This window comes from Pempheris klunzingeri, chromosome 1, assembly GCF_042242105.1.
Source record: "Pempheris klunzingeri isolate RE-2024b chromosome 1, fPemKlu1.hap1, whole genome shotgun sequence".
Lineage (NCBI taxonomy): Eukaryota > Metazoa > Chordata > Actinopteri > Acropomatiformes > Pempheridae > Pempheris > Pempheris klunzingeri.
In genome coordinates, this window is record NC_092012.1 from 20,563,275 (window position 1) to 20,632,495 (window position 69,221).

Below are 69,221 nucleotides of genomic sequence, written 5' to 3' on the forward strand. Positions count from 1 at the left end.
AATGCAGTGCAATTTGTGGGGAGCGTCATGCACTGTATTTAGAGAGGTGAGACAGATGTGGTTGCAATTCTGTAATAACCCACGAAGTGACGCTATTGGATGAATTAGTTTTTTTTCCCCGGACTTTCACGAACGGTCACGGAAAAGCCCGAGGCGAACCCCGGAAGCTCCGTCGTTACTGGTCGCTGTCAGCCCCTTGTTAGAGCGATGTGTTCCTGCTGCGGCGGGCACGGCTGCGTTGGAACTGGAGTTTAGCTCGAACGAGACACCAGAATGTGTTAAGAAGGCATTCACAATGAAATAAACTGGGATTATTAAGGTATGTGATGTAGCGGGCACCCGGAAGGCTCTGCTTTGGCACTCGTCGCACGCATACAGCGTTAGCATGCTAGCTGCGTTAGCTTACGTTAGTGGCTAGTTAGCAAGCGAGATTTACCACCCATGTGAAGTGTCAGGCTAGGTGTGTGCGTGCGCGTGCACACACACACACACACATATATTTATATGTGTGTGTGTGTGTGGTTTAAATCACGACCTTTACAGTTCTCATTGTAACAGGGATGTGAAGCAGAGCTCTAATCTCTGAGCCACATCTCTAACTAATCTGTTAAGGTGCGTCAGTTTGTGGTTTGTGTGGTTAAATAAAAGCATCAGCAGGTTGGACCCCAGATTGGATAGCCTTAAAACTAATACACGATTTGTCTCCTCAATGTCGGTTACATTTCAGTGTAGTAACCTAACAGACCAAAATTATTATCATAATTCACCCTTGCGGTCATTGTAGGTTAGTGTTCGTCAGTCTGTCAGTGTAAATGGACCCCAGTATTTACTGCATGTCGGTCTTATTGTACCACTGTAGTTTTGCGGTTTGGACAGAGACCTCGGCTACATTCAGCTGGTCTGAACACTCAGGACGGACAATGTTGATGAGCCACCTCAGAGTCAGAGTCATCACATTGCTATGAATAACCATGAACCATCAACGTGCTTTTCTGGAAGCAAAACACTGTGGAGGCTGGTTCAGCCGGTACTAATTGTGGCAATGTGCAATGTGTGCGGTGTGCTTGCCAGTTTATTTATGCACATCTAACTAAAACCAATGCAGTCTGATACAACAATACAATAGATCCTCCCTTTATGAATTGTGTGATCATGTTTGAGCCTGTAGGTTGTGTTATTTGTATAGACATGATTCAAGATTCAAGATTCAAGATTCAAACTGTTTATTGTCATGTATACAGTGTAGAAACAAGTTTCCCTGTACAATGAAAATCTTACTTTGCCATCCGCACCGAATGCCAAAGAGTGAAAAAGGAGAGGAGTTGGTCTTCGTGAGTTTATTAGACTGCATTAGGTGTCTTTTGTACTAATAGAGTGGCAGATGGAAGTTTGTGTGTTAACAATCATTTTGAACCCATGATTCAACACATTTTGATTATGCGTGTGTCTTTTTCAGGTGTCACTCCACATGCCAGTCTACCTACGTGCTTCATCCTGAATGTTGGTCCAGGAGGTACACACAGGATGTCATTGTGAAGAGAGAACATATTAGGTAGGTCGCCCCACATTTTTCTCAATTTGCATGTCTTTTGTTTCTCAGAGCCGAATGTGTAACAAGGGCAAACACGGCAAAGCTGCTGACCTCATACCGTCTGTTTATCTCTTCTAAAAGCTGGAAGAGTGACATTCCTCATTTTGGCATCTTGCTAGCGAACAGGAGGTTTTCAAGAGAGGTGCCGAGTAGTATGACTGAACTGTCTGTAACAGAGAGCGTATACCTAATACGTCTCTTGCAAACTGACTGAATGCTTTTTTTCATTTGAAGACAAGCCTGCAACAGTGAATGCTAATATATATACATAAAAGTATAATGATAGCAATGCAAGAGAATAAATTCTCAAGCTGCTGTCAATCACCAGAAATGGAAAACAAACCTTCAAAGATAGCTTGGATGTCTTGTTGAAAAAATTTGTGGAATAACTTGAGTGTTGACATAGGTTATTAGAAATCATTGTTGGAAAAAGAAGTTTTTAAAAAGTATAATTATGTCTAATGTTTACTTCAGCTGTTAGACAAATAGTGAGTATTGAGTTCTGTGCCGGGTAAGTCGACCTTGTGGTACTTAATACAAAGGTTTTTATTTGGTTCTGGATCCTTAAGGTTGAATGAATTGGTTGTGTCGGTGATGTTATTGGCCATTAGATTGTTAATGATTTATTAAGTAGCAACAACATCCCCACTAAGGGTTGGTTTTGATTTTGGTTCTCATTGTTTTAAGAGGGAATGACAATAGGTTGGTCATTAAGCTGGAAATGTGACAGTTACACGCAAAATCACTTAGTAAATACTTTTACTTTGGCTTTACCTATTGTTTCATCTAATTTTCTTTGACAGTAGACGCCAGCCGTTGTTATGACTTAGCACACGCTGACCCTGCAAAGTGATCTGAGCAGGGTGACACTGAGGTTGTGGATGTCAGAGGGAAGAGAGGAGGAGAGGAGGAGAGGAACCAGCGGCTGTTGTGTTGTGCCCTCTGAGTGGGAAGGGCAGGCAGCTGGACAGGCAGCTGGTGTGGCTTTAATGGACCTCCCTTTCATTGACCACAGAAAAATCAATACGCCCTAAACTGGCCCAGTGTTTTCTGCCTTCTTAAGGACAATGCAACAAATTTATTTTGTTCAACAGAAAAACAGTGTGCTGTTCAACGCTGGTGATGTGTGGTAATCAAGACTGTTAGTAATGAAATATGTTTTTTTTTTTAAAGTGAACAGTGTCAGGCACTCATAACTTTCACGTATAGATTGCTGACTCACGTGTCAGGTTGCATTTGTCTACATGTCATTTTAATTTGTAATACTTGATATATAATTCTTGACTTTTTTTCATGTCTGTATGGTTGCTGGCAAACACAGCTGGGAGGTTTCTGTCTGTCTGCTGCTCTACATACAGCACATTTGTGTGCAGTAATGAGTGGGGGAAATCAGCACATTTAGGTGTAACTGTCGCTGTGACATACTGCTCTGATTAATTACTGCAATGTGAGGTCAGTGGCTACCATTTTGTGAGTTAACGCTTTAAGATCCTGGTATATCTTGTGTTTTATGGTCAGTTTTTTTTCCTGGTGATGCTCTTAACAGCAGCCTCAGTGGTATCAGCTGAAGCAGTGCTTTCCTCCAGCGTCATGCTCAGCCTTGATCTCTGTGATGCAGAAAAATTACATTTAGTTTTTGGACAATTCAGCTGTACTCGTATCATTCACTGATGCATGCTGCCATGCCAGTTAGTGACACTGTGGCAGCTGTTTATTTTGTTCACTCGGAGGTTCACACTCTGCTTTGTTACTGACAGACCTCTGTGATTGCTTTGTCTTAATGGTGTTTGATGGGACATTTTCCACTGCTGGCCACAGATGGCCAGAGTAAAAAAACAAAGGATTGGAAAAATATCAGGCTTTACAGAGCCAATACCTGTTCATTAGAGCAGCATAAGGACCATCAACCAAGACCTCCAACAGATTTAGGAACTGTGCTGAGTTTGGATTTTCATTCCACAGTGGTAAATATTTTTTCTATCTGGAACACAAGTATGAAACAGTGGTACAAATATAGAACATCTACAGAAAGGTTCAGTGTGTTATTTCAGTGTACTTATCCCAGTCCCCACTGACATCAAGGCTTGTTTCCAAAATGTGGACTAAAGTCATTAAATATCGATATTATTGATTAAATATCATTTCACGTTTCTACATCTTCAACTGCCTAAGAAAGCAGAAATAATTCTAGTTATGTAACATTTTCGAGAACTGCTAATTGGTTTGCAAATTTAGATGGAACTTTTTCAAATAGTGGCTCGATCATATTTGAATTGAACTTTAAAAAATACTCCAGTGTTTATCTTCAGCACACACAAACAAATTCAGTCAGCCCCTTCAGGGGATGGATATCTTCCCGTTTTATACAATTGAATATGACATGCCAGTGAGACTGTGTCTGTGTGGCACCATGGTCAAGTTTGTCTTGTCAACACTGACCCATCCTTGGACCATATTTTGATATTATTACATGTACACATACAGTATTAGACTTGCAGCATTGGTTTTATATTAGGAAATTACTTTTGTTCAAATTATCTGTGTGAAACGTGTGTTTCTGTGTCTGATGTTGATATCTGAATTAGAGTTAGTGCTGCTCTGAGATTAAATGTGATGTATTATCTCAATCAGGTCCTAAAGCCAGTTGTTTTCACAAACCTGCTGCATATCCATCCTCTCACTATAGTTTGCCTCAGTGTCTTAGGGTATAAAAAGATTTTTATAGTCGGGAGCAGGACACATCAGTTATTCTGTAATATAACATAGTGTTTTTTTATAGAATGCCTTTACTACTCTCAATTTGTATTAAATCACTGTTTGGCCTGAACTGGGCTCTGTTTTTCTGGCTGTCAGGACATCTTTGCTGATTTGGTGATTCAGCTCTGCAGGCCAAAATCCTCTCATTCCTATTGGCATATCCATTTTGCAAGCAATTTCAATGACACCAACTGACACGGGAAGTATTTGGATGCAGGCAGAAACAGAGGCGTGGTGTTTGGAACGGCGCCTGGTTGGCCAGTCAGCTAAAGATTGAAAGCTTAGCTCTGCACCACCCATCTCACTGGAAATGTCTCATTTGATTTAAATGCTTGCATCAAAACACTACATCAGAGGCTACCAAACAACTCAATAATGACTGGCTGGTAAGGTATAAAAGCTTTTAAAAAGGATTCTTCAATGGCAGCTTGTTCCATGGCCATGTCGGTGCCTTTTACTTCAGGAATAGATATGTGTATGTGTGGTTGGTTGTCAGACAGTGTCATGACAGCCAGTCACAAGTGGGGATACAAACTTGTGAGAGCAAGTTTATAAAGCCTTTCAAGTATGAGATGATGACAGACTTCAAAAACCTGAGAGGAATCTTACTTCAAGTTGTTCCAATACTGATGCCAGTGTCAGAAATGCCTCCGATACAGCCTAAATGCTGGATTGGGTACTGCCAGCCCATGCACTGATCCAATATCATGAAATTTATAAGCTCAGAAAAAAACATTCTTGTTTCATCTGGATAATAACGGCAAGTTTTCTGAATAGCAGTTCTTCTTCGCTGCTCCAAACACAACAATAACCTACACAACAAGTTGTGTTTTGCTGTCATGGTTATGCTGTTTTAGAGCGGAAAAGAAGTCCTGATTTCTGGTAATCTATCACGTGATTATAGCTTATTGATGGTAGCTGGCATTGTGTGCTGGGCAGTTTGCTGTTGTATTTAGATAGGATTGGTAAATCCTGCCTCCCATTTATCTGTGTCTGTCCTATCTGCTTAATGAGCAAAAACACATTTTCACTCAGAATAACTTGTAGGTTATATTTTTAATTGTATGTAAGTGGTATCTGATGTGAATGGGTATTAAAATCAATTTGTGTGTAGTATGGAACCTAAGAAGAGATTAAAACAATGTCAATATCATTTGTATAGCATGGTCCATGACAGATGGGTGTTTTGGATCTGGCTAGTGTAACAGTAAATTGCAATGAGTTCCACCAAAGAAAGCTGAAATCACAGATTATTGAGTATATTTGGTAGTGCTGTGTGTAATTGGTTTACTTTTTTTTGTCAGCGAGTCACAGTGAAGCCTGCCAGCAAAAGGTATTTGGGTCTACAGATTATTAATAGCCTGTATTCCTCACATGTTCCTCAGCTGCAGGATCAGTTTCCTAAAGGGATCAGGGCAGCCATTGATTTATCTTAAAGCAGCGGGCATCGTCTCTGGAGATGGTCCTGAGCGTTATCTTGTGACCTTGACATGAATACAGAGGAAGAAGCTCCAATGACTCATGTCTCTTGTAATAACAGCTGTGTGGCTCACAGGGCCCTTAGCTTGAAGAGTTGACTTCAAAGTTGACTCACCCTTGCTCATACATTGTCTTTGCCCCAGTAGTGGTATGGTGTAAGGAGGGTGATGTTAGCCGGTTGCCCGTCCAGATTACCATACAATCTGAAAAACGGTATTCAGGGGTCTCGTGATGTTTCATGATGATGTAGGTGACCCCATGACCTTTCTTCTCATGCCAACACCAGGGCAAAATACTAGATTACTATACTATAACACTAACTACTGTATACGTCTAGTCCTTTTGTGTTGTGGGAAGACAGAAACAGTAGCCCTAAATTGAAACTTGCTTTCCCTCTCCACAGGGCAGGATGCAGTCTTCAAACCACCGACTGCGAGATATGGAGCAGCACCACCCACTGCTGTCAGCAGGTGCAGATGTCGAGACAGGGAGCCTGGCAGCTGGAGTAATGGTTGGGGGTCCCCACGCAGGCCACACGTCGGGGAACCGCACTCTGTGGTTCATTCAGGACAGCTGTGGGATGGTGTGTGCAGCAATGACCTGGTTCCTGGTGCTGTACGCTGAATTTGTGGTGAACTTTGTCATGTTGCTGCCAGGCAAGAACTTCTGGTACTCGCTGCTGAACGGGGCCACCTTCAACTCTCTTGCTGTGCTTGCTTTGGCCTCACATCTACGCACCATGATGACTGACCCGGTAAGGCTGTTAAGGGGAGTAGGCAAGGTTTAGGAGGGAGGGAAAGAGGAAGAAGGCAGGGCTGGAAAGTGTATAGGGGGTAAAGAAAACATGGATAGAGATTTTTTTTGGTTTACAAAACAAATACTACACTACAATAAAATGATACTATACATTTGGAGCTCTTCAGAAATAATACAAGATTAATGATCTACTAGCAGTTAAAGCAAAAATGTAGGCTCCTCAAAGTGTCATCGGTTGATGTCATTGGTTCCATTGACACTACTTTTTAAATGTATCCAGTCTTTTGATATTTTTTAGAGCCTTTTCCTACTGCAGTGTGTGATACGGTTGCAACAGCTTACCAGTTTCATGTTACACCATAGTATTAAAATTGACAGTTATCACACTATGTGCGTTTGCTTTTCTATGGTATTGAACACTGGACAGAGAATCTCACCTTCACATGCACAATGCAGACCTCCTTTCCTCCCAGACTACTCGTCAGCTCTCACCACACACATCCAGTGGAGAAAAAGTCAGAGAGAAGAAAAAGACATTAAAGTCAGAGATGTGGGGTTACATTAGATATCCCAGAAACTATCAAGGCTTTTTTCTGGGGGACCGATACCCAGTCTGTAAAATCAACACAAAGTTGCTTGGATGAAACACATCAGAAAGGTCGCCCATCTTCATCTAATGTTTATTATTTTAATCCCTTACAAAAAAACCTATGAAGGTTTAAATGTCTATCATACAATGTGCCATCAAAATCATTTTCCACATCTGATCCCCTGGCTACGTCTGCAATGTCTGTCCATCCATTAACCTCTGACTTACAAACATGGGCACGCTGACCCTGATCTGACCCTGTAAAAGACACACACACTCACAAACATGTCTGGCTCATCAGTGAGTGTGTGAGTCAAAGGTACAGACAGGAGCAGTCTGGCTTAACTGTTGTGCACCTGCCTACAGTGTAAGGGGTCATTTGCAAAAAAAGATGTCCCCGTTTTAATGTACTTTCCTCAATCTTTATTTTGTGCACTTCAGAGAATATCAGTCAAACTGTTGTTGGTTTATTCATTTTAAGAATGGCATTTATCTTGTCTGCACATGAGCTCTAATAGTTAATAATCATAGGACAGTTTTTTAAAAGCTCACTGCTGATGTTATTTTTCATTGCTAGCATGCTTTAGATGAAAGTTAGACAGTTAACACTTCATCATTCTAGCGCTGCAGAAATGCTTCCCAATCCAGCTTAACCATCTGTCACACAGTCGATACCGTGATACTGTTATACCGTCAAATCTCACACCATTGCATACTGTAGTGTGTGTGATGGCACAGTCAATAGTAAGCGGCACAGAGATCATTTTGAACTTTGTTGCAGATACTTTGTGACTACTCTTGGTGGATTCAGGCAAATCGTGCTTCTGGGGTTTGTAGGTTAAATACTGTTGGTGGTGCTGCTGTGACGTTGACTTATTCTTAGTCCTAGAAACTAGATGTCTGCTGACAGCTCCACTGGCGCTTTTTAGCCCAACAGCCCAGCCTTAACAGTCGCTCCATGTAAAAGCCTTAAATAGTACGCAGAAGGTTGTGCAGGATTTGGGTTTCGGCTAAGCTTTAAAGGTCTTAAGTTTATTTGTGCATTTCACTTTAAGTGGTAGTTAAACCCGTGTTCATCACTCTTGTAATGAATACAGGCAGGGCTTTAGTTCAGATGTAGCGTACCCTGCTTGTAGTCAGTGTTTCCTGCAAATTCAGTCAAAATCAAACATCCAATTACTTAACTACCAAAGAAGTCATTATTGGAACAGTGAGTACAAGTAGTGGGCGTTTTAAGCTTTGGTAGGTATTGTTAAATGCTGCATACAAAGAGCTTGACCTCTCTGAGCCATAGTGGCATAATGCATTTATTTGGACATTTGTAACTGGCAGCATTTGACTTTGTCTGCCTTCCATCCTCCTTAGGGTGCAGTTCCAAAGGGCAACGCAACCAAGGAATACATGGAGAGCCTGCAGCTGAAGCCTGGGGAGGTCATCTACAAGTGCCCGAAGTGCTGCAGCATCAAGCCTGAGAGGGCACACCACTGCAGGTCTGCTTTGTATTGCCAGTTTTACACAGAATTACGTTTATATCTTATTTATATCTATATCTTTTTATTTTGTGTAAACAGCAGCAGTAGAGTTGATGATAGTAACAGAGTGACCAGGTCATGCATTAACATCATCTCTGTCCTGCCTGCAGTATTTGTAAAAGATGCATCCGGAAGATGGACCACCACTGTCCCTGGGTCAATAATTGCGTGGGAGAAAAGAATCAGAGATTCTTTGTGCTTTTCACTGTAAGTGCACGCATGAAGTAGTCCATCTAGTTTAGAGATGCACATTTTACGTATTGTCATTCCTATGAATCACTTTTATTATCAAGCTTTTAATTACCAATACAAAAATACATACAGGAGTATAAAATAACACATATTTCCCATTTTTGTTAGGAATTCCTTTGAATCACATAATGTTCATTATAACGTGAAGTATTTTCAAAATGGCATTTGTCTCGACTCTCTTGTATTTTCTTCTTTTTTTTTTTTGTTAATCTTAAAATGTCTTAAATTACAAGGCTTTCTATCAGACTACAAGAATCTCCACCTCCTGTTGAACATTGTCCCACTGCTATTTCATGGTGACATATGAGGGAAAGTAGCTGAGGTTCACAGCAGTGACGTAGTGGATGCTAGACCCAGGCCTTCATCAAATGTACTTTCATCAACATTTATGACTCTCATGACAACATCAGCACTTTTTCACGGCTTCAGATGCTGACTGGAACTTTTGTGATGCCATGTTTGATATAGCTGTTTATATGGCTTAGGAGTACAAGTTCATCTGTCTGAATCTTTACTTTTTCTCACCTTATAGATTACCATAGATAAAGAGTTTGACGGTGAAATGGTTTTTTAACTGCCTGTCAAAAGACTTTTATTAGCCTACATTAACACAGTATCTGCAAACCAACCTTGTGGAATGGCTTCTCTTTTTTGCCTTCTCTCACTTTTTCCTCATTACCTCTCCCCCGTTTTCTGTCCTTCTTTCTCCAGATGTACATAGCCTTGATTTCTGCCCATGCCCTGGGCCTCAGTGGCATGCACTTCTTCACCTGTATTAAAGTCCAGTGGAACGGTAAGGCCTCTCTGTCTAGCAGCAAATGTGTTTGAGCGGAAAAAGACAAACACAGATTGTCAAAGAGATGTAGTTTATGAGTTAGAAATACAGCTTTTTTTATACAAGAGAGGAAACTGCTTGGAGAGAGGAGAAGAGAGACAGATGAGCGGAATGAGAAAAGAAAAGAGATTATTATCCTGTTGTAAGAACAGCTTCTCTGCACAGTTCATTGGAGTTGTGCTGCACGATCACAGAGATGCCATCGATCTTTTTCTGCTCCCTCGTGGGTCTCTTTGAAGGAATGAACCAGAAAATGAAGATAATATTTCACTCTTAGAACTCCAGATTCTGTTGCCCTCTTCAAGATGATACATGATACAAGATGACTTAGGAAGGAAACGTTTTATGTCAATTAGTTTTCCATACTAACCAGTATTTCAGGCTACTGTGACAGGTGGAAAATAACAGCGAAGTTTACAACAGAGCTCGTCCTTAGTTGCAAGGAAGTGTATGGATTTTGTTTTCCAGCTGGTTAGAATCAGCAAACGGCTCTGGGGGGGGGGGTGCATTAGACTTACTGTGAGCACGTCCAGCCCTCTTTAGGTCAGGTTAGGTCACAAAAATGAGGGAATCCAAACACTAGATTATTACTTTCCACAACTTTATCAGACTTAAACAGGAAACATTTCAGCAGAGTCTTTGTTGACCCACTTTCCTGGATTTTACTCAGTTGTCTATTTTGGCTTTTAGATCCTTAAAGGTCCTGTATTCTGCACATTTTAAAGATCATACCAGAATTTGGAGGTCCTATTAGAGCAGGTTTACATATTCTAATGTTCAAAAGAACACATTATTTTTCTCATAGCATAGACATGGCTGCTGGAGCTGTTTTCAGCCTCTGTCTGCACATTTCGTTTCAGAGGGATAGAACAATCCTTCTTCGACATCTTCGTATTACTGGAAGCTGGCCTTAGTGAGGAAATACAATGCCAGACAGCGAGGTGTTTTCAGTGGGCAGGGACAGTCGGCCTGCTGAGGGCTGTAGGAGGTCCCATGATAGACAGATCTCCTTATGACATCACAATGTGAGCTAAATCCAAACGGTGTGTTCTCACTCACATGTACTGAAAGACGAAGCAGGGCACAAAGAGAGAGCATGTTGTTTCTCATAGTTTGGTGGTCTCTTGGCAGACATTAAAAAGTACATTTTGCATAATACTGGACCTTTTAAAAGGAAGAAATATAAGCCTTTGGAATTTTTCCCCTTCAAGATGTGTTTCAGCAGACATTTCATTTATTCAGTGCAAAATGAAAACACCACCTTTCTTCCTCTCCTCCTGTGACTAGAGTGCAGTGACTTTTCTCCAGGGGTGTCTGTGCTGCTGCTGATCTTCCTCTGTCTCGAAGCCATCCTCTTCCTCACTTTCACAGCCGTAATGTTTGGTACACAGATCCACTCCATCTGCAATGACGAGACGGTCAGTATCCACTTTACCCCACAAGCTTTGTTCCTCTCAGCAAGTTGTGTGTGTAAGATGAGGGCATGTAGGAAAAGGATGACAAGGGAGCTTAAGTCTCGATAAATGCCTTTAGCACAATAAGTTTACATTAAAGTGTATATTATATATGATTCCCTAGGGTTTTCTCCCAGATTTGTCCGAGTGTACGTGTGTATCTGAGCATGCTTATGTGCCAAGCAAAGAGACCACTTAATGAGGAATCTTTCATTTACAGAGGGGTTTGAATGTCTTGCAGGAGATCGAACGTCTTAAAAATGAGAAGCCCACATGGGAGCGCCGCATGAGATGGGACGGAATGAAGTCCGTGTTTGGGGGTCCGCCCTCCCTGCTGTGGTGCAATCCATTCACAGGCCTGCGCCTGCGGCGCCTGCTGTTGTTGACCCATGGTCGCCGTGGTGGGTCTGAGTTTTCTGTCTGAGAGCAGGGCTCACTGATGCAGCTCACCAACACTTGACCGTCTCTAAAGCAGGATTTCTTTTATGCCCCCTCTTGGCTGGGGTGAAGATGGACCTCTGCTCCCTGAGGATGTCCGTCATTTGTGGATGACGGGGAGACGGGCTGCTCCGGTGGGACCCCAGTTCATCACAACTGCAATGAAAGTTTGTATTTTCACTGTCACTTGCTGACGTGGGCCCAGTACTTTTGGTCTGCACAAGTATGCCAAACAACTGGAATATTGTGTGTTTTTTTTAACATGAGGAGCTTTTTGGTTTGTTTGTGTGTTTTTTAGGTAAAGCATGCAGTATGTAACTCAAGTGCGTCTCTTATTCCTTGTGAGACCGTCCAAGGTGCTGTTTGGACTCAACTCATGCACCTTCTGTACACGACGTCAGCAGTTTGTTGTCTTTGCCGCACACATGAGATTTAAAACAATTTTTTTTTCTGAGAAAGGATCAGCAACATATCTTTCATCTTTGCTGGACCCAGACGCGTGGATCTAAATGGGGAAATGCTTGTAACTGTACTATTGGACCCAGACAAGGGAGTCACAGTCAAGGACATGCACTACTTTCATGGCACTTGAGAAACAGTGTGGATATGGAGGACAGTGGGTAATGAGTAATGGAACTGTGCTGCCTTGTTTTGCATGTACAACAGCTCAATCAGTCAGCATCTCAGCCAGGAAATGAGACGTTCACTATCTTCAAATGAATGAACAGGTTACTGTGAACACAAGCCTCATTCTTGTTCAAGAGGACTGAGTGGCTTTTTCTATCTGTTCGTCTTGTTTGTCATGTTTTTCCTTCTTTGGGCTGAAATAGTTGATTCTTTCGGTTTACTCTGGCCAGTAGAAATGAATTTTCCCTTTTGTTGAAATAACTCCTGCAGCCTCTAACTTTCATCGCAGTGACCACTCCTCAACAGTTGACCACAATGACTCTCTGGAGATGACTACCGTCAGTCATAAAAATCACCGTTTTGTATTAGTTGTACGTATGTGTCCATAAATTTGCCATTCCACGCCTCCCACTCGCTGCTCCATGTCTCATTCTCTACAAACAATCCCAGGCTATTGATATGCTCCCTGTGTTTTCATAATGAAGTTAATCAGGTTGAACAACTTTGGCTGCTGAAAAGACCGAATGTTATCAAGTTTGAATTGTTTTACTCATCTACACATTTTTTCTCTATGTGGAAAACTGGAGGCTACTTCTGTGTACACTAGGGATCCATGTGCAAGAGCAGTTGGATAAGACTTTATAGCATTTAAACTCTGAAAAACAACCTTACAAACCCCCAAGACAGAGCCAAGACTTGGACGTGGTGGCTTTGCATGCTCCTTGGCCAGCGTGTGGTGCGACATTTTGAAAAGGAGAACTTAACATACTAGCACAACCTCCTTTTTGGCTCACAGTGAGCTCATTCTGGTCTCCAGAGCCAAGCTCCATTGTGCAGTCAGCCTGTGGATTTAAAAAGGGGGCTGCTTTGCTGAAAGAGGCTGCAGTACGAGGCTCATTATACAAACGTTAATACTGAACAAAGTCTCGGGGAGCTCAGCAGATGCTTGTGGGGCCTTTCCTACTCCACTCCAGAAATGTCAGGCCTGTAACATCTAGCGACAGGACAGTAGCAGATACTTTCCCAGTGTTATTAGAACACTTATTCATGCCTTTTTAATATCAGTCAGTCAAGTGAATTTATCAGCTTGAAAGATTTTGTCACCATTGCCATATTTATGATAGTGTTTTCTCGTTTTGTGGCGACCTGTCTCGTGTTTTTTACTTTTAATCAATGGGCCAGTTTGCACTGAATGAATGCGGCTTTTTAAATCTAGAGCTCAGGATTTTAAGTTAAGTCCTGACTGATAAGCTGATACTGTCCAAGTAATGTCCAATCTAGATTCTCAAAGTCTCATTTTTATCACGTGTTGGACCGTGTACTGCTGTTTGTTCTCATCTGTGGTTGTCAGGAGAAGGAACTCTATTTCCACTGTTTACACTAAATGATACCCGATGCTTTATAGCTGTAATGTTTTCAAAAACATGCTGTCATTAGAATGTAAAACATATCTACGTTGGAACTAAGGGACGCAGCACTGAAAGCTAACTGATGTCAGGGGATTTTATTAGTGCTGGCCTCTCATGTCTCATTGTATTCTGCCAGACTGCATCACCTCAGCAACTCTAATGTTGGAAGAATATCACTTTCCTATTCTGTGTCATACTTTGTCTTCATTCAGCAAGGCCCCTATCCTAACATGCTTGATGTACATTTTAATTTATATGGTGAAAAAAAAAAAAAAAAAAATTAAATGTCTAGCCAAACACACACAGTATGTCCATAAAAATCATACAATCAGTCTTTCGTTTATAGATGTGCACAAGACTTATCAGAAAACAAGAGGAAAGCTCATGCTGTGTAGTTTGGCAAACGCACAAATATGTTGCTAATCAAGCAACAGCTGTTATTAAAAGTTAGTTGCGGGTATTGATGGCAAAATTACATCCAGAGCCAATCAGAGGCCCAATAAACAAATATATCATCAGAATAGAAGTAAATATGTGAAGCATGACTCGAGTTAACAGTGGCAGGACTAATACACTGCCAAACATTTAGTTGCATTTGTTGAAAGCAGCAGAACATCAGAGCTGACTGACATATTGCTGTGTTGTCTGGGTATGACCATGTGATGGTGGCTGGTATCATTTGGGCAGTAATCATGGCTTGATTGATGTATACAAGTATTTTGCAATAGGATAGTCCTGTTTCATGGCCAAAATGCTTCTTAAATTGGGATTCTGTCGTAGGCTATGTAGTTTCTCATCCATGCTCAGCAATTAGAGCCAATGATTTTTAAAGTGTTATACTGGTAATTGTATTTCCCCCACCTTCTGTTGTAAGACTTAACAAATGCAATCACCACGAGGAGAGGATTGTTCTACAGTGTGCAAAACTGTGTAAACCAATACAACACTATTCTGTCACAGGTTTTTCTCACACTAGTCGGCAGTTAAAGGGTAGACCGTGTAGGATAAAGAAGATTTAGTGAAGTGCAGTAATGATTATTAACTGGATGGATGTTTGATCACAGAGCTACCATTAACATTGCCATGAACAGTTGAGAGGTTTAGTTTCCTACTCTCCTGATAGAATGTTTCCTCAAGAACAAAAGACCTTTAGCTTTATAAACAAAGTATAAAAGTTACTATTAACAATATATAAATGGAATGTTTTATTCAAGATTTTTTTTTTTTTTTAAATTAATGTGTCATAATCTTATAATGTCATATCTTTAATGTCATTCTTTTACATAATAAACTTGGCTAAATTAAAGCTATAAATGCCGATTGTGATTACTTTTCTCTACTCCTGGGTTTTGTTGCTGGATAATATAGAAAGTGTAGAAGATCTGGTAGAGGCAAAAGTAAAGTCAGGATAGATGCTACTTTGCAGAGTGTATCAGTTTGATTGGATGGACACATTGAAATTGGGATACAACAATTTTTTTGCGGCAGCATAGAAGAAAAAGATCCAGTGAGGAACAGGTGAAAGAGTTTGTGACCCAAATGTGATGCAGTTTTTCCAAAGGTCAGCCTACTGACAGCATGCAGCATCCCTGGCCAAATGGACAAACACAGACATGCTGTGGAGCTGGAGATGGAAATATAATCATCAAGTGTGTGTGAGGATATTATGGCACAGTGAGGGTGTGCTGAGTGGGCAGGGGTACGCAAACAAAACTTAAAACTAAAACCTTGCCACATACAGTGGGGCAAAAAAGTATTTAGTCAGCCACCAATTGTGCAAGTTCTCCCACTTAAAAAGATGAGAGAGGCCTGTAATTTTCATCATAGGTACACTTCAACTATGAGACAAAACAAAATCCAGAAAAATCACTGTCTGATTTTTAAAGAATTTATTTGCAAATTATGGTGGAAAATAAGTATTTGGTCAATAACAAAACTTCATCTCAATACTTTGTTATATACCCTTTGTTGGCAATGACAGTGGTCAAACGTTTTCTGTAAGTCTTCACAAGGTTTTCACACACTGTTGCTGGTATTTTGGCCCATTCCTCCATGCAGATCTCCTCTAGAGCAGTGATGTTTTGGGGCTGTCGCTGGGCAACACAGACTTTCAACTCCCTCCAAAGATTTTCTATGGGGTTGAGATCTGGAGACTGGCTAGGCCACTCCAGGACCTTGAAATGCTTCTTACGAAGCCACTCCTTCATTGCCTGGGTGATGTGTTTGGGATCATGGTCATGCTGAAAGACCCAGCCACGTTTCATCTTCAATGCCCTTGCTGATGGAAGAAGGTTTTCACTCAAAATCTCACGATACATGGCCCCATTCATTCTTTCCTTTACACGGATCAGTCGTCCTGGTCCCTTTGCAGAAAAACAGCCCCAAAGCATGATGTTTCCACCCCCATGCTTCACAGTAGGTATGGTGTTCTTTGGATGCAACTCAGCATTCTTTCTCCTCCAAACACGACAAGTTGAGTTTTTACCAAAAAGTTCTATTTTGGTTTCATTTGACCATATGACATTCTCCCAATCCTCTTCTGGATCATCCAAATGCTCTCTAGCAAACTTCAGTCGGGCCTGGACATGTACTGGCTTAAGCAGGGGGACACGCCTGGCACTGCAGGATTTGAGTCCCTGGCGGCGTAGTGTGTTACTGATGGTAGCCTTTGTTACTTTGGTCCCAGCTCTCTGCAGGTCATTCACTAGGTCCCCCCGTGTGGTTCTGGGATTTTTGCTCACCGTTCTTGTGATCATTTTGACCCCACGGGGTGAGATCTTGCGTGGAGCCCCAGATCGAGGGAGATTATCAGTGGTCTTGTATGTCTTCCATTTTCTAATAATTGCTCCCACAGTTGATTTCTTCACACCAAGCTGCTTACCTATTGCAAATTCAGTCTTCCCAGCCTGGTGCAGGTCTACAATTTTGTTTCTGGTGTCCTTTGACAGCTCTTTGGTCTTGGCCATAGTGGAGTTTGGAGTGTGACTGTTTGAGGTTGTGGACAGGTGTCTTTTATACTGATAACGAGTTCAAACAGGTGCCATTAAAAGAGGTAACGAGTGGAGGACAGAGGAGCCTCTTAAAGAAGAAGTTACAGGTCTGTGAGAGCCAGAAATCTTGCTTGTTTGTAGGTGATCAAATACTTATTTTACCGAGGAATTTACCAATTAATTCATTAAAATTCCTACAATGTGATTTCCTGGATTCTTCCCCCCCATTCTGTCTCTCATAGTTGAAGTGTACCTATGATGAAAATTACAGGCCTCTCTCATGTTTTTAAGTGGGAGAACTTGCACAATTGGTGGCTGACTAAATACTTTTTTGCCCCACTGTATGTAGTAATAAAAAGAATAGCTGATGGGGAAAAGCATCCATCAGTCCTGTGGGGGGCGGTGTGGCAAGTTATTTCTGCCCTACTTCATGACTGTCAGGCAGCACCATGTCCAAAGCCTTGATTTAATTTCATCCACTTCAGTCGGATTGTCAGATTATGACTGTGCTTGATTTCGGTTTTTATTCTAACACTATCGTTACTTGTGTGTACCGTGTGCTTTGGAGCGGTTCCTCTTGTGGTGTAGCGCTACCTGCGAAGTCAAACTGAGCAATAGCAGCCCTCACCCCTCCGCGTTCTCACCGAGGAACCCTTAACCCGCCGCTGCTTCCGTTGGCATGCTGAGAATATGGCGGCAGCCCTAAACAAAAACAACCACCAAAGTGATGTTGAATCTGTCGTTAACCGCTGGGTAGCGGATTACTACATGTATCATGTGCTAGAGTTATTCCGACAGGAGCAACACTTGGACTTCGAGGGCGTTAGAGACGTGCTGGACAGTGAGTAACAAACTGCCTCCGAGTGTTCTGCTACTTGGCCGCCAAAGCTAACTTTGGATACACTTTGTTTAGCTGTCGTAAAGTCACTGTGTCCGACTTCTGTGCTTCCAGACTGTTAACGTGCTGCATGTCGAGTTTTCTAAAATGACTTCATGTTCGCCTCCGATACAGTTACTCTTCAGCGGGTACGCTAGCTAGCTTAGCCTAGCCGCGTCCCCGGTGGCACTTCACAGTGTGCCGCTCCTCGGAGGTGTGTGGAGGTTCACCTGGCACGACTGGCGATTGTAAAACCAGCTCGTCCTTAAAGTTGATTCTTTTGCTAAATCGAAAAATATAGTTAATCCCATAAAACATAACGTTACATCTCATCCTTGTGGTCTCTGGCTCAGTTAGTTGGCTGTGTGAGCGGCTTTAAATATGCCAACCTGAGGTTTCTTTATTATCTGAACATGTGTGTTTAGGGGAAATAACAAGCTAATTCTTCATCCCGTCGCAGGTGTGCTGGGCCGCCCTGTGGAGGCCACTGATGCCATGCCCACAAAGATCAGAATGGTGCAGTATCTGTCCCGCATAAATGAGGGTGAAAAACTTGGTGAGATCAACGTGAATGCATCACAATGACACATCTCAGTAACTGTCTCAACACTGCATATGTGTATTACAGTTTACTGTTAACATGAATGGACACAGAAGCACATTTCTGCCACTGTAATGGAAGAAAACGCATTTTCCGTTATTAATCCTTTTATTTAAACAGGTGGCCTCACTGAGATTGTCCAAGAGACACCTGTGTACAATCCCTCATTCCATTTGAACGTCAGTGCAATTTCATTAGTTGTAGCTCGTCTCATTGTACGCAGCACAGTATTTGAAACCACATTTTCCAACTTAAGATTCCTTCAGTGTGAACAACAGGTACAGCTAATGTTAAAATATGCTGAGACCTGACAATAAGTGCTGTGTTTAAGTGTAGCCGGAAAGTCAGTTAAAGAGAACAATCCCACCTTTTTCATAAAAGTTGCAGTGGTGATACACAGAATCAAGCGACCTTAGGGTGGAGGGGTGGATACATGTATATAATGTCACCATTATCAAACACAGACATGACTGTGAGAATTCACATTGGAATGGTAATTTTTGACTGTCAGTGTGTGTGCATTAGGCAACAGTTAAACAGAATCTGAGGCTTTTCCTTAAATCACTAGTTGAGCAAACATCCAGTCCTCCAAGCATATTGTGACCCAGACACTACGCTGCTTTGTCCTGTCCTACAGACCTGTACTTTGAGTCTGACCAGTCCGTAACTCCACTGGAATCAGCCTTGACATTGCTGGAAAATATTAGCCAGGAAATCAATATTCCTCAGCAGGATTTTGAGAATGTATACATCTCACTTACAGATATGGTAAGTTTAAAAAAATAAATTTCTAAATATTTTTGATATTCATGTTCTGCACTGACTGGGATGGTAGAATATACTTGCCACCACAAACTTTCATTAGATTTGATTACTGTCTTTTTCTTTTATTTCTGTCTTTAGATTGTGAGGATTTTGATAAGGAACAGTGAGTTTGACAAAGCAAATGAGGTGCTGAACAAACACTTTCCCAAACCAGTGGTTGGCAAGGTGAGTTAAGCACAAACAGTAACTCAAACAGAATGCTCAGTCAGTAACTATGGTCATTGGTCCTATAGTCACTGCTTTGTTATCAAATGTTGCAGTGTCCTCTATTAACAAAACTGCTGTATTGAATTGTGAGTTTTTCCATTGCTCCATTGTGTTTTTTGGGTCTGAACGCCCACTAAGGTCCACACTGTCCTTGCGTTTACTCCAGTAACCCCCTTCAGCAGGTGTATATCTTGTAAATGGACACACAAATAAAATCAGGCTGTAATTACCTATGTCATTATCAGATGGACCAGAGTATCTTGAAACTGGTCATGAAACAGCAAAGTCCTGGTTTTCACATCCTGTCACACATTAAATTATGTGAAGTGTACAGCACTGGGCTTAATGTGCTTCATGACATTGAATCAATGTTCAATTTGACTTGCATGTCTATAGATTTTGAAGACGATGCTGAAACGATTGTTCAGCCTGTTAATGAAATGAAACAGTTTTGACTTCATTTTTATGTTTGTGTTTCACTGTTTCTGTGTATGCTCCCTGTAGAAAGCTATATTCATGGAACTCATCAGACAGAAGAGTAAAAAGCATGAAGTCATCGATCAAATCGACTTCCAGCAGTTCAAGGAGGAGATGTTAGCCTTTTGCCTAAAGCTCTGCCCATTCAATGTTCCCTTTCTCCACAAGGTATGCTGCTATGGATTAAGCGCAACACTTGTTGCACTGAAACAATTTTTCGTTTCCTTTATGTTGATACGGTAACATAAAACTGGTTGACTACTATACATTGGGGTTAAAGATTTTATTGCCCTTTGAGGCTGATGCATCAACAGCACTGTTTTCTAATTCTATCAAAAGTTTTTGTATTCAGTTGTTAACCAATCTGTTCAACAGTTCAACAAGCTCAACAAAAAGCCTCGCCTGTGACGTCCACAGACAGAACACTGTTGATTTGGTGGTGAAGTACATGCACTTTTACTTTTTTAGTGTTTATTTTGGTTTTGCTTTGTGTATGTGTAACAGGCTGCAGAACAGCTTATCAATAAAAGACTGACAGAGCCAGACAACGAGTCATCTGGATGTGATGGCCAAGAAGAGCCTGGACCATCCTCAGCTCCACAAGTAATCACTGTCCCGTTTATACCCAGGTAGGCTCTCTCTCCTTTTCAGTGCATGCCAAACAAGCTGATAATTACTGTTAAAGTACAACACTGTCAGCACTATGGTCACTGTTAAGTCACACAACGTCATCCGACGCACTCTGCACTACAGGACTGCATTGGGATGGGGTCCCAAATATCAAGGGAGTGTATGGTTTAAACTTTCTGTGGGCGAGAGGCGGCGGTCAGTTAAAGCTGCAGGATTTTCATAGGATGAAAATTCTAGAAATTTATGTGTGTTATGATGTCTACTTTAAATAGCTGCTGGTTTATTAAGAATAAACATCACATGAACAGATTGGACATGAAGCAAGTCCTCTTACACAACTGTGAACTAGACTGAACCTCAGCATGATCATTGGCGTTGCCATGCATACATATACAAGGTACGGTGGCTTGTAATGACCAAACAGGATGGTCGTTTAGTCAAATGATCTGCTTAGATCAAAAGTGTTATGTTTAAATGCAGAGGAGGAGAATGTCATTTTGCTACTTTATTCCAGACAGGTATGCATCTTTTTACTAATGCTGCACAGTAAGATAACATTGTGTCCCTGCGGGGGGGACACCAAATCAGTGGGACTCTATTGTGCAGGCAGGAATGGTCAGAATGTTTGTGGGTGTGGACGGGAGCGAAACACACACACATTGCAGGAGTGGTTAGAAATCCAACAGTAGCTGGATTAAGAAAACAGTCGAAACAGCATTGGCAAGAGACAGCCACCTGACACAGAAATCTCTGTTTCTCCAGATCTTGTCCACCCCCGCCTGTCTCTATCTGCCTATCGGCAGATCTCTTTATTTATAGTGGGCCTATCTCTGAAGGAAGGCAAAGGCATTACTGACCCCACAGTGTCAAAATCATCAAATCATCTGTGCCATTTTTGGAAAGAATAAGAGGAAATGATGTGGCCCCCTAATTAGCTTTACTAATACCCTGATTACTAAGATCTACCATTAGCAGCTATGCTAACCACATTTTGTATCCATGTAACATATTACTGTTCTCACAATATGCATTTATTGGTACTTAGTCACAACTGTTGGCTGCCGATTCCTCTTTGGTTTAAATACCCTGTTCAATCTGTCCTTCTTGTGCCTATTGTATCTTCCAGTGAACACACAATTATTCAGAGAAGCAGGCTGGAAATGGCTTACAAGGCTTTGACTGCAGGCTCAAAAGAGAGAACATTTGCTCAGCTGGAGGAAGAAATGGAGAGAGAGGAGCAGGCACGAAAGCCTGCACCTCTCCCTAGTCTCAAGAAGGGCACTAATTGGGACTCGGAGCAGAATGGGCCATTTCAGAGAGACTCAGGCAGTCCTTTGGAGGCTTCCCCAGCAGAGCAACCTCCACAAACGGATGCTGTTCCTCAAACACAGGCAAGTTCGCTCTCAAAGAAACTCTCTGTGCTGAGAAACAGGCCGCTCTACACTGTGGCGAGACTGGTGGTCGAGGAGGACAGTCAGAGGAGCTCACAGTGCTCAACAGCTTCACAGGCCCTGCTGACCAACAGAACAGAAGAGCCCCCACAGTCTGAAGCTAGACCCGATGAAGAAGACCTACAGAACCCAGTCACGGACAGTGAGGTTCCCAAACCCACACGGAAGCGTCCCAGAAAAACCAGCAAAAGACGCAGGTAAGGGTTGTTCATTTTTACATGAAGTTGGGGGATGCCCTGAAGTCCGAATCAGAATACCACTGCAGATAGACATGACCAGTTACCTGGTTGGTGGTCTATACTTTAAAACGTTTTACGAAAGGGTTGTTAAACAGGTAGAATTGTGATGGATTGAATTTTTCTTTTATTGCTGTGAAAAAACCAACGCATCCTCACGTTTGGTGGTTCATCTTTAACCACTGAGGCCCTGAAAAATGCTGCCGCACACACTCTGTGTTTGCACTCACAGATGCTGGTGTTCAGGATAAAACCCTATCGGACAGGGGCCATTTGTGGTTATTAAAAGTATGTACAAACAGCAAAGGGTGAACTGTGAACAAAGCTCTTTTTGTTTAGTTTTTAAAGCAATAAGGTCCAGATACATGGACAAGTAATAAAGTCTTAAGAAAATGATTATTCTTCAAACAGTAAATGATATGCTTTAGGCTGATTTGGCTTTTTCAAAGGACAACACAAAGCAGTCTTATGTATATTAATTACAAGTGTATTAATATATATATATGAGCTCCAACCCCTGGTAGGTGTCACATGACCGTGGTAGTGCGGTCATTGTCACAGATGTATAATTATGCATATGTAGAATTGCTGCTCAAACTGTATTTTCACTTCCCCAGGCTGCTCTGTCTTCCTCACATAGGTCTGGTCCTGTCTAGCCTCACAATTAGTCATGGTGACCGGAACACAAGCAAATGTGACTTTTCAGAAATGTTTGAAACCAGGAATCAATAGGTCATCAATATCAGATCACCTGACTAACTACTTTACATTATTTTTTTTTAACTGTTGATACACTTCTGCATCTCAGTGGAGAAACATTAGTTTTACACCTGCCCCTGTATAGCACATCATTAGTAGGCTGCTTGTGGTCCTGTATTGCTCAGTGAGTGTGCAGCACTAAAACTGCTTGTTCTGTCCAGCAGAGCCTTGACAAAGTCGTCAGCAGACAGTGAAGGAGACCTCCCTGACTCTGTGGCCAGCAGGGAAACCTGTGTGGAAAAACTTCACAACCAGTCCAAGGCTTCACTCAGAAGGTTAGTCCAAGTGTAAAATGTCAGGGCTGCCGCACGGGTTACTACCATGTGGTAATGTTGAGCCATACTGGTGAAACCATGAGGCTGTTAGGACAGTGGTGTCAGTCTGATAGCCAACTTAAAACTGAATTAACTTTATGGGATCTGGAAGAAAATTGAATCTTTTTTGTATATTTTTAAAAAAAAAAAAACATTTAGCAATTATAGTTTGAAACAGTTTTATCAGAAAGATCTATCCTTCCCTTTATCATGCTTGACTGAGTCCCATCTTCCATCATGCAAAAGCCACGCTAAATCACAACAGTCATCAGACAACGACGAAGACTCAAGCTCAGTGCGGACCTCTCAAGAACAACTGGACAGCAACCCTCTGAGCAAGCAAGTCCAAACACAGCATTCATTTGATGTCACTGTTGGTGTGTGATTCCATGGCTGACAACATTTGCTAACCTCTATGTATTGATGCAGGGATCCAGGTAATACAGGTGAAGCTTGTATCGCAGATTCCTCTTTGGAAAGCTCACCTGAACTCTTCCCTCCTCGCCCTGTTCCTCAAACGAGCTCCACCCCTCACAAGGACTCCGCTCAAGACAAAGATCCTTCCCATTCTAAATGGTTAGTGAGATACAGCAGTACAGCTTTAGCTAAGTATGGACTGACTCACCTGCTGTCAATTAAATGCAACTATGAAGCAAAACTCCATCCAACATATTTGAATAACAGCTCTAAAAATATTGAAGATGCAGCACTGTTTTGTTCAGCTGTTTATCAGTCATCATCATGAATTAAGGGTGCCAGGCATGACAAGGAACTGTTGTTAACAGGAAACGACTGTGCCGCACCGCAAAGGAGAGTAAGGACACGTGGAGCGATGAAGAGTCGTATTTCAGCACCAGGAAGAGCGGTAGTATTCATCAGATGTCTGCTTCTGATTAATCCCATATAAATCTGGTTGTGAAAATGTTGTTCATGCGGTAATCTTTTGTTTTTCTCAAAGGATCGCACAACGAGAGCACCGTTTCCAATTCAGGCCACAAGAAGAAGGTGAGCATAACGAGGCTTGTACCTGCAATACTCAAAAGCGAAAAATGAGCAGAGAGCAGAGTAACCTCATGTTCCTTTTGTGTTGCAGAAGTGGACTGAGAGTGAGACAGACATGTTAAAAGAAGGGGTAAAGAAATTCGGAGAGGGCAACTGGAGCAAGATACGGGCATATTACTCCTTCAAAGACAGAACAAATGTGAATATTAAAGACCGATGGAGGACGCTGAAAAAATTAAAACTGGTTTGAGATGGAGGGCATTGTACAATAAACTTTTCCCCCACCACCGACGCATTTTTTGGATAGGTTTAGGTAGGCAGTACCTCTTTGTTGGTTGTGTTTTGGAATCATGATTTATAGGATTCTTTTTCTAGTTCAATAAATTTTCATGATTCACTTTGCAAGATGAGTTGTTTCATTGCTATAAAAAAACCTAAATGGTGCCTGACATGCATTTTCACTGTGGCCTTGTCTACAGCATACTCACAAAGACTCAGACATTGTGGATTTATTTGAAAGTAGTCATTTACAAAACAAATACTGAAAAGCCCCCACGCCACCTTCATTTTGACTGGAAGCCAGAGTGAAGGGAAGTCTGAGAAGGCTCAGTCCCAAAGTCAGTCAACAGGGGTCTTGGTTTCAGTCCCAACACACTGAGCACTGGACACATGGGCCTGTTGTAACAGCTGGGCGCTTACATCCAACCCCCTCGGTTCAAATGAATTGTTGCTGTTCTGGATGTCAGTTTCCGTGAATGCCATTGGGTATTAAATGGGTTAAGAAAAGCTGTATTTGACAGTCCAGTTGTTGATGCATCTTTATGTTAAGGTGTCCTCATTCCTAATGAACTCTCCTACATCGGCCTGGTGGAACACTACGATGGACATGGGGTCCACTCGCCGACACTCCTGCGTGGACTTGGCTGCCACTCCAAAACCCTGAGAAATGAGACAGAGCCGGGTCAGGAATCCCCTCAGTGAACAAGGACCATGTGCGCAATACAGCAGCATAGTGAAAAAACTTACCAGGGGCACATCAGCCATGGAGTAGACCACGACCCCCTGGTACTGCATGGTGTTCTCGGTGATCCTCCCGAGCCCAGATTTTAGCACATGGTTCCCATAGAGGAAAGACTGCTCTGCTCCAGGTTTCACCCACACCTTGAACTGTAGACAGATGGAAAAGCTTCAAGTTATTCATACACGCAGGAATAAACCTACTTTAACCTTAGTGGCAGGGATGAAACATCTGAATGACACAGCAGGGGAAAAGAATGGTAAAAGGACAAGCTGTATGCAGAAACATGCTCGGTGAATCATCAGCAAAGATCCTGCTGGAGGCACGTCCCCGGGAGAGCCTGACAAATGGACATGGACAGGGCTGTCACAATCTCATATCCTCGCTATTTGATCATCTCAGCCACAACACAAAACCAATATTGCAAATCCAGGATAACATCATTGGTGCAAATACAATGCATCATAAAGAGAGTGTCAATATACTGCAATTGTATTCTAAAATATCCAGCTCAATTCGTCTTTAGTCCTCATCTCATCAGATTCAACCATCTTCAGGGATAATCATTGTGTACTTCACTACTTCATAGGACAGCACTCTCCTCTTAGAACTTACCCCTTCACACTTAAGACGGCTCCAAAAATATCAGTATGAGGTGGTGTTGCCGTTAGGAGCCATGAGCTGATATAACTCTAAGAGTTGTATTTGAACATGTGACGATGTGCTTTTGGACCTGAGAGCTTCACTCTAGTGCATTTACAGAAAACACTATTCTCCTCCGCTGGAAAATATTTTTTGTCTGAAAAATAAATGAAATGCATTTAAAATCGAAAAGGATTGTGCAATTAGTACCAGCAACACAGGCAGCTGATGGTAAGCTATTCCTGTTCAACATGGCTTACAAGGAAATGAAAATAAAAAGTGGTGGCTATTATTAAAACCTGTGCTTTTCCTGTTGTTACAAGTCCAACTGCATGCATAGATGGTGTGTAAAGACAAAAAGGCAGTCGGTGTGCTGCTGCTGCTGCTGTTGTTACTATCATGTGGCTCATAAAAAAACATGTCACTAACATTCCACTAGCAGATAACACCTGCATACATCAGTTCTTACTGGCATGTAGTAACTAGTGTAGTAACATAGTGCTAAACAGCACATCACTGCTGCTAGCACAAAGTAAATAGGGCATTTGACATAATAGCTACTGGCTTCCATTTAGCATTATGGGTCAACTTAGTAGCATGTCACGTATTTAGACAATAGTTATAAGCAGAATGTTATAGCATGAGCTACCAGTACCAACACAGTGTAGGAGCATGATGTGCTCATGTGGCACACACAGAGAGGACATGCACTTGAGAGTGTCATGTCAGTAGATTAACACAGACTCTACATATGCCACTGAACTATAAGGGTGGCCTGTCAGAAGGCACTTTTGATCCCTCTATTACCCAGAGTACACTGCTCTTTTTCTGGACTCATTGACATCAACTCAAACTGAGGCTCTGCTGAAAAGGAGGCGTCATTTCACTAAATATCTGTGTTGCCACAACCTCCTTTATTGGTAGGAGACAAGGGAGGAGGGAAGGATGCAAATGATGGCAGCAGAGACACAAATAAGAGAAATGGGATGCACCCTGTCACCTTCGCATAGGGCGCCAGGAAATCCAGAGCCGTGATGTGCAGGCGGAACTTATTGGTCTTTGTGAACTTCCCGAAACACGTCCCCACTGACACGAGCTTGTCCCGGGAGATGTTTGTGGCCAACTTAAGAATTTTCTCACTGTGGACAGAAAACGATGACGCATGAATTCCTCGCTGTAAAAGCACTGGTAGATACCAACACATGGGTGTCTGCTCCTGGATTACCTCATGTAGTACACACGGTCATTGTGTAGCCTGAAGCAGTAGGTACCGTCAGGTCGGTCAACAAGGAGTTTGATGTTTTCACCGATGCTGTTGCGGGAGACAGGATAGTGGTTCATACACACACAGGCAGGCTAACAAGGATGCTAGCAGTTTTTGTATCATTTGAATGTTAACAGGCGAGCAAAATGTCCCCCAAGTTCACTTACTACTTCGACAGTTTCTCAAACATCGTTTTCGTCTCCTCGTCTGTTAGCGGCCTCATCTTTAAGAGTATTTAAGAACAACTTTGGTGAGCGAGCACTTGCACCGCCTGAGAGAACCTTGAGCACGTGGGTCAACACGGAAGCAGTCACACTCGATAACGGAAGTAGGTCGACGTCATCAGCGAGCTCGGTTCCTGGTTTTTTTTTCTACAGCTTTCAGTCGAACGGACATTTCTACTCCGGCTGAAACCGACGCCGTCTGGTAAGTTTTTCCATCTTAAAATGATCATAACTCTCGCGAATGGGTTAATTATACCGCTGGTAAACAGTTACGCGAACATTTATTGATTTTACATTTCGTTTTTGCCGAGCCTGGAAGTCACACTTTCGAAAACGGGCTCAGTTAGCCTGGTTAGCTAGCTGTCAGTGGAAAAAAACACGGATCCGCTGCCATTAGCGGGCTAGTGAACGCTAGCTTGTGAGCTAACTCTGTTAGCAGCGGATAATGCTAACGACCCTGCTCTAGTAAAGTAATTCAACTAAAGTCAGATATGAAACCCCGGGCTGGCACCAGTGACTGGGGTAAGGTGCACCCAGGTGTGGGTTCAGCTCGGACCCGCTGTGTGAGGAGGCTTTGCCGCAGCGGCGCTAAGTTACATAACGTTCATTTGTTTGTAAATACCGATTAAGTTCGTGTTAACCGAGATCACAGTCAGAGTAACTAATCCTTTAACTGTCGTTAAGACCAGCCTGCAGCACCTCTGCATCACCCTGTGGCACCTGAGGGTTTGATTCACCTGCACGGACTGCACAACGTCAGCGATGTGTAATGTCACATTAGGAAATCTACTTTGTCAGCGAGCTCGTTGCATTTGGTAAATCATTTGATCCTCCTGTCACCTCCTGCCTGACACCAATAATGGCTGGAGAAAAAAAATAGCCTGTTTTTTGGCCAAGTAAAGTCATACACAGCACAACCATTGTGTTACATTCAGTGACATGACACATCTCTAAATGTCTGATCCTCATTATACTTTACAATTTTGGAATGATTCATAAAAAAAAAAATCTTCCCAGTGGTACTCTGTCCTAACACACATGTACATCACTTTCTTAAAGATGAGTGTCATCTTGAGTCACCATTTGGAGATGCATCAGTCAGGCAACATTATATGAAGAAAAATTCCTTCCATCCAATTAATGGAATAGGTCTCTATAACATCATGGCTCTAGGGAAATATTCAATGTCAAGGCTGCTGTGCTAACACCAGCATTATGCACGCTGAAACGGGGGCTAACCAGTGACTGTGAAAGCCAAAGGTTACAATCAAATACTTTTGTTTTTTACCTCAGGAGACAAAACCTGAAGTACTGATCTCTTGGGTTACGTATGGGTTGTAGTGGGTGACTACTTTGGGCCCCACATTGAATCACACGGTGAAACACCTACACACTGACCCAGTTTCCTCCGTTTTGAGAACTCACTGTGAGACTCAATATGACACAAATGTTTGCATTTGATACATAGTATTTCTTTAGATTTCATTTCTTTATGTTGTGCAACTATCTACTCTGCATTGGTCAGAATATGTAGTATGTGTGTGTACAATCAGTAAAGGTGTGTAACAGCAGTTAATTTTTAATAAAGAGTAAGCATACAAATGAATATGAAATACAATAGTTTGCATTGGAACAGTTGTACACCAGTGTTGCTGCCTCCGGGCTTGACCCCATTAGCTGTGGCTGTTGCCAAAGGAAAGACTTTCTTAAGTGAAGGCAGTGGCAGGCAAGGACCAAAGTTGGCTACTAAATAGCAACCACATGATACTACTTTTCACTTCAAAATATTGCGACTAGGTGGAAAACAACAACTTTCATTCAGGACTTTCATTAGACCAGTGCCTTGCAAGAGGGTGCCCATAACTTGCTGATCCAAATCTATGATCGCTTGAGGTTACAAACAAAGTGTAGACATTATGGATAACACACCTTTCACTTGCTGACAGGAGTGTGCTGCCCTGTGTCGGGACAACACTTTGTGTGCCAACGGTTTCCCCAGCCATCAGTTTCCGGTGAGAGTTTGTGACTGGTAAAAACTGAACAGGAAGACAGACGCACAGAGACGTCTGAACTGAGAGAGGAAACTGCTGTGGCTTGTTCATCAGCCTCAGAATGACTGAGTTCTGGGTTTGTTTCAGCTGCTGCATTGCAGAGCAGCCACAACCTGTGAGTATGAAATTAACATGGAAGACAAATTGATTACGGTTTAGGTAGAATGTAGGTTAATAAAGAGCGCAGTATTCCCTGGTGAATGCTCACTAGTCGTAGATAAATGCTCTTTAAAACCACTGAGGCCGTGTCGTGCACAACAGTCTATAGCACATCCTCTTTTTATTATACATGAAATAAGAAAGAAGTAGGGCCTCCAGCTAACCGCATCACCCTGTCTGATACGACACTTTCAATTAGGTTTATTTTTGTGGCTCATTGTAGTCGGCCAGGTAAGATAAAAGGAATCATGATTGTCGGCACATCTTTCAGACGGTAAACAGGAGGGGAATGAGTAAGCTCTGATTCTGCTGGTGTTAACCTCCTCTCCATCCCCACTGATTAGTAGTGTTACCATAAGTATATTTGGGATGATAAGACCAGTGATCTTTAGGTGAAAATAAATATGTTTATGGTGCTCATTTTCAGAAACGGCGGCGACGGATCGATCGCTCCATGATCGGGGAGCCAACGAACTTTGTCCACACCACACATGTAGGCTCGGGGGAAATGGGCCTGGGATTGGCATCAGTAGGTTTTTCTGTCCTCTTTACGGAATATTCAAAGTACAGTGAACATACATTTTGTCATATTTAGTATTTACAGACATTTTGATACCTGTAGGTGGACCTTGTTCAGGCCCAGATGAAATCTAAAGGAGGCTACGCACATGGAGGGTCTGAAGGTTCTCAGTTGTAACAAGGTGAGATACTTTTTCATCATTTTGTGGAACTGATATTAAACCACTGAATTTTCATTTTTTAAGCAAATATATAACATATAAATAAATATGTAGCTTTATAATCACTTTTTTTTTTATCTATGAGGAAAAAACCCCACCAATACTGACATTTTAAGACCACTAAAAGTGGCTGACTTGACTCCACCCATGCTTAACAAATAATGGCAAAGCATATTCACACACAACAGCAAGCTTGTCTTGTGTGGCTTTGAAAGGAAACTGGTAAAATGCCACAAGCACATATTTGTCCCGTATATAGTCATGTTTTGTTGGGGGAATTCATCCCTACATGAAGGAATGAATCTTCTTCCTCTTGATTAGCTTTGTTCTGCTGATAACCACTTTTCCTTGTGACAGTTGCTCAGCTGTCAATAAAATGATAATTTTTTCATTTTCCTGGTTTTTAATGTGTATGCTTGATGTTGTTTTTTCCACACTGGCCTGATTTGAGCAGCAGTGTTGTTTTCTATTGGCCTCAGGCAACTGGTTAACTGTTAATGTTGCTCCGTGCCTTGTTTCTAAACTCCCACTGGATGTTGCCATGGTCACTGTCATTTTTTATTTTTGGACCCTGTCAGTCTTCGGGTACCCAAACACATTCAGGCCAACAGTATCAAACATGTTTGGGAAAAAAATGCCAGGTGAAAGGGTCAAAGTCAGTCCAGGCTCTGTTGAATTTGGGTGTTGTGCTTTGGGCTTAACTCACACCCTGCCTGTCTGTAGTCTTTGAGATCCTAACGTCTGTTCCACTTTCTTCCCTGCAGCCCTTCACAGTCTTGTGGAAACTACTGTTGTTGATATGAGGAAGCATTTTCAAAAAGCAGTTCTGTCTGTAACGGACGCAGGACCAAAAGATGAAACTACTGCTTTTCCATAATGTTGTATATATTTTTATTTTCCATTCCTTTTTTTAATGAAAGCACTGCTATCCATTTGCTGCCATACTGTTGCACTGTAAAGAGTAACTGTTAAGAGTAGTTCAGAGGGTTTAGAAAGCTCACAATCTCAGTCAGACGTATGCTTGTGTGTGTATGCTTGAGGAAAATAGTTTCAAAAATATTTGCTGTTGTAGCCCATTTGGATGCCTGTATTTATTATCTGATTTGTAAACGGACCTCATGGTGGCTGGGCCACAATGGAGATTTGGAACATTCAGTTTCCTTCTTTATTCTCAGAGGTTTATCAAAGGACAGGTAGAGGTAGCAAGGCAAAAAGCGATATGTTCATTGTTTTATTCTGAGAAATTATCACGATTCTCTGAGTTGCTTTCAGGGTTGAAGATTGCTGTCTTGTAATAAACTTGAAATGAGTAGAGTACACTGGACCATACATTGTACACTCACACTTGCTTAGGAATTTCGCGTTGATTTCAACTGTTTTTTTTTATACTCATTTAGATCGAACCATATAGAATTTTAATAAACTATGAACTTCCTAATCTGCCTTCTGAAGTCATCTTCATTATTTGTTTTTACGCTGCAGCTTAGCGGTTTCAAAAAGATTCTTATTTTTTTACATTCATTTTCTTCTTCTCAAGGCTTGCGTACCAATAACAGATGTAGACCTCAGCCCGGAATTAACCATCGCAGCGCTGCAAACACTGCCACAAATATGGGTCACGTTGGGGAGAATGCGGTTCAGTTAGCTGCACCCCTCCACGCTGGCAGATGCTATGAAATTGCATTCAACCTAATGTGACCCACCTTTGTAGTATTGTTTGGTTCATTTGCTTCAGTGTGATGTCAGCATTATTTTTATTAAAACATGGAAATTGCAGAAGGTATTAAGTTTTTTCAAGGAGATATCAATTTCCTCTCTTAGGGAAAAGTAAATACATACAGCTCTTACTGCCTGATAACACTGGCTGCTGCTGTTAGTGATCAGACTTCATGATGTAGAGTTAATGTCCCTTTTCATTGACTGGCTGGTACATTTTCATCCCTCAGTATGGCCATATATAGTCAGCATATCAGAATCTCCTGAATTTCAAATTCCCTGAGCCAGGCTCCATTGGAAAATACCTTGATCAGACCTTTCCAGACTGTGACAGAGCAGCTGCAGTATGAGTATTAAATGTGTGGTGTCACATACACACTGCTCATCACTAGTAACGATGATTAGAAATCAAAGGTGTCAATGAAAACCAGCAGGCCTGGATCGATTAATACATATGATTATTTGTCCTCCATCTACATTGTATTATTGATTACTCCAACCGCAGAATGTGTCATTATAAAGTCAAGCAAAAGTCTGTGTAGATTGGTGTTGAATGAGTGCTATTGTCACTATTTATGATACAACAATGACATCTTCAGTGTATGTACCTGGCAATGTAAAATACCTGATTTAAAAAAAAGAAAAGAAAAGAAACCCCAGTGGATATAGTCACATTTTGAATATCATTTTCAGCCTTCAGACTCTTCCCCAACATTCACTGACAGGTTTACTAATGTGATTTTAGATTAATGATGTGATCCATCGGCCTAAAATATTGTCACAGGTCTCATGTGTTCCTCTGTAAATGTTTCTGTTGTAATTCTTGCGTATCCACACATGTGTAGACTAGTTCTTTGTTTTTTTTATTTTTGATTCTGGGCTAAATGCTGTATCACGTGCAGAGATACTGGGATTCCAGTATGTTACGTGACCAGCAGGCTGTGCTAGTAGACTGGTTGAATGTCACTTAAAGTTGTTTCCTTATGAGGTTCCTGTCACAGGACTTATTGATGATACTGTAAATATACGTCAAACAAAAGTAATGGATCTATGCTTTATATGTCTTGAGGGCCATACATATTTGTGGTTACTTTCCTGTATGACTAAACCAGAAGGCCAGAGTTGGAGCAGTGTTTTTTCCCTCAGGAACTGCCTGATGTGTATTCCTACTTGATGGGAAATTCATCTGTCTTTTTCTGCATTTTTCAGAATAAAACATGAGAAATAAATGTTCAATGTTAATGTCTGACCAACTGTGTGTTCCATGCTTTCGCTTCAGGCCAAAAGCTCACATCTGTGGGCTGAGAAAGGAGATGTAGAGCTCATTCAGGAGGAAAGCTCAAACACTAGACATACAGAAGGGTTCTTGTAAATAAGTGCACAGATAGCTAAAAGTACCAGCATGTAAAAACAAGCAAGTGGGAAATCAAAAAGTAAAAGTAATAATGTAAATATTGTCCTAGCTGCTCAGCAAGGTGTAATTACTGCGGATACAGTGGCTCCTCCACTCTGCGTGTCTTTGAACTTTGAACTTTTGACGCCGAATCACAAATTAGTCCCAAAGTTGTGCTTCAGTGTGTGAGTGTGTGGGAATTATTAGCTTGAGTGGGTGCTGAGCTACCTGAACAGATAAATCTGCGGGCACGTCAGATCATTCATGGGAGAGAAAAGAAGGAAAAACAAAGCCCTACTAAACAAATCTGGTTTCATTTTCAGTTTGGCGTCTCTCTATTCTTGGCTTGTTTTGGGAAATAATAGGAGAGAGTTATTAAAATGAAACCGCGTGGTAGTGGTAGAGTAGAACTTTCAACTCCCATCATGCTTTTACTGGATGTGTAGGTACATGTGCAATGAATTTGAGAGCAAAGAAAAAGTCCACAAATGAAAACAAAGCTGGTATCTTTTAAACACGGATTATTAATCTTGCAGCAAAAAATATAATGCCAAGCAAACACACCAAACAAACATACACACAGGTTTAAAGACGTCAAGACGGTGTGCTCTGGTTACTTTAACAGTCTGTAAGTACAGGGTTATTTAAAAAACAGTTGAAGAATATCACACAAAATAAATTGTAAGAATAAATCAGAGAAGAAGTACTGTAAAGTAAAGGCTTTAAAAAATATAACATGTACAGAAGAAAAATCTAAATCAGATCAATATTTGCTGTGACCTCCCTTTTCCTTCAGAACAGCATCAGTTCTTCAGTTAGGCTTGATCACAGTCAGGGATTTTGTAGGATCATAATCAGGTGTATGATTAACCAATTATACCAAACATGTGCTAATGATCATCAGTTTCATATGTAGGTAGAAACACAGTCATTAACTGAAACAGAAACAGCTGTAGGAGGCTTAAAACTGGGGGAGGAACAGACAAACTCTGCTACTGAGGTGAGGCTGTGGAAGACAGATGGTGCGCCCCCCCCCACAGAGCCATGATCTCAACATCACCAGTCTGTCTGGGATCACATGAAGAGACAGAAGGATCTGTGGTTCGTTCTCCAACATGTTTGGAACAACCTTCCTGCTGAGTTCCTTCAAAAACTGTGTGCAAGTGTACCTGAAGAACTGATGCTGTTTGAAGGCAGAGGGAGGTCACAGCAAATATTGATTTGATTTACATTTTTCTTCTGTTCGCTCACTTTGGATTTTGTAAATTGACAAAAATATCAACATTCTTTTATGTTTTTGAAAGCATTCTTACTTTACAGCATTTCTTCACACCTGCCTAAGACCTTTGCATATGTGTGTATATATGCACTTCATTTACTGTAAAGACGACCACTACAATACATGTAACATCCAGAAAAAGTCTGACAAAGAGCAGCAATGACTGGCTGCACTGAAGCGAAATGAGATCTGCTGAAAGCTGTGCTGTGCTGTGAGCTTGGTGTCACTTCAGTGAGTCTGAGTCATTGAACCGTAGTGACCTCAAGTACTGATGATGGAGGTAAAGCTTGGCTTGGAACAGGATCTTCATCTCAGCAAGCTCAGCAGAGAGGATGACCGACGGCAGGGCAACATTTCTCTGTCCGCTTCCCCTCTCTTGTTTCTCTTATTCAGCGGTCAGCTCAGCAGACAGACAGCAGGAGGAAAAGCAGCTTTTCACCATACATGTTGTAAACACACAGAGCCGCGATCAGATCAGTGCTTGCTGATGTATGGACCAATCAGAAAGCTCCTTGATGTAGTTTGGACCAAAGAGATCGCCGTAGTTCTCTGTGTGTGCAGAGTACATGTTGTCATCACTGGCACCTGAGGAGCACAACACAGCATCTAATCACACGTGCAAAGACAGAAACAGGTGGAATTATGCTGTTATTACATGTATGTTGTTATATATCTATAAGGCACATAGTGTCGTACAGTGCCAGTGGTCCCACAGTGTGTGTGTTCTCCATCCTCTCTGCTCTCCAGTCTGGTTCCAGAGGTCAGCGTTGCTTAAGTGGTCCATCATCTTCAGGAGACAAAATACCCCACAGTCAGTCACACAGATGACTAGAGCACCACCTACAGAACCCAGACTGCATGCCAGGAATATACAGCCGATGTTCGAGCGGTTAAATCAAATAGGATGCAATCAGCTGCTTTTCCTTCTCGTTTTTGTGGAGTTACTAATTCTGCCAGTGAGGGAGTTTGTGGCAGAATAAACCACTCAGTGGATCAGTACAGTAAAGGTCTGATACCTTAAACACAGCCTCATTCTGCTCCTGGTCCTCTGGTTTGGCCTCCCACATCACTGCACAACAACAATAGTATTATCTGTACCGGCCCACAGGAGCAACGTCTAATAACCAACAGTCAGAGGAACAACAGGGTGCTTTGACAAACATCTCACCATGTGTCTGAGTGTTACTAAATGTGTCCTCTGCAGGGCTCTCCACTGTCTGTGCTGTGTCTGGTAGGGGTCTTGCTGTTGTGGATTGCAAAGTGTGCGTGGTATTCGTACCATCATCTAAAGTCGCCTGTCTTTCTCTGGGCCTGCTGAACAACCGCAGCCCTGAGAAGAAGAGGACAGGACTGTTACAGGACGTCTGTCTGAGAACAAATATGATGAAAACATCTTAAATATACATTTTAAAAGGCTCTTACCTCTCCTCCGTCTGAGTGTTTGTGTGCTGCTGGGCAGCATCCTGTAAACTCTGTAGGCATTGCTGCCTCTCTTCCTGCTGTACTCCTGCATCTCACAGATGTCAGGCAGAGAGTTTAAGGCACAGCGGAAATTCGCCTTCCACGTCTTGGCATCTGGTTTGTCTTTGCCTGGACGGTACCGTCCTGAAGAGAACAGGTGGGCAGACAGAATGGTCTGTGTGTGTTTTTATGTTGGGCCCCTGTTAACCCCCCCGTACAGGTTTCTGTGCTGGAATACCTCACTCACTTGGTCATTTGACATAAATTAGCTTAGGGATATGCAGCTTGTAAGCACAACTGAAACATTATTCTGATACACAAATGTTCCTCAATTGCAAGACACACTAATTAGTACAGACAAGTTGACACAAGCGAAACCTCAATCTGCTGGGGCCAAGGGGGGGCTGTGAGCTCTACCTGGTTCTTGTGCTACCCAGGAGAGACAAAAGAGCTCAAACCAGAGTTAAGCTAATAGTTTTGCCCAGTCATAGTAATTCTAAAGAGTAACTGTTACACCTGTTACTGTTACACCAGGGTGAAACCAGAAATGGTGACATCGCCTAACAGTGATGTCACAGTGTCCTGGAGTGCACCTGTGCATCATGCAGCAAGGTGAGACGTTAAACCACTGGAGGGGAGCCATAACATTATCACCATGGTGTGTTAAAGGAAAAGTCCAGTATGTTTCAACCATAAATGTGGCCAACGACCTTTGGGTCATGATAACTTGGCTCTTGCCACCTCGTAAAAAACAATATTGGGGCAAACTGCAAACATGATTCTTAGGTTACTCTTTAAAGCAGGGGTGTCAAACATACAGCCCGCGGCCAAAACCGGCCCACCAGAGGGTCCAATCCGGCCCGCGGGATGACTTTGCAAAGACAGGTCGTAATGTTTTGTAAAAACATTTTCAGAATGTACTTGTACTTTTTTGGCACTAAAACAAAGGGGAAAATTTGGAGTTGTCGTTATTTATAGGTTATTATGCTGTGATTTTACTGGTCCGGCCCACTTGAGATCAAATTGGGCTGCATGTGGCCCCTGAACTAAAATTAGTTTGACACCCCTGCTTTAAAGACTAATTCAATTAAAATGAGTCAAATCATTTGTAAGCTAACCGTGGCCTTTAATATGCACTGTGCTTCTTTGGAGGAGACACTGAATCTTATTAGAGGTGGATTTTCTAAACACTACAGGAACATAATGAATCAGAACTATGTTAACGTCAGAGTCAGAGTACCATTCATCAGAGATTTAACTTTAACTGTGCTGCTACATTTGAAAAAAACATGGTCTATCACCATCTGGCAGACTATCAGTCATCAGCTGTACAGTCAAGTGAGTTTATCCAGCGTACTGAGTCCTTTCTCATATTCAGCACCACAGTGTGATTTGGATCCCCGCCAGTCCTCGGTGATAAAATCACTGGGGCTGAAAAAGACCCACCGTGGATCATTTACAGCAGACAAGGGCTAACAAGAAGAAAAGGAGCCCACTTAGCGGCAGTTACACATTCTGCTACCACCCACTGCCATTAACCCACAGCTTCAAGAGCCGTCACAAGTTTTCTTTTTTTTTCTATTCTATTCTATTATTACTTTTTTTCCTCCATTAAAAATTAGAGCATACCCACAGTATCTGTTTGCACGTTCATGTTTTTTCTAGATCTTTTGAAAAGACGTCCTCTTGTACTTTGACAGCAATACGATCGCCCCTGTACATTCACAGCAACTGAACTGGAGCTTTCCCACGATGTGATGCACTCACAAAGCATGACTTTCCCAGGACTGGAGTGTGTGACTGTTGACTTTACTCAAGTCTTTACTCAGAGCAAATATATCTGGTAATGAGATTATCAAACACAAGTGATTTGCACAAGAGGATTATCAAATGATTACTATGTCATATGAAATAGAATTGAGTGTAATGTTTCATATTCTCTGGATTCTAGATCACACTGTGATCCACAAGAAAGCAAAACAAATCACTTTGTTTGATTACTGTGAGCAGCTGATCAGTAATCTGTGAGAAGATGCCAGTGAAATAAACGAGAGGACTACATTATTTTACTACTATTAATATTAATTTTAATTCTATTATTTGAACTTGACTGTGAGTTTTACATGTCTTTACATGAACATACTAAAAAATGTAAATACAAATCGAGGCAGCAGCACGGACAACTGGGTTGCTTTTAATCGTGCAGTCTTTGCACACGCTGCAAGCCACATGAACCAACTGCTGATCATCTCTGAGTTTGTTCCTCTGAATTCAGTTTGGACATTTTTTTACATGTTCATTTGACTTACACTGGTGTTATCTAGGGTTGTTGTGCAACTCTCATCACTAAGCTATGATCTGGGAATGTGGTAGATCTAGAAAAACATGGATGGAACAATACATCGGTGGCTGCACTTCACTGGAAACACATCTACCAGGCCAGAAACAGGATGGAGGCAAACATCATCAAGATGGTCGAAATCGTTTCCCATGCGGCAGTTATTATTCTTAATTATCTTATAATGTTGTATATATATCATCCATGCAAATTACGTGCTAAAGTTAGTGAAGCTTCTTTTTTTTTACATGTCTGTAACATTGTCATTATTATATTGCAATACATTGTAATATATTTTGACATCATACAACATCTAATATTCTCATTAATATCATATCCTTGACTTTAACCTTACTGCCCAGCTGCAGTTGCGGTAAAGGGCCTCAGCTTGACAGAATGAGAGCAGTCAAAGCCAAAGAGAGATGCAGCTGTAAACACAGTAGTAAGCACACTTGGATCTGTGTGGGGCTCCTACCTGTGTACATGGCCCAACTCCTGAAGAGTGTAGCATCTCGGTCAATACTCCAGCCGTGACGAGCGGCATGTTTCCACGGGATTTGGAAGATTCGTGCTGACTGTGGAGTAAAACACAACAAAATCACCTTGAGTAGGTTATTCAGTGTATGCTGCCAGTTGTGTATGCATGGGATGACACTTAGATTGAGGGCTCTACCTGGTCCAGCCAGCTGACTCCTGGATACCTCCCAGACTGAATCTGCTCCTCCAGCCACGGCCTCAGCCTGAGCCGGCCCGACTGCTGCATCCTGCACTTCAAGCTTCAGGTATGCAGCAAGGAGATCAGTATGTACGTGTCATCGGCTACAAATGTGTTTCAGCAATAACTGCAAATTTCTCAGAAGGTCAGATTAAATCAGAAGTTACGGCGGGACATCCTTCTGCCTCCGCTGCATTCTTCCAATCAAAGACCTCACAGATATGATAATCCTTCTCCTCCTCCCAAAACCTTCCTCCCCTGCTTAAGTGGCTCCTCCAATTACAGGAAATACTGTCTCACCCTTCATGACTGAGACTGAGGTGGAGTGTGATGCAGTGGAGAGTTGCAGACGCTCCTGTGCAGGTTTTTAATGCTTCACCTGCAGCTCTACCTGCAGAGAATGGACAAAACTGTGGGTCCGCCACTGTTAACACTTTCTCAAAGTTCCTCAAACTCAAACAGTTGGTAAAAATAAAGTTTGTTACATTTAATTCTTGCATGCTAGAATACGTCGGTGATGGTGCTGTTTTTATGTGGTTCTTCATGAAATGACTGCAACAGCAGTGAGGCAGTCTGTAGTGAAGACCAGCAGATGGTTGCAGACTTAACATTGCATGTGACAGATGAGCTGCGTAACAGGTCCCTTTCCTTTTCACATGAAATACATACTACTCTGTTTAATCAAACAAAAACTCAAAGCTGTATGTGATTATTTACATTACAGCCATTATGAAATACCCTGATCATGTCAGTGTCAACAGAAAATAAGCCAAACTAAGGCGGGTGGGTGCATCTTTCACAAGTCTCTAACAGAGAAGTTGTAAGTGTTCTCACTTTATCCAGCCATGCAGTTAATTTTACCTATGACGTTCTCTGTCACAACAATACAACTGAAGTGCGTTAAAATAACACCAGGAAAAGTCTTTTTGGAACAATCCCAACTTTTATTTTCTACCAAAGAAATGTGCCCTAATAACATGTGTGTTACTTCTTCACAGAACAGCATGCCATCATTTCTTTATACACTGTTGCCCATAAAGTTGGAATAAAATGTTTTCTACCTCTTCTCATGAAATGATTGTGACAATGTGATTTATTCTTGATAAATAAAGTGTATATCTTCTCAACTTTATTGATCAAACTCTTCCAAACATATCACAGTGAAACTTAAACCACAATTAACCTTTGCAAACTGCGTATTCAGGCTTTAACAAAATTGGGGGTATTGAACAATTATTCCAACTTTATGGGCAACAGTGTATTAGTTACACGTCCTTGCTGTGATGAGCATAACCAACTGGGCAAAAGTGATGTATGTTTCTATGGAAGCGGCTCAGCACTTCCAAAGAAGAGATATGCGGAAGTCATTTCACAATCCACAATAGCAGCAGCTCTGTGTGAACAGCTGATTGATTCAGACACAGTTTGTCAGTGCTGGTGGATTTTTCCTTAACAGGCTCAATATTGATTAATGGCCAAACTGGGTACATATGCTATTTTCTCATGCTGACTTTCCCGATCAAATGAAGAGAGATTTAAATAATCTAGAGGAAATGTCTCAGCTGTTGGCTCATATTTCACAGGGGTCTCACTGACTGTACACTGGTTAGTTAGACATGCTTTCAGACACTGTGTTTTTCTCAGCATGCAACATTTAGGTATTACATTTTCCATGATGTGACAAACAAGTGACGTAAGTTGAATATGATGTGAGCTACACGAGCTGACTGCAGCTGTGTTGTCCAAGCATTTGTAGCAAGCACACGTTTATAACGTTCTCTCAAAATTCTCACAGAAAGTTCTTATATACACAATTTACAGATCAACTGTTCTTAAGGTGCAAAGATGTCATTTCGAAAAATAAAATCACAAGAGCCAAACTTCATATACACACATCAGAGAAAACGATGTCAACTCAAAGTCCATTTATTAACTGAGCTTTTGGTCACATCACACCATCCTGCTGTCACGGACATATATAGATAAAAAGTCTAAAAATTCCACGATTCCATAAACTCTACATTCCCATGACTCCAACTGCTGATAAAGATCATGTGGTATGGCCTTTATGAAAGATCAGGTACAATCACTAAATGGACCTTGGGGTGACATTGTTTTGCCACTGTTTCAAGCCATTCAGTAATTTAAGGAAGCAAAGACTTCATAAAAAAGGGATACTTTGTGCTACACACTTTGATAGCTGCCATCTGTGATCATCGGCATAGACTGGTCGGCACAGATCACAGGGAGAAAAGGTTGTGGGAGCTCAGACTCTCTGCCCGGGACACTGGTGATGAAGCCTGGAACAACTGAGCTTAAGAAGTTGTGAGACAACTTGTTGAATGATTCCTCTGGATGTTTGTTCAAATGTTCCTCTTTCATTACACTTAAGTCCTCTGAAAATAAAATCTCAGGCTGCTCCATTGGATTTTGAAATGGCTGGTAGTCGTCATCCACTGAGCATGCAGGCACACAGCCATAGCAGGGCTTCTCATCACATACAGTGGCATCTCTAGTTTTTCCATAGAACATTGTGGCACCACCGACCACCTCACAGCTCTCAGACCCGACCTCAACCCTGGGCACGGGATCAGAAGACTCAACTGTGTTAGAGCCACTACAGATGGAGGACAAACTGGAGTCCTCTGCATATGACACTCTCCCACAATCTGGATTGCACTGCTGGTATGACATGTCTGTTGGCATCATCAAGGGTGAAACCAGTGGTGGTAAATTAACAAGCGGACAAGTTGGTGCCTGTTGGGATGGAGATATCACAACACCCCCCTCACTAGGCTGGTATGCAGAGTCACAAAACATTTCAACCTGGCCCTCAGAGCTGTTAGTCGTAATCTCCTGTGGGCAGCTGGGATTGAAGTAGGTTATATTGTCAAAGTCAGATGATCCAGAACTCATGCCATCAGCTCTGACACCAAAACGGTTGTATGGAGCACAGACCAAAGCATTGTCTTTGCTTAATTTCCTCTGTGGATTGGTGGTCACAGATGATGTGGGGCTGATAATGAACAAGTCTTTACCCAGGGCATTCTGAACAGCTATAAAAACAGCAGGTTCTGTGATAGCGTAACTGAGACAAGAGGACCCATCACTGATCCCACTGCTTTCCTGAGAGCTCCCACTCAGAAACACCTTTGACCTGGATACAGAGAAATGGGTTGTTCAATTAGGCGATATAATCACATAGGAATCCTTATGGAAATGGGTTGTATTGTTGATGCACTAGGGCAGCTATACTAACCATAGTTTGCTGTCATCTGGAACAAAGGGCTCGACGCAGATAGAGGAGAGGATGGGTGGCACAGGCCTCAAGATCTGTAACAAGGCGGAAAAAACAAAGCAAACACTTGTTGAGAAGCTACTTTTTTCAGAAATACAAAACAAGAGGAACTGGTGCATCTGTTTACAGTGCAGCCAAACAAACCTGTTGTTTTAATAAAAGAGCAAGTCATTCATAATTGCAACTTCAATCTGATTTCATGCTGCCCACAGCACAAGTTCTTTCAAAAAAAGCTGGATTACATGCTGCATTGTGTCTTGTGAATTCCTCATGTGCCTGAAGGCAACCTGAATCCAGAGCGGCCACAACAATAAAAACTTACAGACAGACAGACGTACAGACTTTACAGAATGTTGATGCACCGAATGGCTATTGCTGTAAAACGCACACAACAATTTTTGTGAATATTTGAACTTCACTGTTTATATGTAATTGTGTAAAATAAATGGAATTATATTCACAAGTTTTAGACTTTTGGCCAACATAAAGTGACATCACTAGGTGCCTCACCTCCTGCTCACTTGGATGCATAGTAAAAAGTTTTGGATTTGGACATTTGGCGACTGTGTCCCACCACATAGTTTTGAACCTTAAAGAAAATGGAACAAATAAATCAACAAAATGACACACATGGGACATAAACAACACAGAAGGGTTACAGTATTCAAGCCTTTGGTATAATTCACTGACAGAGACAAACAAGCTTTTATCTGTGTGACTTACTTTACATAACAGCCATATATAGCAATGCTGATGATGACTGCAGCAAAACTGAGGCCGATGATGACAGGCCCGAGCAGGGCATTAGGAGACATGGCTGGGAAGTAACATACATGAAATAAGTTTCGAAATCACTCCATTTTTGTGGGTCTATTCAACACCTGTCGATACTGTCTGCTGCTGTTCATTTTGATTTGCTCGTCCCATCTCATCCCAGTAGTTCACATGTGATGATAATGTGATAATAATTATATAGAAAGTATATTTAAGGAGTTAGAAATATACAGTTCACTGCATAAAAAGTGGCAAAAAGACTCACGGGTTGTGAATTCCTTCTCTTCGCTGCTGTCACTGAAGCGGTCACTCCAGCCTGAGTAGCTTTTCACGCTGACCAGATATGTTGTACTGGGCTCCAGGTGTTGACCAGACATTTCATAGTAGTTCAGCCCACCAACTATAGTTGGTTGGACAGTTTTAGTAACCTGGTGTGGAGACACAAGGATTATTAAAAGGAGGTTTCTTTAACTTAATGGTGCTCTGACATTATCAAATTATCAGGACAAATGGCCTCAGCGTTATACAGCTCCCACCTTTTCTGTGCCTCCTTTTTTACTGTAAGTCATATTAGCGTTTGAGGAGTTGCTGAACGTGCCGTCCATATTTGTCTTCCACTTGATTTTAACTTTCCCGTAGGTTTGCGTCACAGAGACAATAGTTGGGGTTTTGGGCTTTACTATAAGAGAAAGAGGAGAGATGGAGAATGGGGGGTTATAACTGTTATAACTGAGTCTGGATCAGCCTCTTTGTGGCAGCTGCAGACTTTCATTTAAAGTGTGTCAACTTACTGCTGTTGGTGATGTCGATGACTTTGGACTCCATTCTTTCACCTCCTTTCCAGACTGTTACCGTGTGAGACTCCCCAATAACAAGCACCATTTGGACAGAACAACAACACTGTCCTCCACACTCCTCGGCAATGCAATGCACCATCCTGAGGAAAACAAGAGGGCGACAAACATGCTCTGATTATATTAAAATCCCATTTATATTTCTGGCTTCTCAGTCTGATTCAGTTGATTTCATTATTACATACAGCACCAGTCAAATGTTTAGACACACCCTCTAATTCAATGGTGTTTCTTTATTTTTTTTAAATCATTTTTTACATTGTAGATCAATATTGAAGGAACACATATGGGATTATGTAAGAAAAACTAAAGCGTTTGATAGAATATGGTTTATAACTAAGATTCTTCACGGGAGCCACCTTTTGATGACATCTTTGCTCACTCTTGGCGTTCTCTCAGTCAGCTTCATGTGTAGAATTTCCTGTCTTCTTAATGTGTTTGGGACCATCAGTTGCGCTGTGCAGAGGTAGGGTTGGTACACAACTCTATACAGTGAATATTCCCCTCTAATCCAGATTATGACAAGAACCACTCTACTAAGTAAAGAGCAACAACAGTCCGTCACTACTTTAAGACATGAAGGTCAGTCAGTCCGGAAAATATCAAGAATTTTGAAAGTTTCCTCAAGTGCAATCTGATGAACCTGGCTCTCATGAGGACCCCCCAGGAAAGGAAGACTCAAAAGATGGTTTGAGATGAGTTCCCAGAGTGAGCGGTCAGCACCTCTGGGAACTCCTTCAAGACTGCTGGAAAACCATCCAGGAGACCTCATGAGAGAAGAGCTGTGATCTAAAGGTGGCTGCTGAGCAGAATCTAAAATAAAAACCATCTCCTGGTTTGTTTCGCTCTTTCTTGTTTACTACACAATTCCACGTGTGTTCCTTCATAGTTTGGTGTCTCCAATATTCAGCTACAACGTAGAAAGCAGAAACAAGGACTCACTTGTGTGTGCTGTTGCTCCACACAGTCACATTATGCTCTGCGCAGTTTTGCGCTTCGAAGTGGCACGACATCAGGTCCACAAAGTCGTTGGTACAGTCAAGATTATGGGCTGTTGTGTTGTTAAACCACACATTAGACATAACCACAGCTTATGAGGGTGAGTTCTTCCACAGATCTAAAAGTCTGCTCTCTGCCCAAACTTACCAGAGGCAGCTACGGAGGGGCCGATGCTTCCTACAGTGAGCAGGACGCAGCAGATCCTGGAGAGGAGCAGCCTGGGGGCGGACACACAGCTCCTTTGCTACAGAGCCACAAACTGGAAGTTACACAGACATTTAACAGAACATACATTACCTCTTTAAGTCCATGCTGACACGGTTTATTCCAGCTGGAAAGCGGCAGTGTGGCTCGGTCCTGTCCCTCTCCGTTGCGCGGGGGTGTGTGTGAAGGCAGTTTACTAACTGACTCTTCCTGATATGAAAGCTTTTACTGGAAGTGTTGCGCCACTAGTTCAGAGGAAGTGCGTCCTACTCCCATTTCCTCAAAGAGCAGAAGGGAGGCGACATACAACACAAGTAGTGTAAGAACAAGCCCACAGCGTGAAACAGCCTGTAGATGGTTGGATGGATGAATGGATGGATCTATCCATATATAGTTTTTGTTATGATGAATATCTATAATTATAATATTTTATATTGTCATTATTCACACCATTTATCAGTATCTGCATGTCTCTGTGCTGTAAATGTGTTGCATGTATGTGCCAAATGAAAAGCCTCTTTAGTTCTTACCTGATCCACAAAGCACATTCTAAGTATTTGATGATATGTTGCATGTAGTCTACTTTCTTGGTCAGTCTTATGACACATACATGCAGGCGTGAAGTATCCACTGAGGGTTTAACTGTTTGCACATTTATTGATCTTGCATGTGTGCATTTATTGCTTTTTATTGCTTGAGTCAGAAGCAACAAGCCCACAGACAACATGAAGTCACTGTAGTCAGAATCACTTTAACCACTAAGTGGCAGCAGAGTTACAGGGATAGTTATTAGGCCTCTATATATACATATATGATCATTCATTTACATATTTACTTTGGCAGTTCATGTAGAGTGATTATATGTGAAGTTGATTATGCAAAACATCTTTCTAAACGTGTGCGCCTCCTATTCATAGTGCTCACAGCGACTCTTCTCAAATGCAGAGCAGGTGCATTTCACAAAAGCACTCTTATGTTGTGTCGCCTGGTCTGCTCACATGTAGTGAGCCCTGCTCAAACACTGAGCACAGTCATATCCAGTGCACAACGCTACACAACCTCTTCAACTCCATGCTGGAATGGTGAGTTCCACTTATTTAGTCTGAACACTAGAATCTAACTCAGCTACTATAAGTATAATGATGAGTGTAAAGCCACAGTCCCACAGTCTTCCTGATCTGGGAGGCTGTCACTGGAAATTCTGTACCACTAATTTAGGGGATTTCTCAAAAAATGGAAAGAAGGCAACATACACACTTCAGTCGACTGCAGAATTTTGTAAAATACTGTAAATGGAGTAATAAGAGTTAGTGCATTTGTGGTTAAATATGTAATAGCTAGGGCCATGTGGATTAAGGGGCTAGAAGAGGCCATATTTAAATGTGAATTTATTTAGCTTAGGTTAGGTAGCCTAGGTATATATTTATTGGCAATGGGTAATACAAGAAATGATGCAAGGACAGCTTGACGAATGTGTGACCCTCTTGTTTACAGTGTTCAGAGTAACACTTTTCAAATGCAGAAGACGTGCATTTCACAAAACGTCTCTGTGCTGCAAGAGCTGTTCTGACCGCTTGTAGTGAGCTATGCACAAATACTGTACAGAATCAGTTCTCAGTGCTCGGCTTTGTGTCATAATTCAACTATGCACTGAATTATACAGAATTTCATCATCCAGATTTGTGTTCATTGTATAGAATCAACAAATGTGCTGCCACTGCACACTTTAATAGACATCAAAGGGAGAAATGTTCCTCTTCCCCAACACTTCTGTCCTCTGAAGAGGAAATATCAAGCTGCTCCTCTGGATTTTGAAATGGCTGGTAGTCATCATCCACTGGAGGAAAGCTGTGTGAGTGTGCACGTATTAGGGACTCTCATCACATACAGTAGACACATACAGTGGTCCATTCAGTCTTAGCATTGTGGCGCCAGTTTCATCAAAGCCCCCTGACCGACCTCACCGCTGGACATACGGTCACATGATGCAAATGTGTTAGTGCCAAACTGGAGTCTCCTGCATATGGATTGGACTGCATTGGACCGCTGATGTGACTGCTGATGTTTGATGGCATCAGGGATGAGACCCCTCAGAGAACCTTAAAGGATTTAAGTGGCCCAGTAAACATTGTAAGGTAAATTGGCATCTAAATGTTCCACTTCAGTTAAAGTCCTCTTTACATTTGTACGATATTATGACACTGCATATTATTGGATTATTGTTAAGATGTACACAGCATCATATAATTGAAGCTAAGTAAGTAAGCTGAGCTAACCACACACACTTCTGGGTACTTGAGTCTCCAACAGTGCATCGTACACATTTGTTAAACATATGTTTGAATATAAAACACAACATCTTTTCTAACTCTTCTTGAAAAATAATGTTATTGGAGAGCTTATCTTTTTATTTTTTTAGTTACTCTAAATGTTTGGATGTCTGGAGGTGTTTGGAGAGCAGCTGTCGAATCGTAAAGACTTATTTTGAAAGTCTCTGACCGGATGTGGATGCTGTCGTGTGGCGGTGTCGCTGCTGCTGCTGTGCGGATGTTAAAATGTCTAACGTCAGTTGTGACAAATCATCTGCAGCAACAAAGGCCTGGATCGCTCTGAGGCGGCTTGACAAAAACGGTTCGTAGGTTTCTGTAACTTTGTCAGAGGTGATGAAAGACTTTTTACAGTGTGCGTCTGTATCCATGGCAACCAGCCTCCCGGAGCCGCCGGAGGCTGGCTGGAGATAATGTGCTCATCTTTCTCTCACATTGTGTGAATCCAACTACACTCGCTATTCATTCTATCAAGTTTTGTCTCTTCCCTGCAGCAGATGATGAGGCAGCCCGTGGGGCTAATAAAGGCTAACAGTGAGGCTGATATCCATAAAGGCTCAGAGGATGCATCAGCTGTATGTGACTGCTGAGAGCTATCAGCCCTCTGAATCACCGCCCACACCTCAGATTTAACAAAGTGATCCAAAGAGGAATGAAAAGGCCATTAAAAAGCGCCCTGGCTGCTGTGTGTGTGCCTGTGCTTGTACTTAATGGCTTTTTATTGATAATTAAATAGTTTACTGATGCTTCATGTTTCACTTATAAACCATCAATAAGAAGAACTTTTGGGTTGCCATGTTGTGGAAAATCCCGGGCTGGTGTCTCATGGTCAAGGCATTCATAAATGCTCCAGTTTGCACTTGTGCATTTTAATACCGTCTTAAATAAAGGGTCATGAGTTTTTGATTTTCTGATTAGGAAAAGTAAAGCCACTCATCATGCAAATGTTAGAGAGGGATTGAGAAAGAGTTTTTATAATAATCTATCAAGTGTGCAGATGTAAACATTTAGAATCCCATGTTTATAGGTTTAAAAGTATAGGCTTACTTTAATAATAGGGCTCGGAGATGTTCTTCTCAGTAATGACTTTTAACTGCCCTATGAATAATAAAACAATTGTGTATTCATAATTAGTAATTATTAGTAAAAAATAATCATAATCTTCTTCATGCTGCATCTGTTGCAGATGACAGAGTGGTGGCTCTTCGAGAAGTGTCCATTCCTCCAGCAGCCGAGGTCACCATGATCGTACAGGTGAGCACGCTACCATCTTAGTTTGTAAAAAGCAAAACAACGGCCAGTGTGAGTTTGTTGTAATTAAACTCTTCCAAATGATTTGCCAGCATTAGGGAACACATTTTCAGGAAGATTTTGTTTTCAGTTGTTTTTTTTTTCATTCTCATTATTATTGTTTGTTTATGTGATTATTTTGAGGATCTTTTTTGCCAACTGTTACTGTGTCTGCTACACACACAGTGCATGAAACTGCTCTGCTCTTGTTCGCTTATTGAAAAAATGACAAAAGGAATGGACCAAAAACTGAATGAATAAATAACAAATAAATAAATAAACTAATAACTGAAGGTCGCTGGCTGTTTTATTATTACGTGTTTTCTGATAATAAATGTTTTTATGTTGTATCTTTTTTCAGATTATTAAGACCACCTTCGGGCTGAACTCTTCCAATGTCATATTCAAGGTGCAGCAAATGATTTGCCTTCATGTTCGAGGCCTTTTTCTGCCCGTTAGTCTGCAGAAAACTTGGTCATTGGCTGACATGAGGTTAGAACTAGTGAAAACAGTGAGCTGGATCACTTGAGCTGTTGTCTGTTTGCAGATAAGGAACCACCGCGGCTGTCTGATCCCTCTGAACAGCTCCATCCCTGCTAACAGCAAGCACATGTAAGGAGCCTTGACGGTACACAGTTACTTCTGGATTTCTGTTGTTCATTCAGTTCACTCTGCTATTACTCACATAACAAATTAAGGGAAATGATTTTTCCCCCACAGGCCTTATGTGCTCGAGGTAGTCAAGCTCTTCCAGCATGGTAAGAACACCCCTTCTTCTTTTGTTCTCTCTGACCGCGTTTTATCAAACTGTGGGTCAGGATGTGTTCAGGGGCCTCTCATTTGGGCCACAACATTATTAATGAATATTGTGATATTTTGGGAAATGTGTTAAGTTTCCTGAATATTGACACTTGACACGAGCTTAGCGTAGCATCAGGACGGCCTCCAAAGCTATCTAACTATCTAACATGTCATAGCCTGCTTGTTTCATTTGAAAACATTTTTATATTTTTTGTTCAGTGTAGATTAGATTACTGCAGAACTCCTCTTACCCTCCAAAGCTATTGATCCATTGATAAACCACAACTGATTCAGAACTCTGCTGCCAGGCTTTTACCTGAGGGTGTATTTAGGACTGATTTTAAAGTTCTTTTACATCTGTCCTGGCAAAAAAGATGACATGTTATTAGCCACATCCACTTCTTACACTTTACTGAGGTCAAACACAAATTCAGCCAGTTTTACATGTCTGTAATGGTTGTGATTTTTCTGTTTCCAGTGCATCCCAAGCCCAGAACCATTCCCATGACTGTGATCAACAAGAGCATGAAGACCAGGCTGCAGACTATCGACAGGAGGGTAAGACACAGTAACCATGCAGCAGTACAACAATACCTGGTTTGGTGATGGGACAGAACATCCTCCACTAGAGCACTGATGCAGTTGTTTTCACGGCCAGCACAGGCTCAGATTTGCCTGTTTAGCTGTAAATACATAAAGTTTGAGTTTCTTCGTGCTATCTTGTATTTTATCCACATCTCCTTCCTGCCTGAACATGAATTTAGCCTCCGTGTTGTATTACAGATTCAGAGACTGGAGGAGCTTCTGCCTCAGATCAAACTGAGACACAGCGAAAAGCTAAGCCAGGTATTTCAACCTTCCCCCACGATGTTAACCACTTCACGCCTGTGCTTATGAGTGCAACCCTTGGCGATTATGTCATTAGACTTTTTGTTGTAAATTGTGACAATATGAATGGGGAAAATGTGTTATGAGTCATCCACTATAATAAGGTCTATTACTTTCTAATCCACATCCGCTTGACATGTCTGTCCTGTCTCAGGAGATTGAATGTCTCAACCAGAAGTTGAGGTTTCTTCATAAGAGGATGCAGGTGAGTCATTGGGATCACTCATAATAAGTATCCAGACAAATCTGCAAGCTCATGTAAGGGCAGGATGCTATACCCTAATTCACATTTGTGAATTGGTCTGGAAATACCAGGCAATAAACATGCATCTTAGATCGATGGACGACTAACAAACACACCTTCCTGCTACTCTTTACCAACTCTGCTTACGATTTCACTTATAAAACGGAGGTCTTCCAAATAGCTCTTTTCATTTCTAATCTAACCTTACATGTAGTCATTTTTCAGAACCTAAGATTTGAGTATTTACCTGCTACAGTCTCAGAAACACTTCTGGGGAACGTTGTCATGTTTTCTCCATTGTTTCTGCACTCTCTGTGTCCTGCTCTGTTGCAGGTGGCAGATTCTCGTAGCTGGAAGGGGGTGCTGACCCGAGCCCCCCTGTGGTAAACCTACACCCACATTTCTGGCTGTTAAAGAAGACAAAACATCACTGCAGATTTTACCATAAGAGGATGAATTATGATCTTTTCTTTGACTATTTATTTTCATAGACCTGCGTGTGCAAGAAACTGTTGGTTAGGTTTTATCACAGATGTTGTGTTATACAGATGAATGATAAAGCAGAACTATTTCACATGTGTCTTTCACTCTAGAAGTGTAGAAAAACATCTCATGTCACTGGTGGAGCAGCAGATTTTGTGCCAAACTGTGTTAGAATTAACCATGAACACGTCCTGTGGATTGACTGGCAGATACCAGCAGTAAGGCAGGAGGCCAAGTGTAACAACAGTTGGATAATTTCCTGCCTCTAGTATGTGAACCAGAAGTCTGACATTAAAGTGGAATCTGATCTGATCTGATCACTTGTTATCACATGACTGAAGTTCCATAAGTAGGTTACAGGATGACAGCTGGGCCTGATCCACTGTAGCTCTGGTGAGAGGTTTGATCAAATGAATTTAAACAGATAAACCTTTGATCAGTCTATCACATCTAATATAAACAGAGTATTTAACAAACAACAACAACAGAAAAGATGGAATCATATTCTTTCCTACGTAAAACAGAGCGCACAAATATTTCTGCCAGATATACTCTCTTTAGACAGACAGCTAAGAATCCAAACATTAATTCTGAGGGAATTCTTTACCTGTATCTTGATGTTAGTATCATCCTCCTTTATTCCCATCGCTCTCTGTCTTTTGTAACTCCTACAATCCAAGCCCTTTACATGTTCCCTATATATCCTAATACTTTAAATTAATTATTTTAACTATTTAAGAAAAGTATTTCCGTGCTTCTTGTTGCAGTTGTTATTATTATTATTCCATCCAATCGTGAACACTGTGTTATATATCTATTAAAAAGCACCAAGTCACCAGCCGGACCGGCAAGTCTGTCATTTGATGATTAGAATGAAAAATAAGAATTGAAACAACAGTCAGGTGTCTTTCTTTGTAATGTATTCAGCATTTATAAATGAATAAGTCATTTTCATTCTGCGACGCCCTCTGGGACAAACTCACATGAAAACAAGGCTTAGTAAAGTAAAATAAAATAAAGTGCAGTTAAGTAAAGTTAAGTAAGGTAAGGTAAAGTAAAGTAAAGTAAAGTAAAGTAAAGTAAAGTAAAGTAAAGTAAAGTAAAGTAAAGTAAAGTAGAGTAGAGAAGAGTAGAGTAAAGTACAGTTAAGTAAAGTAAAGTACAGTACAGTAAAGTAAAGTAAAGTACAGTAAAGTAAAGTAAAGTAAAGTAAAGTAAAGTAAAGTAAAGTAAAGTAAAGTAAAGTAATGTACAGTTAAGTAAAGTAAAGCAAAGTAAAGTTAAGTAAAGTATAGCAAAGTAAAGTATAGTAAATTATAGTAAAGTACAGTACAGTAAAGTATAGAAAAGTAAAGTACAATAAAGTGAAGTACAGTTAAGTAATGTACAGTTAAGTAAAGTATAGCGAAGTTAAGTAAAGTATAGTAAAGTAAAGTATAGTAAATTATAGTAAAGCACAGTAAAGTACAGTTAAGTACAGTAAAGTACAGTTAAGTAAAGTAATGTACAGTTAAGTAAAGTAAAGTAAAGTAAAGTAAATTATAGTAAAGTAAAGTAAAGTACAGTACAGTAAAGTACAGTACAGTACAATAAAGTAATGTACAGTTAAGTAAAGTAAAGAAAAGTAAAGCAAAGTAAAGTAAAGTTAAGTAAAGTATAGCGAAGTAAAGTAAAGTATAGTAAATTATAGTAAAGTACAGTACAGTAAAGTAAAGTAATGTACAGTTAAGTAACGTAAAATAAAGTAAAGTACAGTTAAGTAAAGTAAAGTAAAATATAGTAAATTATAGTAAAGTAAAGTAAAACACAGTAAAGTAAAGTGAAGTAAAGTATAGTAAAGTAAAGTATATTTAGCAAGGTACCTTTCACAGGGCAAGGTCACAAAAAATTTTACACAGTAAAAGAAACAAATAGTAAAATTGTTAGAAACTCAGTCATCAAGAGATTAGAACAGATCCATCATAGTGTCTGGGGACTGTCCACTACCTTTTATCACCAGCTTTCTCCTACCACGTCTCTCTCCACCTGTAATTAATGTTAAAGTAAAGTACAGTAAAGTACAGTAAAGTAAAGTAAAGTAAAGTAAAGTAAAGTAAAGCATAGTATAGTATAGTATAGTATAGTATAGTATAGTATAGTATAGTAAAGTAAAGTATAGCAAAGTAAAGTAAAGTAAAATAATGTACAGTTAAGTAAAATATAGCGAAGTAAAGTAAAGTTAAGTATAGCAAAGTAAAGTAAAGTAAAGTAAAGTAAAGCAAAGCACAGTAAAGTAAAGTAATGTACAGTTAAGTAAAGTAAAGTACAGTAAAGTATAGTAAAGTAAAGAAAGTAAAGCAAAGCAAAGCAAAGCAAAGTAAAGTAAAGTAAAGTAAAGTAAAGTAAAGTAAAGTAAAGTAAAGTAAAGTAAAGTCCATCATAGTGTCTGGGGACTGTCCACTACCTTTTATCGCCAGCTTTCTCCTACCATGTCTCTCTCCACCTGTAATTAATGTTAAAGTGAAGTAAAGTATAGCGAAGTAAAGTAAAGTAAAGTAAAGTATAGTAAATTATAGTAAAGTAAAGTAAAGTAAAGTATAGTAAATTATAGTAAAGTAAAGTAAAGTGCAGTACAGTACAGTACAGTACAGTACAGTACAGTACAGTACAGTACAGTACAGTACAGAAAAGTAAAGTAAAGTAAAGTAAAGTAAAGTAAAGTATATTTAGCAAGGTACCTTTCACAGGGCAAGGTCACAAAAAATTTTACACAGTAAAAGAAACAAATAGTAAAATTGTTAGAAACTCAGTCATCAAGAGATTAGAACAGATCCATCATAGTGTCTGGGGACTGTCCACTACCTTTTATCACCAGCTTTCTCCTACCATGTCTCTCTCCACCTGTAATTAATGTTAAAGTGAAGTAAAGTATAGCGAAGTAAAGTAAAGTAAAGTAAAGTAAAGTATAGTAAATTATAGTAAAGTAAAGTAAAGTGCAGTACAGTACAGTACAGTACAGTACAGTACAGTACAGTACAGTACAGTACAGTACAGTACAGTACAGTACAGTACAGTACAGAAAAGTAAAGTAAAGTAAAGTATATTTAGCAAGGTACCTTTCACAGGGCAAGGTCACAAAAAATTTTACACAGTAAAAGAAACAAATAGTAAAATTGTTAGAAACTCAGTCATCAAGAGATTAGAACACATCCATCATAGTGTCTGGGGACTGTCCACTACCTTTTATCGCCAGCTTTCTCCTACCATGTCTCTCTCCACCTGTAATTAATGTTAAAGTGAAGTAAAGTATAGCGAAGTAAAGTAAAGTAAAGTAAAGTATAGTAAATTATAGTAAAGTAAAGTAAAGTAAAGTATAGTAAATTATAGTAAAGTAAAGTAAAGTGCAGTACAGTACAGTACAGTACAGTACAGTACAGTACAGTACAGTACAGTACAGTACAGTACAGTACAGTACAGTACAGAAAAGTAAAGTAAAGTAAAGTAAAGTATATTTAGCAAGGTACCTTTCACAGGGCAAGGTCACAAAAAATTTTACACAGTAAAAGAAACAAATAGTAAAATTGTTAGAAACTCAGTCATCAAGAGATTAGAACAGATCCATCATAGTGTCTGGGGACTGTCCACTACCTTTTATCACCAGCTTTCTCCTACCATGTCTCTCTCCACCTGTAATTAATGTTAAAGTGAAGTAAAGTATAGCGAAGTAAAGTAAAGTAAAGTAAAGTAAAGTATAGTATAGTAAATTATAGTAAAGTAAAGTAAAGTAAAGTATAGTAAATTATAGTAAAGTAAAGTAAAGTGCAGTACAGTACAGTACAGTACAGTACAGTACAGTACAGTACAGTACAGAAAAGTAAAGTAAAGTAAAGTATATTTAGCAAGGTACCTTTCACAGGGCAAGGTCACAAAAAATTTTACACAGTAAAAGAAACAAATAGTAAAATTGTTAGAAACTCAGTCATCAAGAGATTAGAACACATCCATCATAGTGTCTGGGGACTGTCCACTACCTTTTATCGCCAGCTTTCTCCTAGCACATCTCTCTCCACCTGTAATTAATGTTAAAGTTAGGTAAAGTATAGCGAAGTAAAGTAAAGTACAGTAAAGTAAAGTAAAGTATAGTATAGTATAGTATAGTATAGTATAGTATAGTATAGTATAGTATAGTATAGTATAGTATAGTATAGTAAAGTAAAGTAAAGTAAAGTAAAGCGAAGTAAAGTAAAGTAAAGCATAGTATAGTATAGTATAGTATAGTATAGTATAGTATAGTATAGTATAGTATAGTATAGTATAGTATAGTATAGTAAAGTAAAGTAAAGTAAAGTAAAGTATAGCAAAGTAAAGTAAAGTAAAATAATGTACAGTTAAGTAAAATATAGCGAAGTAAAGTAAAGTTAAGTATAGCAAAGTAAAGTAAAGTAAAGTAAAGCAAAGCACAGTAAAGTAAAGTATAGTAAAGTAAAGAAAGCAAAGCAAAGCAAAGCAAAGCAAAGTAAAGTAAAGTAAAGTAAAGTAAAGTAAAGTAAAGTAAAGTAAAGTAAAGTAAAGTTAAATTTAAGTAAAGTTAAGTAAAGTATAGCAAAGTTAAGTAAATCATAGTAAAGTAAAGTAAAGTAAAGTAAAGTAAAGTAAAGTAACGTACAGTTAAGTAAAGTAAAGTAAAGTAAAGTATAGCGAAGTAAAGTAAAGTATAGCAAAGTAAAGTAAAGTAAAGTAAAGTAAAGTAAAGTAAAGTAAAGTAAAGTAAAGTAAAGTAAAGTATATTAAGCACCTTTCACAGGGCAAGGTCACAAAAAAATTTACACAGTAAAAGAAACAAATAGTAAAATTGTTAGAAACTCAGTCATCAAGAGATTAGAACAGATCCATCATAGTGTCTGGGGACTGTCCACTACCTTTTATCGCCAGCTTTCTCCTACCATGTCTCTCTCCACCTGTAATTAATGTTAAAGTGAAGTAAAGTATAGCGAAGTAAAGTAAAGTAAAGTAAAGTAAAGTAAAGTATAGTATAGTAAATTATAGTAAAGTAAAGTAAAGTAAAGTATAGTAAATTATAGTAAAGTAAAGTAAAGTGCAGTACAGTACAGTACAGTACAGTACAGTACAGTACAGTACAGTACAGTACAGAAAAGTAAAGTAAAGTAAAGTATATTTAGCAAGGTACCTTTCACAGGGCAAGGTCACAAAAAATTTTACACAGTAAAAGAAACAAATAGTAAAATTGTTAGAAACTCAGTCATCAAGAGATTAGAACACATCCATCATAGTGTCTGGGGACTGTCCACTACCTTTTATCGCCAGCTTTCTCCTAGCACATCTCTCTCCACCTGTAATTAATGTTAAAGTTAGGTAAAGTATAGCGAAGTAAAGTAAAGTACAGTAAAGTAAAGTAAAGTATAGTATAGTATAGTATAGTATAGTATAGTATAGTATAGTATAGTATAGTATAGTATAGTAAAGTAAAGTAAAGTAAAGTAAAGTATAGTATAGTATAGTATAGTATAGTATAGTATAGTATAGTATAGTATAGTATAGTAAAGTAAAGTAAAGTAAAGTAAAGTAAAGTAAAGTAAAGTAAAGTAAAGTATAGTATAGTATAGTATAGTATAGTATAGTATAGTAAAGTAAAGTAAAGTAAAGTAAAGTAAAGTAAAGTAATGTACAGTTAAGTAAAGTAAACTATAGTAAAGTAAAGTATAGCGAAGTAAAGTAAAGTAAAGTAAAGTATATTTAGCAAGGTACCTTTCACAGGGCAAGGTAGAACACATCCATCATAGTGTCTGGGGACTGTCCACTACCTTTTATCGCCAGCTTTCTCCTAGCACGTCTCTCTCCACCTGTAATTAATGTTTTACTGGACAGAGTCTATGGATCAACTTCAATTACATTTTTCTGAATTCAGTCTTTTAAGTCATTTGTTGGTAGGACCTTTTGTGGTAAGGACCTAACTATTTTTCCGGTCAATATCACTACACAAAAAAATCATTCAAATAAAAAGTGCAATTTTTTGTGTACAACAAAGGAGAATACATTTTGGGCCACCTCAACACGTAGAAGATGTGATGAGAAGTTAAACTCCAAATAGAAGTGTGTATGTGTGTGTGTGTGTGTGTGATTGATCCATTTTATTTTGAGTCTTTAACATTGAACCCGCTGTTGTATGCATTCAGAACTTACATTGATTTTACATTGTTAAACAATAGATGATCAGATTTCCATCAGACAGTACTTAACATCCTATTGGAATAAAGTGCCTCTGGATTTCTTTTGTAATTTGGACCCCAAAATAATAATCTAATATGTCTAAAAGTAATCTTGCATTGTGAGAAATATGCCTGGTTTGATGATGTCTAGAACAGATTTCGATCTATTAGCCAGAACTGGATCAAAGATTTTGTGATCATTAATTATTGAGGAGACTGGGGGCTAATTGTCCAGTATGACAGGAATGTTTTTAGGTTTAGAAATCAGGGTGATCAGACCCTGACGTGAGAGGAGAGTGGACCTCTGTGGGGCTAATGGGGGCAGTGAAGCCATCTGTTTATTCATTTTTAAATAGTTTACAGCATCAGTGATTTCAGGCTATGAAATGGGGCTGTCACAAAAATCACTCAATGAACTAAATACTTCATACAATCATTTACTATTTTCTTTCTTTCTAACAGTGATCAATCCATCAGTTCTTGATTGCTGTGTAGTCTTGCTTTAGATTGTTGTCTGTCTGGTATAAAAAGACCAGGCAGAGTCCTGCTGTCCCTCTTCCAGCCATCTTCTACATGATCTAACAAATGCTCACTGTGCTTAGCGCTTATACATCTCATCCAACCTGTGCTGCTGATCAATAAACTCAATCTTTCCAGACTCAGTGAGGACATCTACTGGTTTGGAGGCTAAATATTCAGTCTTAAGTATTGTACTGTTTTCATCTGTTCTTCTTCTTTTGGCTGTGTCACTGTAGTTCCTTAGGTATCAAGCAATCTCATGTTTTAATAACCCTCAGTTACTACTATACACATTTAGAGCTTTGACGTCTAATGATTCTCTCAACAGTTAAATCAATATGTTTAAGAATCGTACTTTTCTAGTTCCTAGTGTGAGGATTTAGAAGTGGTGGAGAACATAAAAGGATATAAATAGTCTGATCAGGCAAAGGTGAAGGCTGAATGTCTGTTAAAACATTCTTCAGTTCTTTGGAGAAAAGCCAATAATCAATATGTTACTTGTTATATCATGTGCACGATTTCTGTCAATGTGATTATCCGGCTCAATGTTGAAGTTTACACCAAAACTTATTAAAGAATTAGAACATTTTTAAATTTAGAGGGAAGTAGTCATTTTTCTATTAGTATTATATTGTTTACACTATATGATATCTTTGCCTTTAGGGTATTTAGCTATATGCACATAGTAGTGTACATAATAGTGTGACTCATCCCATAATATAGTCAGACACTTCAGATAACCATCACACTCTGATCAGGGACAGTTACCTTGAAGGACTGCCAGCTGAGACCATCTACTGGACCAGTACCAAAACTTTTTATATACTTAGTAGTTAGGTAGTTGAACCTAAAAACAGCTCCTATGAGTCAGCATGTCAAAGTGTCCTTGGGCGAGACACTGAACCCCAACCTGCTCCTGAAGCAGCTTCACTGTGTGAATGTGTGTGAAAGAACAGTCTCCTCCGACTTAGATTCCTCCTGAATGAATTATGTGTGAACGGGTGAATGAGGATGTGATGTAAAAGTGCTTTGAGTAGTCGAAATGACTAGAAAGGTGCCGTACAAATACAGACCATTTACCATTTAGTCATTTCAAATCAAAAATATGTGAGAATAGAAAACAGGTTCAAAAATATCTCAGCTGTCTTTTAACCCTCACAGATGCCTTGTTAACCCATTTTCCTGTATATGTGTTAGTTAAGTAGGTTTTTCATTTCTGACATTTGTGTTTTCACAGCAGTGATTATCCTTTAGTTTATGGACCTTATCATACCTGTGGCATTGTACTTATTCGGAATTAGATTTATAGTTTACGTGCATATTTATGACATTCACTGTTCACCTGTTACATTTCTAGCTGCACATTTGTGTTTTGCACCTTTCTGATTCTTTATCTTTGTTCTTACATTGCTTCTGCTTACATTTGCACTCAATATAGTTGCACTCTTTCTTAGATGCATCTCATCTCATCTCATCTCATCTCATCTCATCTCATCTCATCTCATCTCATCTCATCTCATCTCATCTCATCTCATCTCATCTCATCTCATCTCATCTCATCTCATCTCATCTCATCACCATACCCTTGGATTTGTATGGTAATATGTAACTCAGCAAAACAGAAAATTGTCTTGCTTTCAGGCTAAAACCTTTATGCATGTGACACTTCTGATCCAATAAGTAAAGCCATGACACAAGGATTTTTTGGGACTGATACCTGGAAAAGCATAGATGGTCTGACTAAGTGAAATATTTAGCCTGTCCCAGCTGGGGTGTCTTGTGGTCAGCTGGGGACAGATGCCCACTTGTAGCTGCACGTCCCCAGCAGAGAGCAGCACTGGCAGCAGTCTCTGCTGTCACGTGTCTCTCAAGAGTGGATTATAAAGCCAAGACAAAGCAGCTTGTCCCTTCCCTGCCCCGTGTCTGCAGCTGCGCAGTGAAAGCTCAGGGCTTCTGCCCTCTCCTGTTCTGGTTCAGAGCCGATATCAGCTGTCTGTTTTAGAGGGAGGGAGAGAAAAAATACCCAGCAATCCTCTAAAGCAGCTTAAAGGCTGAATCAGGGGACTGAAGCCCTTTCCATTTCCAGAACTGCCTCTCTCTCTCTCTCTCTCTCTCTCTCTCTCTCGCTCCATTATGGCTAAATGAGCATCTGACTGCCTGCCAAAAGAGCAGCCACTGTGGTTACATATAAACTGTCTGCTGCCTCCTAAAGGCTCTCCCCACCTCATATACATCCTCCAAAACATCTCCTGCTTAGATGTACCAGAATAGACATCAGAGACTGTGAATAGCAACTGAGACAAGCAGGGGTATTTGATTTAACTCTTGATGTAATCAGGAGTCTTGTATCCGATTAAATAATGAATGCTAAGTGCTCATGTAACAAATAAAATCTCCTGCCGGGGGCCTTGGGTTCCCATGTGCATTATTATTTTGGCACAGTCCCCCCCACAACCCTTTGCTGACGTGCAGGCTTTTGGAGTGAAATGAAGTGAAGCAAAGTGGAGTGGAGAGCAGAGTGGTTTGGAGCAAGTGTGTGTGACTGTAGCTGCCCCCCTGTCAGTATGTGTGTGTGTCAGGGGGTGGGGGTGGAGGGTGCTACATGAATAAAAGGGAAAAAGCAAGATGTGGGGCATACATCACAGGGGATGAGAGGAGGAGGGAGAGAAATACATTTGGAGAATGAGAGACAAAGACAACACAAGCAAAAAGAAGAGTTTGTGACCAACGTTAGCAGCATCAGCACAGAAATCTGTCTGTCAATGAATCATTTGGCCTCAGACCAAAGCCACAGCTGAGCTGTTTCTCTTGCTGACTCGCTCTCAGATGCATCAGAATGCCAGATTAAGATGGTGTGTGTGTTTAAGCAATGTCTGAGTATAACCTCACATAAACCTTAGCAAACACTTAATTTTACCTCACTTCATTAGATCGCAATCTGTATGATTCAGCGTAGTCTAAAACACCTTTGGTGCTGTCAGTTTAGTAACACTCACATCAGATGATTAAGGGTCATCGCACAGAGAAAATCAGTAATTGTATATTTTTACTGAATAAAGATACATGTGTAATATCTGGGATGGACAGAACACACATTGTTAAATAGATGTCACACATGATATTTGACAACTCCTAAATTAGATTTGATGATCCCCTTAAAGTAAATTCATTAATATGTTCAAGTTGATCAGGACTCCCTTAGATAAAAACCCTTCAGATTGAGAGAGAAGACAATTCTTTGTCTTCCTCTTGTCTCTATCAGTGAATACATCACAGTATATATTATTATGGACTCTGTATGTGTACAATCACCAGTGGCACAGAGTTCAAACATCACATTGCCCCGTGCCTTTCAAGCATTCTGTAAATTCTGTCCATACATCTGACCTTGCAGGGGGGGGGGGTTGTACACTTCCACCTGTCTATGCTGTAAATGTCCAAGAAAAATGTATGCATTCAAACTCTCCTTCAGAAACACAATCACGATTAGGAAATGGCAGACTGACAATAAATCAGAGCAGAAGTACGAAAGTCTTGATCAGTGGGGGTGTTGTCCACAGTGGCAAGAAGAAGAATGACACAGACCCGGGCTGTGATGGAATGGCCTCTAGCCTGACCCAGGCTTATCTCTGCTCTATCCACCTTCGCCCACACACAAATCCCACCTAGAAGCCTTTTAGAAGGGATTTTCTGAAGACGGAAATCTGCTGGCTGCAGCAGTAAAACTGACGAGGGCCAAGACCTTTTGGCCTCCAGGCCATCAGCTGTTGTATGTTTGGTTGCAGTGTGTATATACAGTTGCAAAATGCTTGGCTGGAGAACAATGAGCTTTACTCATAAGTAAGAGAGAACAGCTCAAGGTCACTAATGTACCTGTCTTAACTATGCTGAGCTATAGAAAGCTTCTACAGTGTGCTGTTGTGATGGAGTTGAATGTCGTTTGAAAGCCAGCTGAGGGACACCTTTTTAATCCACTCTTTGTTTCCCCCTTTTACTGCGCTGTTCTATTTTCTGCAGAAAGAAGCGGGTACAATGGATATCATTGAGGCTTCAGTGAGGCCAACGCACAAATAAGCACCTCCTTCACAGACACACCAGAGGCTGAGAAGAGGCAGATGGATTTGTTTTAACATGTTTTTATTAGAGACCATGAAGTGAGGAGCGACACTTAAAGTGGGCGACAGAAGGAGGCAGACGTAAAATAACTGATACGAGGCTGATTTAAATCTGCAACATTCAAAGTTGATGGCAAGCAGCTGAGTCTGTTGGGCTGACATTATTCCCCAAACATATCACTTTTCAGTCTTACCAGACCTCCCTCAGGTTCTCCACAGTTTGCCTTGATGTGATAGGATTAGAGCAAAGCCTTGACCCAGCAGATGCCACAGATCTTTTTGGCTCATCTCAGTTTAGCATGGAAAGCGTACTATATACCTTGGCAAATTAGAGCCTAACTGCACCCTACTTAAATAGTGTTCATGCTTTAGTGCCAGCTCAGGTTTTTAAAAAGCCTATGGCACTTCTCACACTGGAGGAGACAGTCATTTACGGCAAACATTCAATATTTGTGAATTACACTTATTTGCTATGTGTGTCTTAACTAGAAAGATATCATCTCTAGCTTCAGTGGTGTCAGTAGGCTAAGCCAGGCTACTTGTTTTGGCCTGTTTATGATCCCCACAGCATTCAGTATGCAGCTTTAACATCAGTGGGTCTTAAAAGATGATCTTCAGGATGGCAAAAGGTCGACCCTTTATCATAATATTAGTCTGCTCCACACATACACACACACGCACACACACACACACACACGCACACCCCACCCTCCTGAGTGCTGCATCACATTTGCCAAAATCAATACGTTTGTATGAAGGCTTTTAAGGTAAGCTTAGCTTTCCTTTTCATAAGAAGTTGAGAGAGGAACATTATTGTGTGTGTGTGTGTGTGTGTGTGTGTGTGTGTGTGTGTGTGTGTGCGTGTGTGCGTGTATGTGTGTGTGTGTGTGTGTGTGTGTGTGTGTGTGTCACACAGTGGAGATCCTTCTAAGTCTGGAGCTTTGTGGAGTTGAGGCTAACTCACAGTTTACCCTGCTGCTGCATGCTGTGCTGTGTAAGAGACCACATAGTGGATGGAGGTCCATCAATAATTCAACAAAGACAGACTTCCTTTCTCTCTCTCTCTCTCTCTCCCTCTGTCTCTCTCTCTCTCTCTCTGTCTCCCTCTCTCTCCTTGGTGTTCTGTCTCTGTTTCTAACTGAATGAATCTTTCTCATACTTCCCCAAACAGCCTCCATCTCTGGGCTCCCACATCCACCTGCCTCTCTGCTAACTCGTCCATCCCAAACCACTTAAAACAAGCTGCAGCGTGCTTCCAAATCTAAATCTGAGGCCCACCCAAGCAATCTTTGGCTTTTAAAGGATTTATTTCCACACTAGTAACAAGACATCAAGTTAGGTTTTTGTGATCATGTAAGATTAGCGCTTCACAGAGTGCTAATCCTGTTCCGGACGCTTTACCTCAGATGTGGGAATCTCTGAGTAAGATGTCAACTTGGGGGAGTCAAAAGAGGGGTGTTGTAGAGGATTTTAGAGATGATACTTTGACCACACAGTGGTTCAGTGGTTAGTGGGTACTACTGCCTTGCAGCAAGAAGGCACAGGACCTCACTGACTGAGGCCTTTCTACGAGGAGGTTCTTTGTTTTTGTAGGTTATTAGGTTATCCATCTTTTTTCTCACCAAAAGACACACATGATAGTCTTTAGGAACACTCCTGCCACTGGCCCTCCCCAATGCCCTGGTCACACAGCTGGGCTCAGTGCTATCAGTACCATGAAATGGCTAAAAATCTAGATCTGTCAGCTAGTTCTTTACTTCACTATTTCCCATTTCACATGGGATGTTCCTTCCTGCTTTCTAGACAGACATTAATGATGCAACACTTTATGGTCACATTAATGGTGATCTATTCATGAACAACAAGCTTGGATTTATTTATGTCGGAGTAACTTCATCGTTGTGTGTGTTGTTCAAAATAAGATACCACGTTCATGTCAGTCTTACTACATTATCTGTGGACCAGAATAATGCTCACTGTGATGATCTCAAGCAGCAGAAATCAATAGAAAACACTGGCTGCCCAGGAGGTAGGAAATGGTAGGGAAGCTTGACATGATGGTTTGAGTTCTAAAGATAATACATTTCTGGCAAATGGGCTAAAACATGCAAAAACACCAGTATGGCATCTTAATGCAACACCAGAGCAAATGTAGGAATTGCTCTCATACAGCATATGCCCCCCTTTTTCTATTTACCCAGACCATTTTACACTATGCCTTTCAGTCTGTGACAAAGCAGATACAACTGTGTTCAGACATTTAGTAGAAGCCACACATTATCGTGACAGCACCAGCCGAAACTTAGCGTGGGTCTTATCTAGAAAGCATACTTTAATATTAGAGAAAAGGGCAGTCAGGAGCTTTTTACTGGGATTATCAAGAGGGCTGACAGACGTTATTCAAGAGTTTTCTAATGTGTTTGCGCAGGCCATTATTGTACACTGAGGCAAAACATCTTTATGTCTGTCCCCTTTTGACCATTATCTCACACGAAGTGTAGTAAGTGCCAGCGGGCTCCATTTCCTGCCTAAACCCATTGATTCCATACGATGAAAAAATGCACAAGAAACAGACGACAGCCTCCATTAAAAGATACATTAGCGAGCATTATACTGCTAATCCCGGGACCTTTAGGAACCTTCTAATCTGGATTATAGTGTTTGTAGATCATTTTATAGCATCATTTGTCAACCACCCTATACAAAGTTATTTCCCCCTCCTTTGGTTTCTTCATCTTAACCTCTTGAACCTGAGGATGTTTTTGCTCTTCTTGCATGTGTCAATAAAACATATATGTTCAGGAATAGTTTTTCAATAGTAGCATCATATATGATAATCCAGGATGCTTTTTATGAAAAATGTGTTTTGACACAGTTTCTGCCTGCAGGGTGGAAGGTTAATGGCCAGATCTGCTCACAGAGCTGGGGCTCTGTATGCAAACAAGAGCACACTTCCTCCCAAAGCAGAAACCACTTTAAAATGTGATACTAATCAAGTGCTTGGGTTCCTGCCATGAACACCAACAAATTTGGCCTTATTTTCATAGAAGTGGAAGAGATGTGTTTATGCAGTGGACTGATGTCAAGCAGCAGTCACACATGCAGCCCTGTCAGTGGAGTTTGTCATCTTAGACACACTGTCACACTCCGTTTAGTACACAGCTCTTATGACTGATTAACCCTGCATTATAGTCCATTAAAACGATACAAATCATTGTTTGGAAACCATTAGTTCTACATCATAATGTAGAAAATCATCACAGATACATAATACTATATAATAATGTGGCTCATCTTTGATATTTTTCTTATCTCAGTCATGAACATATTGCTATTCCAGGCAAAGCCAATGATATACTGAACACACATACAAATTCCTAACTAAAACTAAACTACGACTGTCAAGAATTCACTTTTCCTTTTTTAAGACAGATCTCCACCACTTAAAAACACGACATCAAAAAAATCCTAAAAAACAAACATAAGTAACAATTTCAAAAACAAAGCGGGAAAAAAACAGAAAAAAAGAATCTCATTCATCATGCATTCATCAGTGTAAAAACAATATTAACATCCACAGCTCCTCCCTCTCCTGCTACTCTCAAACCGCAGAGAGCCTCTGCACAGGAAATCACACCTAGCTTTCCATGATGTGTTCTCTCTGAGAGCAATCAGACCACAGCAGGTCTGACTCATCCAAACACTTGAATCTAACAGGCCAGCTTATCAGAAATCTTATTATAGGAATGCAAGCAGACACACAGACAGACAGACACTACAGCCAATTTTACAATGTAATCCTGCAATTCTGTGTTCCCCTGTGCCGCCAACACTTCCATGTAAAGGTGATAAAGAAGAGATTGAAGGGATATAAATCCCTAAGTTTGTATTTGTAACAGGCTGCGTGTCTTATCTGTCTTTTGGACTCTTTGGACTGCCATTCGGGATACTGACATGTATGTGTGTTATGGTATGAGGAAACACACTAAAGGTCATTTTTTAAAAAGATGGATACATCCATTAAATTCACATCTTCACAGTAAAAATAGCTCTGGTAAGGTCCTCAAATCATATCTAATCATTCACACTGTTAATCCAACGGCAGTGCATGGATCTTTCCTGTAACAGCAGCTAAACTGCAACTCTAAATACTGTCAGTAATTAAATACCTTGTGTAAAAAAACACTGAGGAGTGCTTGCCAAGAGGTGAGAGGTTGTCATGGAAACATATTCAAAGGAAAGAAGATCAGTTTGCAGAGATCTTAACAATACATCTGACTCAGCCAAGATATTTGTTATTAGTCAGACATCAGTTGCATGGCTACAACCAGTTCGACCATGAGCATCCCACTTGAGGGACATGCATGTGGTCTCAATACGCAAAACTAAGAATACATGGAACAGAGGAAATAAATTCCCAAGCCACGGCAGATGTGATCTCAGGTAAAGCAAACATGGAGCCTCTGCCTCGGTTCATCGGGCTTCCTCTGCTCTTCAGTCCATTGGCTTTGCGCTGCAGTCACCGGATCATTAGGCCCCATCTGCTTCAATAATGCAAAAAGAGCAAACCAAGCAAACACCGTGCAGCCTTATCTGTCTCTCACCTCTCAACACAGCAGGAGCCAACGAGTAAACAACACATTATCCTACCGATGCTGTGTGCAACCGCTGGCATCCTCCAGAAACTCTGTGCAGGCAGGTGTGTTTCTAATTGGCTACGAGGCCTGTGACTATGCAAACAAGCAGAGAAGAGACAACACGTGGGCGTCACTTATGCACTCATGGCTCAAGTTTTATCCATTTTCTACACCTCTGTAAATGTGTATTTTACTAAGCAGATATGGAGTGGTTCAAATAATGGGAAAGAGTGCACGTTTGCTCCCACTGTGCTGCTTTAAATGCTGAAGACAATGCTGAGCGTCTAGCTGGATCTCTGGAAACAGCTGACAGCACATGCAGGGACCCTGATGACAAATGGCAGATAGTGGCAGATAGGTTAGAGCTTTGTGATTTCACATCCCCTCTGATACATATCAGAGCCCTGCCCACGGTATGGACACATCAGCCAATGACGGGACGCATTCGAACCAGACGTCTGTGTGAGCAAACCAATGGGAGCGCAACCACCGTGTTTCCCCGCCTGCGTGGCTCTATTTAGCGGGCACATGTGACCGCAGAAGGCGCTTACTGGTATTTAAACATCATCGATTGGGTGCTGAAGTGGACAGCTCCCCGCACAGATAAACAAACCACGGCACGATGGCTCCCTGATACGGAAGCTTTGAAGCCTCTTCTCTCTCTTTTTGAGCCTTCAGTAGGGATCCTCCATCCTCCCACCCATTAACGGACTGATTTTAAGCTGCAGACCAGAAAAGGCGGATGTTGTGACACCTGTAGCTCAGTGTGGATCTCAGTCTCATAGAACGGGAGGAGGGATTGTTTCACATCCAGTCAGCATCCGCCCTGCAGGAGAGCTGCTCCGGCGCTGTTTGATCTGGAGAGGGGGAGCGCAAAGGTATAACCTAAAGCCATTTACGGACGCATTAATTTCTAAGCCGCTCTCTGTGGCTGCTCGCAGACAGGAAGGAGCATGGATAGAGAGGAATTTGCTCTGACTAGTGCGCTGAGGGGATTTGTAGAGCTGGGTGTGCTCCTGTAGAAACTAAGGACAGTGGCTACAGCACCCTCACTGACTGCTCGCCATCTCTCTTCAAGCTCCTTTGGTTTATTTTGTCATATTTTTTGGAGTGGGGATCTTTTCCTTCATCAGTCATGGGGAAAGAGGAGTGCAAGACAATGCTGGATGCTTTGAACAAAGTCACCGCCTGCTACAGGCATTTGGTGATCGCCCTGGGGAGCACCTCGGACTCGCAGAACCTGCGAGAGGAGCTGAAGAGGACCCGCACGAAGGCCCAGGAGCTGGCCGTGGCCAACAGGACTAAACTGACCTCTCTGCTCAAAGACAAGACCATCAGCAAAGAGGACCGGGTCGAGTACGAGCGCCTATGGGTGCTGTTCTCCAGCAGCATGGAGCTCCTGGAGGTGGACATGAAAAGGTCCCTGGAGATAGGGCAGGACTTCCCCCTCAAGGTGCCGACGAGACACCTCATCCAGACGGGCATGACCGGCAGCACCACCAGCGTGGCGGCCCGCGCCATGAGCGTGCAGAACATGAAGTACGAGTCGGACAGCAACATCGACACGGCCGACCTGCGGGACCTGCAGTCCGAGATCTCCCAGATGAGCCAGATGATGGAGGAGATGGAGATGAAGGTGCAGGTGGCGCCGTGGGCCGTGGAGGCGAAGCAGGAGGCGGGCGCGGAGCTCAAGTCCAACATGAGTGTGGGAAATTCCTCCGTGGGTGTCATCTCCATCTGCGAGGAGGAGCCCAAAGAGGAGGTCGGGGGAGGCAGCAGGGATGCGGGCTTTGCGCCCATTTGCGCCGTGCTTGTGTTCTTCGTCATCGTCACGGTGGCCGTGGTTCTCGGATATTTGGTCATCAATATGTCCTGAACTGGAAAACCAGCAGCCCCACGCTTATAGACACCCGGCCCGCGCGGCTGCCCACGGGAGCGTCATTGAGGTTCAGAGCCAGCAGCTCCACACCAGAGAGAGAGAGAGAGAGGGGGGAGAGAGAGGGGAGAGAGAGGGAGCTTCTTAGAGGGTTTATGGGGATGAAAAAATTGTGGACACGCGAAGTTGTTAATCTTTCTCGGATCTGTGAATGTATTGGTGGAGTTGAAGAGTTGCACTAGATAAAACGTAGAACAATATAGCCAGTGTGTGTCATTGGGAGTAAATGGATGTCGGCCACAATTTGAGGTTACGTATTTTGAGGGGCCATGAGGTCGTGTATTTTTGGAAGAGGGAAAAAAAAAAAATTAAATTACGTGACAGTGTCTGGCCATCAGGATGATACAAACAACACGTAATCCAAGTGGATTAGTGGAAAAGCTCAAGCGTAAATGTAGCCTACTGTTAAGTATTCCCCCTTGATGTTCTGCTGATTGATGCTTTCAATTTATGGATTCAATCCAGCAAAGTCAGGATGTGTCCAAGCGTGCAAGAGACCATGTTAGTCGGACAAGTAGGGTCATGTGGTGCGGAGACTAATAGTCCAGCTCTTCACAA

At 41.1% G+C, this 69,221-nt stretch overlaps 7 protein-coding genes across 10 annotated transcripts; 4 read left to right on the forward strand and 3 right to left on the reverse strand.

The window, feature by feature from the left end:
- Window positions 1-210: 210 nt before the first annotated feature.
- On the forward strand, window positions 211-14,996 carry zdhhc7 (zinc finger DHHC-type palmitoyltransferase 7). 2 transcript variants are annotated; one of them, XM_070831396.1, is made up of 8 exons: window positions 211-319; window positions 1,457-1,552; window positions 6,231-6,581; window positions 8,538-8,662; window positions 8,815-8,911; window positions 9,668-9,749; window positions 11,079-11,209; window positions 11,466-14,996. In XM_070831396.1, the coding sequence occupies exons 3-8, from the start codon at window positions 6,237-6,239 to the stop codon at window positions 11,667-11,669; spliced, it is 984 nt and encodes a 327-aa protein (XP_070687497.1). In that variant the 5' UTR covers window positions 211-319; window positions 1,457-1,552; window positions 6,231-6,236; the 3' UTR covers window positions 11,670-14,996. The 2 variants fall into 2 exon arrangements, with proteins under 2 accessions (XP_070687497.1, XP_070687501.1); XM_070831400.1 differs by having other exon boundaries at window positions 11,487-14,996.
- Window positions 14,997-17,361: 2,365 nt separating this feature from the next.
- terfa (telomeric repeat binding factor a) lies at window positions 17,362-24,493 on the forward strand. 2 transcript variants are annotated; one of them, XM_070829872.1, is made up of 13 exons: window positions 17,362-17,550; window positions 18,047-18,142; window positions 18,825-18,955; window positions 19,091-19,177; window positions 19,724-19,864; window positions 20,201-20,325; window positions 21,453-21,974; window positions 22,934-23,047; window positions 23,333-23,425; window positions 23,516-23,662; window positions 23,872-23,951; window positions 24,045-24,091; window positions 24,180-24,493. In XM_070829872.1, the coding sequence occupies exons 1-13, from the start codon at window positions 17,400-17,402 to the stop codon at window positions 24,336-24,338; spliced, it is 1,893 nt and encodes a 630-aa protein (XP_070685973.1). In that variant the 5' UTR covers window positions 17,362-17,399; the 3' UTR covers window positions 24,339-24,493. The 2 variants fall into 2 exon arrangements, with proteins under 2 accessions (XP_070685973.1, XP_070685980.1); XM_070829879.1 differs by having other exon boundaries at window positions 22,937-23,047.
- Window positions 24,494-24,582: 89 nt separating this feature from the next.
- On the reverse strand, window positions 24,583-27,307 carry nip7 (NIP7 nucleolar pre-rRNA processing protein). The gene is made up of 5 exons (XM_070831376.1): window positions 27,180-27,307; window positions 26,974-27,060; window positions 26,749-26,887; window positions 25,115-25,255; window positions 24,583-25,027 (listed from the first exon to the last, which is right to left on the reverse strand). The coding sequence occupies exons 1-5, from the start codon at window positions 27,233-27,235 to the stop codon at window positions 24,908-24,910; spliced, it is 543 nt and encodes a 180-aa protein (XP_070687477.1). The 5' UTR covers window positions 27,236-27,307; the 3' UTR covers window positions 24,583-24,907.
- Window positions 27,308-27,374: 67 nt separating this feature from the next.
- cdc42se2 (CDC42 small effector 2) lies at window positions 27,375-33,138 on the forward strand. The gene is made up of 5 exons (XM_070834596.1): window positions 27,375-27,438; window positions 29,183-29,402; window positions 29,874-29,975; window positions 30,069-30,147; window positions 30,951-33,138. Exons 2-4 carry the CDS (start codon window positions 29,349-29,351, stop codon window positions 30,141-30,143), a joined length of 231 nt encoding a protein of 76 aa, XP_070690697.1. The 5' UTR covers window positions 27,375-27,438; window positions 29,183-29,348; the 3' UTR covers window positions 30,144-30,147; window positions 30,951-33,138.
- A 1,563-nt stretch (window positions 33,139-34,701) lies between these two features.
- Window positions 34,702-39,137, reverse strand: irf1a (interferon regulatory factor 1a). Of its 2 annotated transcripts, none has more exons than XM_070834405.1 (7): window positions 39,047-39,137; window positions 38,849-38,948; window positions 35,997-36,179; window positions 35,854-35,904; window positions 35,591-35,643; window positions 35,271-35,361; window positions 34,702-35,159 (listed from the first exon to the last, which is right to left on the reverse strand). In XM_070834405.1, the coding sequence occupies exons 1-7, from the start codon at window positions 39,134-39,136 to the stop codon at window positions 35,044-35,046; spliced, it is 684 nt and encodes a 227-aa protein (XP_070690506.1). In that variant the 5' UTR covers window position 39,137; the 3' UTR covers window positions 34,702-35,043. The 2 variants fall into 2 exon arrangements, with proteins under 2 accessions (XP_070690506.1, XP_070690498.1); XM_070834397.1 differs by having other exon boundaries at window positions 35,743-35,904.
- Window positions 39,138-40,398: 1,261 nt separating this feature from the next.
- On the reverse strand, window positions 40,399-45,396 carry LOC139206179 (uncharacterized). The gene is made up of 10 exons (XM_070836241.1): window positions 45,311-45,396; window positions 45,161-45,231; window positions 44,957-45,065; window positions 43,952-44,097; window positions 43,697-43,839; window positions 43,426-43,588; window positions 43,110-43,203; window positions 42,897-42,975; window positions 42,348-42,421; window positions 40,399-42,245 (listed from the first exon to the last, which is right to left on the reverse strand). The coding sequence occupies exons 1-10, from the start codon at window positions 45,322-45,324 to the stop codon at window positions 41,273-41,275; spliced, it is 1,866 nt and encodes a 621-aa protein (XP_070692342.1). The 5' UTR covers window positions 45,325-45,396; the 3' UTR covers window positions 40,399-41,272.
- Window positions 45,397-67,862: 22,466 nt separating this feature from the next.
- LOC139206036 (regulator of G-protein signaling 9-binding protein) lies at window positions 67,863-68,603 on the forward strand. Its single transcript, XM_070836230.1, has one exon. It carries the CDS (start codon window positions 67,863-67,865, stop codon window positions 68,601-68,603), a length of 741 nt encoding a protein of 246 aa, XP_070692331.1.
- The last annotated feature ends 618 nt before the right edge of the window (window positions 68,604-69,221 follow it).

Coding starts and splice junctions, on each gene's coding strand:
- LOC139206036 (XM_070836230.1), top strand. CDS start 67,863: ATGGGGAAAGAGGAGTGCAAGACAATGCTGGATGCTTTGAACAAAGTC.
- cdc42se2 (XM_070834596.1), top strand. CDS start 29,349: ATGACTGAGTTCTGGGTTTGTTTCAGCTGCTGCATTGCAGAGCAGCCA. Junction 29,403..29,873: donor TTGCAGAGCAGCCACAACCT/GTGAGTATGAAA, acceptor GCTCATTTTCAG/AAACGGCGGCGACGGATCGA. Junction 29,976..30,068: donor TGGGCCTGGGATTGGCATCA/GTAGGTTTTTCT, acceptor TGATACCTGTAG/GTGGACCTTGTTCAGGCCCA.
- LOC139206179 (XM_070836241.1), bottom strand. Junction 44,098..44,956: donor TGGAGCAACAGCACACACAA/GTGAGTCCTTGT, acceptor TGTTTTCCTCAG/GATGGTGCATTGCATTGCCG. Junction 43,204..43,425: donor AGAGAAGGAATTCACAACCC/GTGAGTCTTTTT, acceptor GTTACTTCCCAG/CCATGTCTCCTAATGCCCTG.
- irf1a (XM_070834397.1), bottom strand. CDS start 39,136: ATGCAGCAGTCGGGCCGGCTCAGGCTGAGGCCGTGGCTGGAGGAGCAG. Junction 38,949..39,046: donor GAGTCAGCTGGCTGGACCAG/GTAGAGCCCTCA, acceptor TTTACTCCACAG/TCAGCACGAATCTTCCAAAT. Junction 35,644..35,742: donor TAGTAACACTCAGACACATG/GTGAGATGTTTG, acceptor GTTGTTGTGCAG/TGATGTGGGAGGCCAAACCA.
- zdhhc7 (XM_070831396.1), top strand. CDS start 6,237: ATGCAGTCTTCAAACCACCGACTGCGAGATATGGAGCAGCACCACCCA. Junction 8,912..9,667: donor GATTCTTTGTGCTTTTCACT/GTAAGTGCACGC, acceptor TTCTTTCTCCAG/ATGTACATAGCCTTGATTTC. Junction 11,210..11,465: donor CCATCTGCAATGACGAGACG/GTCAGTATCCAC, acceptor TTTCATTTACAG/AGGGGTTTGAATGTCTTGCA.
- terfa (XM_070829872.1), top strand. CDS start 17,400: ATGGCGGCAGCCCTAAACAAAAACAACCACCAAAGTGATGTTGAATCT. Junction 18,956..19,090: donor ACATCTCACTTACAGATATG/GTAAGTTTAAAA, acceptor TTCTGTCTTTAG/ATTGTGAGGATTTTGATAAG. Junction 21,975..22,933: donor AAAACCAGCAAAAGACGCAG/GTAAGGGTTGTT, acceptor TGTTCTGTCCAG/CAGAGCCTTGACAAAGTCGT.
- nip7 (XM_070831376.1), bottom strand. CDS start 27,235: ATGAGGCCGCTAACAGACGAGGAGACGAAAACGATGTTTGAGAAACTG. Junction 27,061..27,179: donor TTTGAGAAACTGTCGAAGTA/GTAAGTGAACTT, acceptor CTCCCGCAACAG/CATCGGTGAAAACATCAAAC. Junction 25,256..26,748: donor TCCTGGCGCCCTATGCGAAG/GTGACAGGGTGC, acceptor ATCTGTCTACAG/TTCAAGGTGTGGGTGAAACC.